Here is a 72,089-nt window from a genome sequence, read left to right as displayed (position 1 = left end):
ATCAAACTCGCTATTTTCCCTTTTTATTATACTAAAAGCATATTTTTAAAGTTATTACCAATTATTCTCTCTCCCTCTCTAGGGTTTTCTCTACCTCTCTCCCACTAGGGTTTCTCTATCGCAACTTCGCCGGTCGACCTGCAGCGAGAACACTGTGTTCTGTTTACCAACGACTAGCATGGCGATGTGAGGGTGTATGGTCTAACTGAACGTTGGGGTGACATGGTGCTTGAAGATGAAGAGGGAGGGGTGGAGGCCAATGTATCGCACCAGCCTCCGGCAGGAATGAGTACACCGACATACTTCATTGTGGGACGTTTTTTGACGCAGAAGCTGATCATGGTTGAATATATTCGTCAGGTAATGGCTTCAGCATGGTAGCCTGTATTTGGGATGCGTGTGGCGGAGTTACATAATAGGTTGTTTCTATTTGCTTTCTATCATGAAACTGATATGGTGCGAGTATTGGAGAAACGTCCGTAATCCTTTGAGAACCATATATTGGTATGTAGGCGTGTATCTGATAGCTACTTTCCGGGGGAGGTCAAACTTGATACTGTTGATATGTGGATACAGGTCTATGATCTGCCTATGGGTTATACATCCAATGTAATTCTGGAGCAGGTTAGGAATTTTGTAGGAACCTTTATCTAGTGTGATGCTCGACAGGTGGGTGGCCCATGGAAGACATTCTACCGGGTGCGAGTTTCGGTACCATTCAAGCCAAACTCCAAGAAAAACCAAGAAGGCTTATCATTAATCAAGCAAGGCAAAGACAAAGTTGGCTTATAACCAACCACCCGGTGAAGGTGACGAGGTTGCTAATTGGAAACCGGACCCGACCTACTGAGCAAAAAGAACATGCGAGAGTCTTGACTCATCTATAAACTCGTACCTAAGGATCAATAAAACTATACGATGGGCCACCCTATGTATTCAAGTCCCTTCTATTGTGCACACGGACATGGGGCTTGTCGGGACTTGAATCTGTGCATTCTTGGGATTTTCCCCGAAGGAATTCACTCTTTCTAGTCGCCTTCCCGCGGGTCCCCAACGGGACCTTGACGGGTCCCCAACAGGAGCTTGGCAGGCGGACGACCGCCCACCTCGCGCCCACTGGTACAATGTGCTGATTTCTTAACTCCTCACTTTATTGATTCATGGCGCACTTGTGTGCCTCGATTGATGAACGCGAGTCTTGGGTAAAGAACCATGGGTCGCCCAAACATGGTGTCATCGGTAAAAGACCTTGACACGCAAGACACCATCGGAAAAGCACAACCAATCGCATTACACGTGGGGTTGAAGTTGGACTCTACGATGCAACCGACTAGGGATGATTGGCAAAAAGGATTGTGCAAACCAAGGAGGCGAGTTGGGAACTCGTGCTAAGGACTCACAAAGACCTTAAAAGTCAAAATGCTAAGAATGGACCGGGACTCCTTCAAACCATGGATATCGTTCAAGCAAATCAGAGGACTCCTTACAAGTTATATGGAATCAAGAACTACGTAGTCCGTGGTGCTAGGCAAAAAGTAAAAAGCATATTTGTGCTAAGATCTCAAGGGTCATTAAGGACCCACAAGGAAATGAGATGACTCGTAAAGTCACCAAGTCATTCCACAACGAGGTTAGGTAACCAACTGCGCTTCAAAAGGAAAAGAGCATGCAAGGACACCCTCACCATCAAAAGTAACACAAAAAGGCACAACTAGTCGAACCTCGGGGAAGACATGAAGTCTTACTAAGAATTTCATTCAATAAAGAGGAGATGAAATTCAATAAGAAGAGAAAATCAACCCAAAGTTTACCGACTCCCAAGAAACTTTGGGAAGAATTTGGGAAGTGTGCCCTAAGAGATTAGCTTGGTTGACCAAACTTGGTCAAGACCTTGGACGCATTAAAGAAGTAAGTGTTAAATCATCACGGGAGATTCCCTCAAGATAGGGGAGAAGGATGAAACCTTATCCTGGGAAGCAAGGTCTAACAAGGATCTTAAAGTCAAACAAGTGCCAACACCAAGGAAGAAGGATCATCAGTTCGTCAATACGTCGTGATCAAAGCATCAAACCAGAATAGTCACTTGAAGTTCGAGAACCCTTAAACCATCCTAGCCGAATTCCCTTCCCTCCCTCGGAAAATCGGCCCCCTCCTTATTTCAAAACCCTTTCTACCCTTCAACCACACTCTTGATCCCCTATTTTTACGATTCCATACAAGGTGGTAACCTCGCACCCTAAGTTGCAACCTTGAAAACTTTGATCCTAATTCCTAAATTCACTTTGTCCTCAGGTTTGAAACCCACTCTCTTAGCCCTTTAAACCTAATCGTTCCCAAAAAAAAAAAAAAAAAAAAAAAAAAAAAAAAACCAGCACACATAAACATACAACTATACAGTTTCCCCATAGAATGCTTTCGCTATAGGACCACCGTACTACTTTGGACTCGTTACCCCCGCAATGATTTCCAAGCTTCGGGGACGAAGCTTCTCGTAAGGGGGGGAGAGTGTAACACCCCGTGTTACGGCCTTCAATCCCGGATTAATTATTTAATTAATCCCGTTAATAATAATTAAATATGATTTAATTCGGTTAGGTTTCCTTTAATTAATTAATAAGGTTCATGGTCCACCATGAACCGTGGACCCTTGCCTAAATTAGAGTCCTAAGCCTATTAGGAATAAAGAAAGTAAACCCTTTACTATTCACACTCTAATTAGGAATCCTAGACCTAGTTACCTATTAGGAATAAAGGAAGTAGGCCTTTTACTATTCAGACTACGATTAGGATTCCCTTTAATTAATTAATATGGTCCACTATGGACTATGAACCCTTATCCCTAAAATAAGCCCTTAGTCCTATAAGGAATAGAATTAGTAAACTCATACCATTCAGACCCTAATTATGAGTCTTAAATATACAAATAGGGATATAGGAGGCACCTAGATCTTTCACCACCATAATCTCTCACCACACAAGAAATTCCAAGAATCCCCTTAGGAGAAATCAAGAAAGAAGAAGGCTTAAAGAAAGACCATTCATAGCCAAGGAATTAATTAAGGCTAAGAGGTAACCCATGTCTCAACAAAACCTATTTTCATAGCTATGATTCCCCTCTTAGGATTTCCCCATATTATTGTGTATTGATGAATTGTGATATTGCTGTTGGTGGGATGATTCCATGGGTGATCTTGATGATGAGAGGTTCTTGATAATTATGGTGTTCTTGATGATTATATGTCGTTCTTGAGTATTATATGATATTCTTGATATTTATATGATATTCCTACCGAATCTTGATTTTTGGAAGATGAATTGTGTTCTTGATTGATTTAAAAATAATTAGAACCCTAGGTTATATCGTGGAATTTGTATGGTATTATTCTTGGTATATTGGGTGGGAATTCGCATGATTGGGTGTTGATTATGTTTAGGAAAGCATGATAGGTTATGTGTCATATGTTTCTCGATCTTTGACCCGTTAATTGTCTACGTGTGTTATCAATTGCGTTTGAAAGTGTCTAAGCATGGTTTCGGGATCCACAAACGTTCCCGGGGCGTTTTTGCTAAAAAAGAGTCAGTGGGGGTAGGGGACCCGCCACCTACCCGCGGCCTTCTTGGGCAACGCCGGTAGCGGGCAGCCGGCGGGCGGGCAGCTGCCCGCCGGGCACCCGCTGCCCGGATTAGCTACCGCCGGCGGGTGATCCCTCGCCCACCGGCTACCCGCTGATTTGGACCCCACTTTGGGATTTTGGCTTCCCTGTTTGATGTTCCCCCGACCCCGTGGTGTCCCAACGGACTCCGTCTATCGTGCCTATGTCTAGTTGGATATTTCGGGTACCATTCGTAGGTTGTATGAGTCTTATATATTGCATGCTAGTTGAATTGGTATCCCGTTGTTCTAGGTGAAAGAAGTATGAACCCCTTAGGATTATTCTTTGTATGTGAAGGATCACGCATAGGTTTTGTTATACGTTTTCTCCCCCTTCCCAATGTGTTAATGTGGGTTGCATGTGCTTGCTATGTGTTATGTGTGCATGATACCCCAATTCGGTTGCGATCGAATTGGTTATTCCTGAGCTGCGGTTCAGAAGCTGGCTGCGGTCAGATTTACACTCCCGGGCTGCGGTCCACCGTTTGGTTGCGATCAAATGTTTCTACATGAGCTGCGGTTCATATTTCCTGGCTGCGGTCAGATGACATACTCTTGGGCTGCGGTCTACTGTTTGGTTGCGATCAAACTATGATGAGCTGCGGTTCATCGGTCGGTTGCGATCGACCCCTCCGTGTTGCGATACGGGGCAGGGTGCTGCGGGGCCGTGTCAGAGCTATATGCGCTGACCCTCATGTATGGGCATGCGATTGGTCCTGTGGCGCCAACAAAGTGTGCTATGTGATGAGATACGGATGAGTTATTGTTATGAGTGTCTTGGGGATGTGACTATGGGATTTATACTGGGAATCGTATATGTTGGGTTATGATTATTAATTATGCTTATCTTTACCTGTCTTGCCTGTTTGTGACTATATATGTTTGGTATAACTGTTGTCTGTGCTTAGCTCTATCTGTTGAGTTTATCCCTGTTTTAAAAGCTAGAGTTCGTAGGACATATCTTCATGTTCGAAATGGTTTTGGTATATCTATATGTATTGTATTTCAACGCGTTGGAGTGGGTTACCAGCATCTCTCGCTGAACAGATATATTTGGCTTTCAGGCACAGACGAGTAGATCACTGGAGCACGCTAGAAGCTTGGGGCGTAGCTTAGATAGTTTTCCCTTTCGGCCTGCATGCCATGATTTAGTATTGATACTGATTGAGGTTTTAGAATTTAGCCTATGCACCCGAGTTCTCTAGCTCGGGTGTGGCGTAGCACCCCGTACTCTTTGTATCGTATTTTGGGATTTAATGAGATTCTATCTTTATTATATAAGTTTTAAAAGTCTTGAAAATCCGGGGTGTTACAGACTTAGCCTACCCTACGGGATGATCCTAAGCTGGATCATGGAGAAGAAGGGTGTAGATCTAAGCCACACCGAGGTTAAGACCGCAAACGGCATGGTCTTTAACGCCCAAAACCTCCGCCGCAACGACATCTACTACACCGAAGGGGGACATTACCTCACCCTCGAAGAAATTTGCCAAAAACCCGAGGAGGAACGAAGAGAATTGGTCGACCAATTAGACATCTCCAACAAGAAGCTCAAACGGGCAATTCAAGATTGTGGAATCCTGGAGGGAAATGAGGACCAGGAGGAGGATGATGAGCCTGACCCATCGTTGCACCTACGATCAAGAGGGAACCCAAGGGAGCAAAACGAAGGCTCGATCAATGAACGCATACTCTCACAACTCAACCGACAAAACCAAATCATGGAGGAAGGGTTCTCATCCTTGATCCGTACGACGCGCGCACTAGATCAGAGGGTGGCAGCGATCGAGGCCACCTTGGGCACTCGCGGGGCGTCCAGCTCAGAAGCAGGAGACCAAGGTAGACCCAAAACTTTCCTATCACGACACCACCAAAAGTCCAGCCTACCCCAGCTAAGGCAAAACGTGGGGCCACATTCCTAACCGGGAGGCCAAGATGTGGGATGCCTAGGGGTGAAAGAATGGATTAACACACCGGGCTTCGGGGACGAAACCCCTTGTAAGGGGGGGGGGGGGAGGAGAGTGTAACACCCCGTGTTACGATCCCTAAAACCAATTAATCATTTATCCAATTACCCAAAAGAAAGAATTAAATCACAATAATTAATTAGGAGAGGCACACCATAGTCCATGGGCCCTTATCCCTAAACCCAATCCTTAGTCCTAAAAGGAATAGAGTTAGCAAACCGATAGTAATTAGGCCCTAAGTAAGACTCTTAGATATATAAATAGGGAATATATGGAGGCACCTAGAACTCCCACCACACCAAGAATTCCAAGAATTCCCCTAGGAGAAATCAAGAAAGAAGAAAGCTTAAAGAAAAACCCTTCATAGCCAAGGAATCAATTAAGGCTAAGAGGTAACCCATGTCTCAACAAAACCTATTTTCATAGCTATGATTCCCCCTTAGGATTTCCCGTATTATTGTGTGTTGATGATTCGTTATATTGATAATTGGTGTTATGATTCCATTGATGTTCTTGATGATCTTGACGATGATAGGTTCTTGATAATTATGGGGTTCTTGATGAGTATGTGGCGTTCTTGATGATTATATGATGTTCTTGATAATTGTAGGATGTTCTTGATATTCTCATCGAATCTTGATATTAAAAGATGAATTGTGTTCTTGTTGATTTAAAAAGGGATTAGAACCATAGGTTGTACCGTGAAACTCGTGTGGTATTATCCTTGGTGTATTGGGCGGGAATTCACATGTTTGGGTGTTAATTATGTTTAGGAAAGCATGATAGGATATGTGTCGCATGTTTCTTGATTATGATCCGTTAATTGTCTTCGTATTATTGTCAATTGCGTTCGAAAGTGTCTAAGCATGGTTTCGGGTTCCACTAAGGTTCCCGGGGCGTTTTTGGTGAGAAAGAGTCAGTGGGGGGTAGGTGGGGGGGTAGGGGACCCGCCACCTACCCGCGACCAAGATGGGCAGTCCCGGCAGCGGGCAGCCGGCGGGCGGCAGCTGCCAGCCGGGCACCCGCTGCCCGGAACAGTAACGCCGGCGGGTGAACCCTCACCCACCGGCTACCCGCTGGAAAATATCCCAATCCGGGATTTTGGCTTCCCCGTTTGATGTTCCCCCGTCCCCCGTGGTGTCCTAACGGACCCCTCCCATCGTGCCTATGTCTAGTTTGATGTTCGGATACCATTCGTAGGTTGAAAGAGTCTTGTATATTGCATGCTAGTTGAATTGGTATCCCGTTGGCCTAGGTGTAAGAAGTATGAACCCCTCAGGACTATTCTTAGTTGTGGATGACCACGCATAGATTTCGTTATACAATTTCTCCCCCTTCCAAGTGTGCTAATGTGGGCTGCTTGTACTTGCTATGTGTTATGTGTGCATGTTACCCCAATTTGGTTGCGATCAAATTGGTTATACGGGCAGTTGAATGGGTTGAGAACCATCCTAACTGTTAACCAGGCCGGTTGTGAACGGTCAGATATATAAATATTATATAGGGCTGCGGTCCACCGTTTGGTTGTGATCAAACGTTTCTACATGGGCTGCGGTTCATATTTCCTGGCTGCGGTCAAATGACATACTCTTGGGCTGCGGTTCACTATTTGGTTGCGATCAAACTATGATGAGTTGCGGTTCATCGGTCGGTTGCGATCGACCCCTCCGTATTGTGAGACGGGTGATAGGCATATTTTACACTCATATTTTAGGTACATCTTTATAATAATTTTGCATTAATTATTTACTATTATATATTAATTATTTCATTTTAGAATTTAATATATAATATATAATATATATATATATATATATATTTTTTTTTTTGTTTTTTTTGTTTTTTTTGTTTTTTTTGTTTTTTCTTTTTTTTTTTTTAAAAAAAAAAACTTTATTAATAAAATGGCCGAAGCCAATACAAAGAGGGCTTAGGCCCCACATGGCCTAACCCTAAAACTAAACTAAGAAATGTAAAGTAGAATAAAACAAGATTACATAAAGAGGCCCCCGGGGCTCTAGTATGCATGCCCCAAGTCCTATGCTAGCTATCACTAACTAAACGTAGGCAGGAATATGATTAAACAAATAAATAGACTGAGAAACTGCTCCAAATACGCGCAGCCCAGCTGCCTCACAGCCTATCATGTAGTACCAAAGCTCAAATAGCGAGGATAGATGCCTCACGTGTGACAAGCATGGCCCCTCCCAGCCAGTTGCACTACAGCGACTACACACCATAATGCCGCCTAGCCGGGCTGCACCACAATTGTAACACCTCCCGGAGCGCCATTGGCTGCCCTGTAGAACCAGACATGCCATACAACAGATAGTACCAATAGCACGCTGGTCTAAGTCAAGATATACAACTAACAATGGCACGCAGGCCTAAGTCAAGATACAAAGCTTAGTGGCACGCAGGCCTAAGACAAAGGTACAAGGTAGATCCCAGGCCAAAATCGATCAACGCAGCGCAAGGCAGCCAATAGCAGAACCCCCGATCAGCACCAGCACGAACCAGAACCAACCCTAACGGGATTAGCTACTATGGGCCAGCAGCAAGCCTGGACTACCGCCAACGGATTTGAAAAACACCTACCCGGCCACCGTTCAGCCCGGGCTACGATGCAATTTTTACCGCTTGCATCGGCGTTGAGACCTGGTCTTTCCCAAAGATGCCTGCAAAGGCGAAACCAAAACAGCCCAGGACCAGTTCATGCCTCCGAGGCCAAAGAAACAGCACCTGCAAAAATAGAAACAAGATAGAACAACCAAGCATCCTGTTCCCATGACCCAACTTAATTCTACCTCGGGTGAGTGTTTAAGGTTATAACAGGCTGACGCGAACAAAAATAAACCATAGCCCGTCCCCCCCGGAGTCCAGAAGGAACTCAGCTACTATTGGCCAGCAGCAAGCCTGACCAGGTCAACGGATTTGAAAATCCTGCCCGGCACACCGTTCAGCCCGGACAAGGGTGCCCTGTTGTACCGCCAGCACCTTACGTTGAGACTCAGCGCTGCAAGCAGGGCCTCACGGCCTCCCAAGAACCTCAAACACTCACTATTTTGAGCTCCCATCCACTCTTTCTTTTCCTTTCCAACTCTCATTTTCTTTCCCTCCAATTGTTTTACACTCCAATTCTTTTCACTCTATTTCTTTTCAATCGTTTCTCATTTTCTCAAATCCATTTTCTTTTTTCTTTTCATTTTCTTTTCCTTTTCATTTTTCCATCTCTCTTTCTCTCCTTTTTTTTTTTTTTTTACTTATTTTCCCTTCTTTCTTTTTCTTCTTTCTCTTTTTTCTGTTTTTCCTTCTTTCCATATTTCCATCTGAACGAGCAAAAGTACGAGTACAATCAGGGGGGATCATCAATATCAAAAAACACATAGGGCACATCATCATGTATCAGCAAGGCACGGACCCTACGTGGCAGATCATTGAGGCTCCGAAAGATGGCCTCCCCCGGCCTATCCATCGCCCAGTCAGCTAGTGCCTATGCAGGCATATTGGCCCTAGACGGGCACACAGCAGCAGTAACCACTCCACAGGAACACAAGAAACGGAGTCTGGTCACCACATCATCTAGAAGCCACGGCGGACGAGCAGAGATGTCAACGTAGCTGGCCAACTCCGCCCAAGTGGACTCTATATCAATCAAAGTAGTTCCCCCGGCCAGGCACCATTCTAGGCAAGAGAAAAGGACCCGGAACATGCCCCGGGCGTGCTCCCCGTGGCCAGACCACGCAACCCCGTAACAAAAGCCACCCTCCTGGTTGCGCACCACTGCCGCAGCCCCCTCAGCCGCCGAAGAGCGAGAAAGATTGATCTTTAACGCCCCGGCAACCGGGGGAGACCACCTGACCATCCTAATAACACGCCTCGGCACATGTGCCTCCAAGTATGCCATAATAGTCCTCCAGTTAGAGGGCAGGATATGCTGCATGGGCCAACGCCTAAACAGACATTCCGCCACCCCCTTTGCCACCCCATGCATCACCCGTGCAACGCTGGGTGTGTCTCGGCCGTACATGCACCCATTACGGTGCTTCCACAGCTCCCACAACACCAGATACGGCAACCTGCTAACAACAAAAGACAAAAGAGGGTTACGCGCCCCGCCCGACCCCATCCTGCAATCAAAGTCCTAAGACTCCGGTGTCGCAAGTAGAGGCCGAGGGACGCCAAAACATATTTCCAAACAGCTCTTGCTGTTTCCCCAGAATAAAAGATGTGATCAATAGACTCGGGGACCGGGGCTGGACAACACCGACACCTCGAGACGATCGCATGACCGAAACGGGCCAAAATGTCATCCGTGGGAAGCCGCCCTCGGAACACCCTCCAAGCCAGGAAGGACACCTTAAAAGGAAGGTGCTTGCGCCAACACTTAGCTAAGAGCGGGTCCGGTGCAGTGGGCAAAGCAGGCCTAAGAAAGGCCTTAGCAGAGGAATAAGAAAACATACCGTCGGACGCCACGGTCCAGAATGGGATATCACGCGGGCCCTGCCCCAAGCGGGACAGGTCCGCCCTAATCCCTGCATATGCCAAGTCATCGTGGTCTGTCAAATCAAGCTCGCCATCCCGCACATAGTCTTAACTCCCTGGAGTAGGAAACCCCCCGGTGTGGATAAAGCCTGCCAAGTGGGCCCAGCCCCGACCAGTTGTCCCACCAGAGATTAACCCGGCCTTGGAACAACCGCCAAGTGAGAACCCCCTCAACCTCATCACGCACCGCCAGCATCCTCTTCCAGGTGTGCGAATCTCTATTCTGAACCAACTTAGCAACCGGGTGAACCCGACTGCAGTATTTCGCCCTCATAAAGTCCGACCATAAAGTATGATCTGTCCGGAAATTCCACCACAATTTAGCACTGGCCGCCCTCACCATCAAGTCCAAATCCAAGAACCCCACCCCCCCTTCCTTCTTAGGACGAGAGAGGGTTTTCCACGAACTCCAATGGTAGCGGGCGCCCCCTGACTGTTTCCAGAAAAAACTCGCATAACATCTCTCCAAATCCCGTATGACCTGCTTAGGCGGTGCGCAGGCCGAAAATAAGTGCAACGGCATGGCCTGCAAGACTGAAGAGATCAAGATTGCCTTCCCGCCCTTCGAGAGCAGCCGGCGCTGCCAACTCAAGCATCTAGCCTTAACTTTATCAATCACCGGGGCAAAATAGATACACTTTTTACGGCCTATATACACCGGGCAACCCAAATACGTAAAAGGAAACTGTTTATGCCCACAACCCGTTGCCCGACAAATCTGCTCAATCTCGTGGGCCGGAGTACGAGGGTGCATGTAAAACGCACTCTTCTGAAAGCTCACCAGCTGTCCCGAGATCTCCTCGTACCCCTTTAACGCCCCAATTACGACCTCAATAGCTCCCAACCTGGCCGTACTAAAAATAATAACATCGTCCGCGTAGGCCAGGTGGTGAATATGTGGCGTCCATGGCGGCTGCGTAAACCGGGGCACCGTAGTGCCATCATAGACCCGCGCAATGTACACCGACAAGACCTCAGCTGCAATGACAAACAGAGTCGGGGACAGCGGGTCCCCTTGCCTGAGACCTCGCGTAGACGTGAAGAAGCCCTCTTTGACTCCATTCACAATCACTGAATACCACACATTAGACACGGCCCGGAACACCATATCTATCCAGACCTCACTGAAACCCAGGCGGCGCATCACCGAAGTCAGGAAAAACCATGATACCCGGTCATAAGCCTTAGCCATGTCTAGCTTAAGGACTATATCCCGATTCTGCCAGCTCAACCCGTGGCACATCTTAGACGCTAGAAGCACGTTATCTGTAATGGACCGACCTGTCACAAACCCACTCTGCTGCGGTGACAACACCCGGGGCAAGACTGTAGCCATCCGAACTACCATGAGCTTCGTAATAAGCTTGCTACTGAAATTGCAGAGGCTGATGGGCCTGTAGTCCGCGAAAGTCTCTGGGCTCGGCTTCTTCGGCAACAGGACGATGGATGTGTGCGTGATAGCCCTGGTGAATTCCCGCCCTGCAAAGTAACTCCGAACCATACTGACAACATCCTCCTGAATAATATCCCAGCAAGCCTTATAAAAGGCCCCCGAGAAACCATCCGGCCCTGCCGCACTCGTAGAGTTCATCTGCATTACAACCGCCTTCACCTCCTCCACCTCAGGCACAGCTGTTAAAACCTCATTATCCTCCTCTATAATCAACCGTGGCACACAGTCCAGCCTAGTCAAATCAAAACCCCCAATCTCCGCGGTGAACATATGCTCAAAGAAAGAGACCGCCTGATTCGCAATCCCTTGCCTATCCTCTAGCCACACACCGTCACCACCCTTCACTCTGTGTATATATAGCTTACGCCTGCGTTCCTTAACCACTGAGTGAAAGAACCGGGAGTTTCTATCCCCATCCTGAACCTCGGTGATACGCGCCTTTTGCTTCCAAAAATCCTCCTCAATAGCAACCTGTTTCTGTAACAAAGCAACACCCTTTTTATATTCAATTAAAACATTCTCATCATATGGGTGTTGCTGTAAGGTAGCCTCTAGGGTCTGAACACTATCCTCATACTCCCGGAGCTTCACAAAGATATCCCCAAATACAGTCTTGCTCCACGTGCCCAGAACTTTCCCCAACCTGTTCAGCTTGGTGGCTACTACAAACATAGGGGCCCCCTCTACCGGGGCCTGCCAGCTATCTCGCACCACCCTCAGAAAATCCTCGTGCTTAATCCACACGTTCAGGAAAACAAAGTGCTTCGGGATTACCTGCATACTTATCAACTCAAAAGATATTAGAAGTGGACTGTGGTCAGACGTGGACTTTGACAAATGCCGTACGGATGACGTAAAAACCGACTCCCACACCGAGGTGTAGAGGAGCTGATCCAATCGCATCCATATCGCCGCCTCTTTACGGCGGCCATTCCACCAGGTGAAACAGGAGCCGTAATAGGCCGCATCAATCAAGTCACACGCGCTGACACACTCATGAAAATCAGTAGTCTTCCGGTGTGAATACGGAAGCCCACCTTTTTTCTCGTCCACACTTAACAAAGAGTTAAAATCCCCAGCAACCGCCCAAGGCACACCCCCGGGAATCATAGAAAAAACAGCTTTCAGCTCAGCCCACAAAGGGTCCCGGAGGCGTACCGTGGTCTTGGCATAAACAAAAGAGAGCCAGAGAGGCGTGAGAACCGTAGAGTGCACACAAGATATCGTAACGCACTGTTCAGTCTGACTCTCAAATGTTACTGCCAAGTCATTTTTCCAAAAAAGCCAAATTTTATTATTACAAGAGGCAAACACATTGTCAAATTGAAAACGAATTCTAAAAAACTCAAGCCAATCAGACGAGTTGAAAGGCTCGAGCAGACACAGAACAAAAGGAGAATGCATTCTTAACAAGACACGGATCCTGCGTGCCGAACCCCGGGAGGACACCCCCCTCACATTCCAAACGAGTATCTTCATATAGACCGAACATCCGACTCCGAGTGAGAGGGGTCCCCCCCTTTTCTGGTATGACTAAGCCGATGTCCTACCAGGCCTACACCATCAAGCACCCGATCCTCAGAGTCTGACCCCGACTCCGGGGCCCACTCCTCATGACCAGGCACCGGCACGTCAGAATCTGACCACGCCCTTTCCCTCTCCCTTCTCGGCCCCCAGGTAGCCTTAGGAGAATGAGAGATAAGAGTGAAAGAGAAAGATACCTGATGCGGGTTCTGCAGATCAGCCCGCCCTCCCGAAGGACTAAAACAGTCAGTAACCTCCGGGATAGTGGACAACTGGCCAGGCGACTGGCCATTCCCTACCCCGGGCGCTGTCGTACCTTCAGCCGGGGTAGATGGCAACTCTGAGACTAAGTCCTCATCCTGGAGCACAGCAAACCCATTACTAACCGGCACCGGGGTGGCCCGGCTAGGTGAAAGTGCCCGCCATACCTTATTACCTGTACCAACACCCGGCCCCTGGCTAACCATCGAGGCCTTACCTTTTACTTGCTTTTCTTTGTTACTTTGTTTTTCCCTCTGACTAGCCGTCATGTCCCGATGATCCAACACAATAGCTGATCCCCGGTCCTGGCCGACCCCCCCAGTAGGGAGCGGGCCAGCATCAGCCACTGATGTCGGCACATGTGCTGCCGAGGTGCGTGGAGCGCTTGCCCCACCACCAGGGACACGGCAATTGTTGGCCAAATGGCCTTGTTTCCTGCAGTTCAAGCAATACGGGGGGATACGCTCATACTCTATCGCCTGCCAAAACCCCAGGGCCTCCCGATCCGGGCGCGCAGTCCCTAATCGGATGAACATCTTGCGGCACCGGGGTTTCAGCAAGTCAATCTCAACCTTCACCCTAGCGACACTAGGGCGGGTGAACTTAGCCGTAGGCGTATCCACCTGTAGAAATCTTCCAATAGGTTTGACAATCTGTTTGAGACAAGGCTCCGAGAAACAGTTGGCCTTAAGGTTGGGCAATAACACCCAAACCGGGGCCAACGACGTCTCGAACCTCGTGTCAAAGTCCATTGTCCACCTAAAGAGCCTCATCGGGCACTTCCCGTCAAAGAGAATCTGACCCTTGACTAACGTGTTAATGCAATCTTCCGGGTTGGAAAATGCAAGAGACACGTGTCGCGGGTCCACTAAGCCAACACTCACAGTTCCTTTCAACTTCAAGCGTTTGGCAAAGTGTTCTCTTATAACGGAAAGTACGGGCCTGCCATAAGAGAACTTTCCAATAAGTAGGGTTTCCCCTATTTTGTTCATCTGTTGCACCTCTGTATCCTCAAAGGTAATGCAGGTCTCCCCCTCATAAGTTTCAACCAATTTATCCAGGATATTAAGTCCCGAGGCATGGCCCGCATTAACCCCTTGAGCTGGCAGGCCCGTGGAAGCAAAAAGACTAGCAAAGGAAGGAAACATACCTGAGCTCCCGGCCAAAGCCGAGCTACCTACCTGGGCCGTATTATCCAAGCTTGGTGCCCCCTTTGGGGCTGCATTATGAGCATGTAGCGTAGCAAGGCGTGCCCATGTGTTAGGCACGCTAGAACCCGAGGCATGCTCACCCTCCCCACTGGTGACATGTCTCGGATTTGGGGTGTTATTAGGGGCATTGACAAGCTTGTCCCTAATAACATCCGTCAGTGGGCTATGCATGTCGGATGTGGGCATAGTAGTTTGTGTAGCATCCAAACCACCCACACCAAAACAATCCCCCACGAGGCTAGATGCCGACAACGTGCTCCCAAATTGGCCAAACGTAATTGAAGTGTTACCTCCAACCCTTTGGCTATTAGTGATCACGTTGCCCACATTAGTGTTTTTATTAGTGTTCGAAACTTGCCCCATCCCATTCATCCCCTTACTGCCCAAAACCGTAGCTATAGGCATAAAGGGAGTGGTGGACGAAGCAATTCCCGAGCTAGGCAAGATTGGAGAAGAGAGAAAAGGAAGTGTAGCTACTAACACCTCGTCATTAAAAAGTGTATCTTGCCCTCTAAGTGTGGTAGTTGTATTCGAAAAATCATCACCATGGGACCTATGACCAGCAGAGTCACTAGGGACTAGCCGATTAGGATCACACCCATGAGCCCTATGACCAACTTGTCCAAAAAGGAGTTGCCGATTAGGGTGTCTACTAGATGCATCTTGTCCATCTACCACACTTAGTTTTAGACCACAAGAAAGAGGTAAGAGAGGCATACCTGTAGCCGTATGTGCAACCTCCGGCATTGAGGCCCTTCGATCACCTTTGCTTGCCCCATGGAGCTGCCCACCCTCTCAGCTTGGCATGCTGTCATGGGCTCCCGGCAACGCATGAACAACCGTACTATAAACCAAAGCCGAGGCCTCATCACGAGGGGTCATTACTTGGCTTGAAGGAAAACTGCCTAGTGCCGGCATATCACCAAGAGGCTCTAGCCAATTGGGTGAGTTTTTAGCCCCCCCATCTCCAGAAACCCAAGGCAACACATCAAAACCCGGCAGCCCCCCCAAGCCTTTAGTGAATTCCTGCCTATTAACAACCAAACCCGCCTCATCATCTAGCAAGAATGGACAATTCCATCCAAAGATCAAGCAAAGCTTATGAGCTAGGCACTTGGGGTTCCCCCCTTTAAAATTATCATTAGAGCAAAGGGGGAGGCTCAAAGCATTACCATTTGAGGCTGCCGTGACCTCACAAGCAAAGCCAACCTTCATGGCATCACTTTGAGTGTCCATAGATGGGGACTTGCACACAACTGGCTCCACACCACCCATACTGCCATGCCCACGCGAAGATGGTGTGGCAGTGGCAGCCTGGGTAGCGTTTCCCAAACTAGCAAAACTCACACCATGTGTTCCCTCCCGAATTGGCTTGCCAGGCACACAAAGTCCACAGACATCACTGCCAACACCATGGGGAACACGGGAGAGGGCAATACGCGTCCTATGACCAGCTTCATCCGTGTGATTAGGCCGATTAGGAGTCTCATCAATGCCCCTATGACCAGCTTGCTCGCCATGAGCACGCCAATTAGGGGCCATTGATGAGGATTGCCCATCCCCAGATTCTAACTTAGCAAGAGGAGCAGAAACCTTACCTGTGAAATGCGAAGGCTCAACACGTTGCATCCGGCTTTGGCTTCCACCGTAAGGCTCACGAGAGCGCAACTTCCCACCACCTTGCGCGGCGGAGCGCCACTTACCTGAACCACCATGTCCCCAATTGCGGCCTGCCATGGGTCCACCATAAGGCGTGGACCTCACCTCAGCCGCAACCTTCGAGCCACCACTCGCGGTGGCGCGATTCTTCCTCCGCTTAGACTTCTTGAATCGAACAGCCCTGGTTTGTGATCGGAGGTGTAGACCACCAGACTTCGACCAACCATTCTCCTCCTCGAACTCCAAACCAGCCTGCACGAGAGCCCAGAGATCGTCCGGCGCGATCATCTTCTTCGCCTTTTCAATATTGCCATCGACCGAGGCAAGCACAAGTGCCGCCTTAGTCCAATCTCCCTTCACCTTCCCCAGCTTGAGCTCTGCAGAGGAGCCCACCACCATGGGTGCCTTGCCCTTCTCCGAATTGCGCAAAGGCAGTCCCACTGCCGGCGGCGGACCTACGGCATTAGCGGCAGTGGTTGATTTACGGCCAAATGTGCGAACCTCCGAGGTCCGCCCTTCACACTACTTGTCTCTCCCCTCTGTTGAGATCACCACCCCACCGGAGCGGTGGCCAGCAGTGGTCGCCACATTCGCGCAATCGCGCTGTTCTCCGCCAGCGGCATCCCGCGAATCGCCACGATTCTCCTTCGAACCACCAGTCTGATTACGAGGGCTCTGCACGACTCCATCCGTTCTCACCCCCATGGAACTGACATGCGTCGCCGTGACCGGCATACTGGCCGGAGATGACGCGCAAGAAGTCGGAGGACCACCACTCGCCGTAGACGCTTCAACTGGCCAGACCGCCTTCTGTGAGAGGCGATCAATGTCCGACGGCCTCCCCAAGCCTCCGAGATGGTCAGCATGGCCTATTGCGGCCGGGATAATCGCCGGGGCCGGCAAGGCCAAAGTCGAAGGACCAACGATCGCCGGCGATTCTATCGCTCGCCGATCACCAAACTGAAGAGGTCGAACAACCTCCTGGGATTCCAGGCCACCTCCGACACCACCGGAGCCACCGGAGCCCCCTTGAGCGGGAGCTATGGCTTGAGACGATGCCGTAGACTCCCTGGCCGAAACCCTAGCTGCCTCGCGATCGGGATCATCGCCCTTCGCGCTTGGTCGCCGATTTTGATCGCGAGTGGTGCGAATTGATGCTGGGGCTTTGACGAACGCAATGGATGGCCTTGGGAGAGGGTCGCCGGCCTTTAGAGCATGAACCGCCGCCGGAGAGAGTACGTACCCATCGCGACGCAACGTGGCCGCGAGCGTCCGCATCCCTCTGACCGCCTCCTCGACGGAATCCGGCCATCTCCCCTGCATGGCCTTGTCCGTCTTGGAGAGACGAAGCTTTCTACCGAATCAGAATGGCCGGCCGATGACCACCGGAGCCGGAATGCCGGCCGGGAGACTTGCGCGGAGTAAATCGCTTTTTTCTCTCAAAATCGCCAGAGCACTTTTTTCAGTTTTCTTTCCTTAATGCATGATTCAATGTCAATTACAATATATAATATATAGAATATATATTACGTACTATCTAAAATATATATATATATATATATATATATATATATATATATATATATATATATATTTATTTATTTATTTATTTATTATGTACTAGTTTACAGTTTATACATATATATGCGTTATATATATTTTTTAGTATTTATATATTTATTATTTTAGTATTAGTTTATTCCACTCCCTGATTTCTTAGCATGCAACAAAATATTGAACCTTATATTTTATTTGCTTGTACATGGCGTGTGGCAAATAGAATTCTATTTTGAGAATACTATAAATAGAATAAGCTTTCTATTGTAAAATGTTCATTCTTCCCCTCTCGAATATTCTTTAAGGTTGTTATCAATGCCCATTCGCGGCTAATTTCTTGTTTGGTTTAGTGAATTGAAGCCCCGGAGTTCATTACGCTGTAAGGTTATTTATTTATTTTTATTATATATTTTTTTTATGCATTTGAGTATTAAATATTCTTCTAAGTTATTTGAAATAATTGTGTCATTTAATTGCTAGGGAGGCCTACTAGTTATTTATTTGATATAATTATTTGCTATATTAGATAATGTTGTGCTACAAATTACTCTAATATTCAGTAGCAACTGGGTTAATTATTGACGGCTTAGTGATAATTGGACTCGGGTAGAATATTTTCCTAAATTAAATGCAACCGCTTGTGCTTGTGTTATTTAGTTTGTCGGTTTTCCTAGTTCCTATTGCTGCTATTAAATTAAATCTATAGCGCTTGTCTTAGGTTATTTAGTAGTTAGGGGTAATTAAACCGCGTGTGCTTTAGTTACCTACAACTAAGGGAAAACGGAAATGAAATAATTTCACGACAAATATTCAATTGCATATTAATTACTTTATTAATCAATGATCAGTGTTAAATTCCGGTGGTGGATCTTTACTAACCAAGGTTTTCTACTATAAGTGTTTCAATATATTACTTTCATTGCTTTATTCGTTCAGTTAAATTGCTTGTTTATTTAAGTTCTCTTTTAGTTTATCTTTATTCTCGATATATTCCAAACCCCCCTTCCTTTAATTTGAACACATACATTAAACTAGTTGCTCCTCGTGGGATCGATCCTTACTCCCGCTACTACGTTTGTAAGGTTTTAATTTGGGACCCTACGACAGCTCACCAAATTTTGGCGCCGTTGTCGGGGAGATTTTCTAGCTTATTTTGTGTTTGTTCATTTATTTAATTATTTATTTTGTTATTTGTTTATTTGTTTTTCGATTTGTCCCAAACGAAAATAAAAATAATAATTTTCTTTTCTTTCATTACTTTACATAATTGCTGCAATATATTTTCTTTTTGTTTATGCCTATAACTCGATCTTCTAACAAAGAAATATTGCCGTACTATCCGGAAATTGAAAGAACTGTACGCAGGTGGAAGAAACAAGCTTTGAGCAAATTGGAGTTTAGTGATCTGGCTACCGATTCTATCAATTCTAATTTAGAAGAGGAACCCATGGCTCAAAATCGGACCTTAAAAGAGCTTGGAGCTCCAAATTTAGATCAACAACCATTATGCATCACTTTCCCTGCTCTGGATGCTAATGTACAATTCGAACTGAAATCTGGATTAATTCATCTTTTGCCTTCTTTTCATGGACTTGCAGGTGAAGACCCTCACAAGCACTTGAAGGAATTCCATGTGGTGTGTTCAAGTATGAAACCCACAGGGGTTACTGAAGAACAAATCAAGTTGAGAGCCTTCCCATTTTCTTTGAAAGATTCAGCGAAGGATTGGCTATATTATTTACCTTCCGGAAGCATCACCACATGGAATAACTTAAAGACACTATTCCTTGAAAAATATTTCCCAGCTTCAAGGGCGGCCAACATTAGAAAGGAAATTTGTGGTATAATGCAAAACAATGGAGAGTCATTGTATGAATATTGGGAGCGTTTCAAGAAACTATGTGCAAGCTGCCCACACCATCAAATTAGTGATCAATTACTCATTCAATACTTTTATGAAGGACTTTTAACAATGGATAGAAGCATGATTGATGCCGCAAGCAGTGATGCTTTAGTTGACAAGACACCGGACGCTGCGAGAACTCTAATTGCAAACATGGCTGCAAATTCTCAACAGTTTGGCAATAGACTTGTCCAACCGTCTAAGCAAGTGAATGAGGTAAATATTTCTGCTCTTGAACAACAAATTACTGGTTTAACTACTCTTGTTCGTCAATTAGCAGTAGGCAATATGCAAACTGTAAAAGCATGTGGAATTTGCTCGGTAGTTGGGCACCAAACTGATGCCTGCCCAACTCTTCAAGAAGTTGAACAAGTCAACATGGCTGGAGGTTTTCCTGGACAACCTCAAGGTAAGTATGATCCATTTTCTAATAAATATAATCCTGGATGGAGGGATCACCCGAACCTTAGCTATGGGAACTCACAAGGGAACCAGTTTGTTCAGAATCGTTCCAATTTTCAACAGTATAGGCAACAATTTCCTTCCAGCCAACAACCAGTCCAAAGCTCTAGCTCAGGTATGAATCTAGAAGATATTGTTAAATCTCTTGCTACTAACACTTTGCAGTTTCAACAATAAACACAACTATTCCAACAAGAGACAAGAGCTAGTATTCAAGAAACAAAGGCTAGTATTCAAAACTTGGAAAGACAAATGGGCCAACTAGCAACTACGGTTAGTCGGTTGGAAGCACAGAGTTCTGGCAAACTACCCTCTCAAACAGTTGTTAATCCTAAAGAGAATGTAAGTGCAATTAATGTTGAAAGTATGTCGCTGAAAAAGAATGTTGATTTGAATAAGGAAATAAGTGCAGGAATCATTGCCAACAATAAAGAGAAGTCCCAAGGTAAGCTTTCTTCTTTTTCTGATTATGCACCAGTACCCCCATTTCCTCAAGCTCTTTTAGAACCAATAAGAGGAAACTCAAATAATGATCTGTATGAGACCTTTCGTGAATGTGATGCTAATAAACCACTTTTAGATTCTATGAAAAAAGTACCTCGCTATGCCAATTTTCTAAAAGAAGTACGCACTTTGAAAAATAAACGAAATAACGGAGTTGAGGAAATGAAAGTGCATGAGAATGTCCCTATGGCTAGTCAAGGCAATCTTCCTGAAAAGTGTAAAGATCCAGGTATGTTTACGATTCCGTGCATGATAAGTGGTGTGAAACTTGAAAATGCTATGTTAGATTTAGGAGCTTCTATTAATGTGATGCCATATTCTGTTTATAATTCGTTAAATCTTGGACCCCTGAGTAAATCTAGTATAGTAATTTAATTGGCTGATGGATCTACTACATTTCCTAGGGGTATGATTGAGGATTTGATTGTTGATGTTAACAACTTGGTTTTTCCAGCTGATTTTTATGTGCTTGATATGGAAAATAATAATCATATTTTGTTAGGAAGACCATTTTTAAAAACTGCAAAAACAAAAATTGATATTCATAGTGGTATGCTTACTATGGAGTCTAATGGTAAACTTGTGACTTTTAGTATATATGATACCATGAAATCTCCTAGTGATGATAATTTTGCAATTTTTGTTGATTCTTTGAAGTTTGTTACATTTGATGAAATTGCTTCTAATGAAAATAAAGAAGAAAAAAATAATAAATCATCTTTGAGTCCTAATCTGCATGAAGGGGCTATTTTTTTTGAATAATCATAATCATCGAAGGTACTCAAAAAGGCGATGGAAATTTAAAGAAATATCATAAGTCGAGCCAACGACGATAAACAAAGGCGCTGCTTGGGAGGCAACCTAAGGTGTGTTTGTTCCATTTTTATTTTATTTTATTTTATTTTATTCCCTATTCTCATTCAATAACCCTTTTTCTGCATGTTTTTATTCAACATTGGGGACAATGTTGATAATAAGTGTGGGGGAGGAGATTTAGTTTTATTATTTGTTTAGTTAATTTAGTTTTATTGTTTGTTTGCTTATGGCAAACAAATTTTTATTATTATTTGTTTTCTTATTTCATAATTTTCAAAAAATATTTTATTAATATTTTATGCAAAATAAGTATTATTTTGAAAAATAATATTTTTTTCTTTCTTGGAATGCATAACATGATTGAATAAATAGTTTGGCAAGTTGTGATTAGTTTGTTAGCATCTCTTGTTTGATATGTAGTGGCTATATTAAGTAAGCAATAAACCTGTGAGTGTTTTGAGCCACTGACTGACACTTCGGTCTTATTTTCTTTCTTTTGTGTGATTTCTTCCATAATTTTGTTTCTCTAGAACTTGCCTTGATTCTCTTTTAAAGCTAATTAGACCATGCATGATTCAAATGTGATTAAGGCCATTATTTGACTTTGAGCCTCACTAGCCAAATAACCGGTTTGTCCTATGATTTATTTCCCTTTGTTAACCACTTTGAGCTTTATGGCCATTCCTTTCTTTATTTTGGACAACATTACAAGCCTTTTATATCTAAAATAATGCCTTCACCCAGCTGAATAACTAGTGGAGCAAATTTTGGATTATTTTTATAATCTACGTGAGGTTGGGAAGGATAAGTGTGGGGAGATCACTTACTCTTATTAATATGATTGAGAGTGAGGTGAGTTGTATCTTCGTTGCCAATATGTCGTTGGTCTTCTATGAAAAAAAAAAAAAAAAAAGAAAAGAGGAAGCAGTTCACGATTAAAAAAAAAAAAAAAAAAAAGCATGAAAAATTGAAAAAAATGAAATGGAAAAATGAAGAATATACGTTTGAAAAAGAAGAATATTGCTGAAAATTTATGAGAAAATGAAAAAGAATCAGCAATTGATTTTGAGTTGAAGTTACTTCTAAATAAATGAAGTAAGGGGAAATTCTGGTAATACTGAGGAAGCATTCTGTACCTCAATGGGATGTGTTTTTTGATTGGAAATTGAGGGTATTGGATTACTTGTATTTATTTGTTCCTCTAGTTTGAAGCTTTTGTTTAAGCTAATTTCCTAAAAATTCCCTACCTTAACCCTAGCCCCATTACAACCTGTGAAAAGTCCTTATGATTTGTGTCATGCATGACTCTTGTAGTGGTGATTGAGAAGATATGCAAGCCTATGGTAGAGCAATTTTATAGGAATGAACTTGAGTGAAATTTATACCCATCAAACACTTGAGTGATGAGTGACATTCCTGTGAGGGCTTACTTATTTAGTTTTCTCCATTTTCAAACAGGGTGCTAACTTATTAATTGCAGGGTGCTTCAGATTGTTGTTCATGATATGTTATGAGTTTTGGGAATTTCATTTATATTTACTTCGCAAATAATATTTTGCTTGGGGACAAGCAAACGTTTTAGTGTGGGGGAATTTGATAGGCATATTTTACACTCATATTTTAGGTACATCTTTATAATAATTTTGCATTAATTATTTACTATTATATATTAATTATTTCATTTTAGAATTTAATATATAATATATAATATATAGAATATATATTACGTACTATCTAAAATATATATATATATTTATTTATTTATTTATGAGTTAATACCCAAAATTGTCCTCGACTATAGTGGTTTTTCTCAATTTCGTCCTAAACGACTTTGGTGACCTAATATCGTCCCAGACTTTTGTGTTTCGCTCAATTTAGTCCCAGACTTTTGTGTTTTTGCTCAATTTAGTCCCTCATTTGTTATTCTGTCTATTTGGTGTTAAATAAATAGACAATTCAGTAATTTTAATATTGGCATCTCTTTACTCATAGTCATGTGAACTGCGAAATCCCTTTTTTTTTACGAATTACTCCCAGAATTACTCCTAAAACTACGAATATAAAATTTGATTTGCAGGTCCGGGAGTAATTCTGGGTGTAATTCGTACAAGAAAGAGGAATTTCGCACTTCACAAGTTGAAAGTAAAGAGAGATCAATATTGACATTACTGAATTGTCCCTTTATTTAACACCAATTTGACGGAATAATAAATGGAGGACTAAATTGAGCGAAACACAAAAGTCTGGGACGATATTAGGTCACCAAAGTCGTTTAGGACGAAATTGAGAAAAACCACTATAGTCGAGGACGATTTTGGGTATTAACTCATTTATTTATTATGTACTAGTTTACAGTTTATACATATATATGCGTTATATATATTTTTTAGTATTTATATATTTATTATTTTTGTATTAGTTTATTCCACTCCCTAATTTCTTAGCATGCAACAAAATATTGAACCTTATATTTTATTTGCTTGTACATGGCGTGTGGCAAAGAGGAGTCGTCAACATTGTGCGAAGATTGCGGCAAGACTGAGCAAGATCCATTCGTACGGCGCAAAAATAGGAATGAATTGAATGGTAGAATTCTATTTTGAGAATACTATAAATAGAATAAGCATTCTATTGTAAAATGTTCATTCTTCCCCTCTCGAATATTCTTTAAGGTTGTTATCAATGCCCATTCGCGGCTAATTTCTTGTTTGGTTTAGTGAATTGAAGCCCCGGAGTTCATTACGCTGTAAGGTTATTTATTTATTTTTATTATATATTTTTTTATGCATTTGAGTATTAAATATTCTTCTAAGTTATTTGAAATAATTGTGTCATTTAATTGCTAGGGAGGCCTACTAGTTATTTATTTGATATAATTATTTGCTATATTAGATAATGTTGTGCTACAAATTACTCTAATATTCAGTAGCAACTGGGTTAATTATTGACGGCTTAGTGATAATTGGACTCGGGTAGAATATTTTCCTAAATTAAATGCAACCGCTTGTGCTTGTGTTATTTAGTTTGTCGGTTTTCCTAGTTCCTATTGCTACTATTAAATTAAATCTTTAGCGCTTGTCTTAGGTTATTTAGTAGTTAGGGGTAATTAAACCGCGTGTGCTTTAGTTACCTACAACTAAGGGAAAACGGAAATGAAATAATTTCACGACAAATATTCAATTGCATATTAATTTCTTTATTAATCAATGATCAGTGTTAAATTCCGGTGGTGGATCTTTACTTACCAAGGTTTTCTACTATAAGTGTTTCAATATATTACTTTCATTGCTTTATTCGTTCAGTTAAATTGCTTGTTTATTTAAGTTCTCTTTTATTTTATCTTTATTCTCGATATATTCCAAACCCCCCTTCCTTTAATTTAAACACATACATTAAACTAGTTGCTCCTCGTGGGATCGATCCTTACTCCCGCTACTACGTTTGTAAGATTTTAATTTGGGAGCCTACGACAGCTCACCAACGGGGCAGGGTGCTGCGGGGCCGTGTCAGAGCTATATGCGCTGACCCTCATGTATGGGCATGCGATTGGTCCTGTGGCGCCAACATAGTGTGCTATGTGTTGAGATGAGAAGGATTGATGTTATGACTGTTATGGAAACGTGACCATAGGACTCTTGCTAGTAAACTATACATGCTTAGTCGTGATTGTTGGTTGTGCTCATCTATAACTGTGCCCTATGTTGAGAACTGTATATGCTTGATTATGACCGTTGATTGTGTGTACCCCTATTTGTCGAGTCGGTTCCCTGATTTGAAAGCTAGAGTCTCTTAGGATATATCTTCATGTTTCAAAATGACATTTCGTATATTTGTGTATATATCTATATGTATTGTATTTCAACGCGTTGGAGTGGGTTACCAGCATCTCTTGCTGAACATATATATTTGGCTTTCAGGCACAGAAGAGTAAGCATGGGAGCGCGCTAGAACCTCGGAGCATAGAAGTAGATAGTTTCCTTTTGGCCTGCGTGCCATGTTATGCATTCTCTTTATTAAGGATATTAACTAGTTAGCCTGTGCACCTGAGTTCTCCAAGCTCAGGTGTGGCATAGCACCCCGTACTCTTTGTATTGTGTTTTGGGATTTAATGAGATTCTACCTTTATTACATAAGCTTCAAAATTTTTAAAATTTCGGGGTGTTACAGTTGGTATCAGAGCCTAAGTTTGACCCTAGGATAAGACTCTTAAGACCGGACTTTAGGAGATTAGGCTGGAACTCTAGGTATTTAGGAACATAGGAACCAGGAATCTTAAGATGCGTGGTGAGATTGTGAAACCTACACATAACCCCCTCACTTTATTTCCTCCCTTATCTGAAGAAAACTTCCTCCGCTTATCACGTCAAGAAAAGGGCACCAAGCCCCAATTTAATGTTCTCATAAACATTGACCTAGGAAGATGACAGCATGACACCCAACCAAAGACAATCAAGGACTCCAGAACCCGCCGCACACGACCCCCTAACCCATACACTACAATTTTGGATGGATGCTTGGCTTTACCCAAAGCCCCTGTATGAGAAGCTGCGAGGAACTTTTGGGCTTCCAGAACTCTACACAAATGTGGATGAATACTGGGATCCAGTCAGAGGGTGGAAATGGGAGAAACTGCGGCAATCTCTTCCTAATGAAGGCTTGGAACGCCTCGCCGGGTTTTGCCTAGCAGAGCCCAACGCCGAGGACGACTGGGGCTGGGGTCCAGACATACGGGGACGTTTTACGGTGAGATGAGCGTATAGCTTGGTGATTCCACCCGCAGACAGGGAGGTAGACAAAGGCTGGGGACTCATTTGGGCGCTAAAAGTGCCGGCTAAAATTTCGATGTTCCTATCGCTTGTCAAACACAAGAAAATTATGACTAATTATGAGCGCACTAAGAGACACCTTACTTCTAATGAATTCTAGTAATGGTATTTGGCTCAAAGGTTTTTTATACAAAATTGGAAGATGTCCGATAGATGTAGCGGAAGCCTGGGGCGTTTTGCAGGGTTTGCGGATGGCGAAAGACTATGGTGCCAGGCGCATTGTTCTGGAATGCGACTCGAAATCTTTGGTAGAGGCCTTACGACAGGGTGATGGCGGTAGCCACCATATAAACAACATTGTGAGGTTTTGCATTAGGGAAGCAGAGGTTTTCACAGACTTGCGATTTGTTCATATTTACAGAGAGAAAAATCGCCTGGCGGATAAACTGGCGGCCATGGCTTTTTTTTACAGCAGGGGGTTCTTAATTTTCTTGAAGCTCCGCCGCGGGAGCTTGAGGATATTCTTGCCCTTGATAGGATAGGATCCTCATCGACCAGACGGGTCTGTCGACAATGAGTTGCTGTTGTTCTTTAGATGTGTTGGGTTTCCCCCTCCTCTCTGATTCAAAAAAATAAAAATAAAACTGTCACTGCGTTATTTAGGTGTCTACTTTTGTCACAATGGACGCAATATTGTTCAATTCTTATAGTCATATTTGATATAGTGAGCATTTATCCCCACTAAATAAACAAAGAAATCAATCATAGTGATAATTTGCTTTTTCACAAAATTTCTATTTCATTTCTCTTCAAATATTTTATGTGAACCAAATGTACCGCAACAGTTGAAGAATTGAGCAATGATGAACATATAGTTTTGTGACTAAAACTATTCCAACGACTATCAAAATGATATCACTCCTAATTTTGCTCACCTAACAATTAAAATACTTGGTGAGCTTCCATTTTATACTCCTAATTTTTACTTTCACAAATTTTTGATATAGACACTTTTCTATGGACTGACGTGATAAAAATAACCAATTCTTATTTATCACATCAAGAAGTAGAAGTAAAAGAAGTAAAATTTAAAAATATTTATAGTAGAACTCACTCAGATCAATAATTTCGCCTGTAATAAGTTGTCTTTTAAGATATCATTCCTGATTCCGCTCACTTAATAATTTGGCCAGTAAGTTGACTCTTAATTTAGTATAGGCACCCAAGTTGCTTAACAGTTTTATTGAGTTGTGTGATTGCATTTAAAAAAAAAAATGTAAAATTCGAGCATATGTGGGCATGTGGCGATGAGATGCCTTCTAGCTCTATACTAATGGCCCTTCAATCATACAACCTTAATTACTCAGAAACATACAGAGAGGGTGAGGGAAAAACATACAAATATAAGAGAAATGGTAAATAGTTAATTCATGACATGCAAAAAATATTTTTCTTAAAATTGATCTGCATTCTTTTGGAATTGCTACAAAGGTTAAAGCGTTGGTTTATATTAAAAAAATAAAATAAAAAATCAAACACCTTATGCTTAGATGACACCTCTGTGGATCCTCTTGAGGCATAAGGGTAGGCTGCAATAGATAGAGAAAGTATAGTTGTGGGATCTTAACTCTTTGGACTGCAATAGATAGAGAAAGTATAGAATATATACTATCTTGTAATATAGTCAATGGTATTAAAAAAATTTTAAAAATGTAATAAAATATCAAAGAAAATAAATAAATAATATATTAATTAATTACTTAATTAGTCTCCTCTATATATTATTAAAATAATTGATGGAATAATGCATAAGCATATGTAAGAGTGAGATAATTTTAGAAAATCCTGAATAAATTTATAATTTAGTAGTTTTATAAATCGGAACCAACCTGATGGAGACGCGTGCTAGGCTGCTAGCTCCATGTGGGAATTCATCGAATTCAACCTTTGACTGCTCCATCTTAACGCCCTTCAATCATATTTTAATCTAGTTTGACTCCTCTTCTACCAAATAATATTGTACTCCGTCTGAAGCAAATAAAGAGAGAGAGAGAGATATGGCTTGTGTTCCTCTAACTTCTCTGATGAATACAATCCAGTTTGAGTTCTTACAACCCTGCAGAGCACCTGTGATTCTTGATGAAGATACAGCACATATGGTTAGTTCTCTCCACCATAATCTCGGTTTCTTGCTCACCTTTCTCAACGACTTAGTGAAGAAACCAGGGATAGATGAAGCTGTAATCAAAGATTTGGAAGCCAAAATCAGAGAATTGGCCTTTTTAGCAGAAGGTGAAGTTGAATCAAATCTGGCAAAGATATATATGGAGGCGGCAGATAAAAAGATGACACTCTTTCAGAACCTACAACAAGTACTAGGTGAAGATTCAGAGATGATACTCTTTCAGAACCTACGACAAGTATCTGAAAAAACTCAAAACTTCGTCAACGGAATTAACAGAGAAAACAATGATTCTGCCCTCAAAAATTTGCCAAAGGTATCACGACAGTCTTTTCTTACCGTATTATATTACATTTCATAATTTACAACTCTTCTTCAATGGGTACATGCCCTTCCGTTAGATATTGAACTGGTTCAGACCACAAGAGCGGATCTTCACAGCGGTTCTCAAAGATTGAGGACAGAATGGTTGGGCATACAAGTGAATTAAATACAATAATTAATCAGCTCATTGGTCGCCCATGGAAAGTCATTTCCATTCTCGGGATGGGCGGGATTGGTAAAACTACTTTAACCAAAAGAGTTTACGAAGATCCACAAGTCATATCCCACTTTGACCTTCGTGCATGGGCTACTGTCTCTCAAGAAGTTAACCTGAGACAAATTCTCTGCAACCTTCTTTGGTCCATTGAGAGAGGAACGAATACTGACGGAAGCACAGATGATCTAGCACACAAACTACGACAGCGTTTGATGGGTCGTCAAAGGTATCTGATTGTGGTGGATGACGTATGGGAAACCGGTGTTTGGGATCATCTCACAAGATGTTTTCCTAAAAGTCAGGGAAGTGCAGTATTGGTGACCTCTCGGCTAAAAGAGATTGCAGACTACACTAAATCAGGTGCCAGCAATCTTATTCACAACTTGCATTATCTTGATTCTAAAGAAAGTTGGGATCTATTTTGCAGTCACATTATCTTGAAACAGCCCTTGCACTCTAAGTTCAACACAATTGGAAGGAATATTGTTGGCAAGTGTGGGGGGCTTCCCCTGGCAATTGTTGTAGCTGCTGGACTTGTATCCCAAATCAGCAAAGTTGAAGAATTGGAAAATATTGTGGAAGAAATGAGCTATCGTTTTAGTACAGATATTGGTGAACAATGTTCAAGAATTCTTATTGTAAGTTACAATCATTTACCTCAGCATTTGAAAGCTTGCTTTTTATATTTAGGAGTTTTCTCAGCAGGTAGTGAAATTCCTGTTAAAAAGCTTGTTAGGTTATGGATTGCCGAGGGGTTTGTGAAGAAGTCAGTGAGGGATAAGGAATTGGAAGAAGTGGGTGTTGGATATTTACATGATCTTATAAGTAGAAGTCTAGTCCGAATTGATAAGCTTAAATGTGATGGCCAAATCAAGACATGTAGGATGCATGATCTCTTGCGTGGACTTTGTGTACGACAAGCCACAAATGAAAAACTTTTGTATGTTAAAGACAATAATAGTCTTGGTATGTGCACCGACAGTAGTCGTCGTTTCAAAAAACCCCATGGTGCTTCTTGTTGGCTATGTTTTAGACCTGAGCCTTTTGATATGTGCAGCAGTTCCAAAAAAAACTGTGATACTTGTCGTTGGCTAAGTTTTAGATCATCAAATTTAAAGTCTGATGAGCATTTTGATTGTTGCAACAGTAAAGCCCGCTCCATTTTGTGTTTGCAAAAAGATGAAATAATGCCAATGGTCATAATGCCAATGGTTAATGATCCAAAGCCTCTAAACTTCAGCTTGTTAATAGTTCTAGATTTGACTTCTCCTTTGTACAATAAGGCAGTCAATCTGTCCGACCTAGATCATCTATCCGCTATAGTTCTTCTAAGATACCTAGCTTTTGAGATGGATAGGTCTCTTGGCTCCGAGGGTCTCAAGAATATACTGCCTAAAAATAAAAAATTGCAAACACTTATGGTTTCACATAGTGCCCCTCATCACTGGCAAGTGCATTTTTCTCATTTGCCATCCACAATTTGGGGATCACCACAATTAAGGCATCTTGAGTTTAGAAGAAACATCTTTAAATTGGAGCCTCCAGGCACAGTGAAAGAGGACTTGCAAGTTTGGTATTGGTTGAGCATATTTAATTGCACTGGAGAAGTTATTTCTAGAATTCCCAACGTAAAAACGTTAGGGATTTTTTGTGAAGATAGAGTGATTCCTGATGATGGTGTGTCTTTCTATGGTGCTATCAGCTTGAAAAATCTATGTTATTTGAATGATCTTGAGGTTTTAACTATTGAAGCTGAGTTTCCCATTCCTAAGCGCATGTCCCTTCCAAGTATAGATGCACTTCCCGATAACCTTAGGAAGTTGAATCTACGCAAGACTTATCTGCCATGGAAGGATAATATAGCAACAATTGCCTTGTTGCCTAGACTAGAGGTTCTCAAACTAAAAATGGATGCTTTCTATGGGCCGGAGTGGGAACCAACTGAAGGGGGATTTCGTCGATTAAAGTTTTTACAACTTGAAAACGCACAACTCGAGATTTGGACTGCCTTTGATGATGAGTTCCCTATGCTTGAGCGCCTAGTCCTCAAGTACTGTGACAGATTGAAACAGATCCCAAGTTCTTTCTCAACCATTAGTTCTCTCCAATCAATTGACTTTGAAAGGTGTAAGCCTGCGCTTTTGACGTGTGCCAAAAATATCCAAGAAGAACGGCTCACTTATGGATATGATAGTTTTGCTATTGTTGACCGCACTCCTCAGTTCCATCTCTTTTTGCACTTTTCTCAACTCTAATCATTTCCTCATTTTTTTTATTGATTTTGTATTATGTGTGTTGATGAATGCAGTACACTTTTGAGCAAAGTATGAGCAATAATTATTACGCACCAGTGGTTGAAGCCCAGAAGCCACCGGCATGCTGTATCTGTTGATTGAATGCAGTAAGTACACTCATGAGCAACTTAAATATGTTATTGGTATGCACGTTGAGAGGTTACTCAATAAGCAGCAGCTTTTTGTTTCTTTGTTCCCAATATATACTATTTCAATTGAGAGAAGACCAAGCATTTTCCTTTATTCACAATTCATGGAACTGTTTTCATATTTATTATACTTTGAATATTCCAACTTTTATCATATTATTATGTGTCTGTTATTAGGACTAGTATTAGGATTCTTGTATTTGAGTCATAGTATGACTTCCTATTCTAGTCTCCATGTGATTCCTCTTGTATATATATTCCCCTTACATGTTCATTGTAATTATGGTTCATAATATACAGTTTCATACAGTTCTCATCTGGTATTAGTTAAACTAGGGTTTTTTCCTTTATTCCAATGGCTGACGGGTCTGTTAATTCCTCTGAACGGACCGTTTCCGATGTCGCTATCACATCTTCCGCTAGCCATACGGTTTCTTCGCTTCTACTGCGCATCGCTTTGTCAGTATTATCCTTACTCCCAAAAATTATCTGTTTCGGAGAACTCAAGTCGTCCCATTTCTGGACGGACACGGTCTTATGTCGTATGTTGATGGTTCGTACTTGAGGCCGGCACCATTTCTTTCTGTCGTTGATGGCGCCCCGCCGACTCCCAATCCCGAACATGCCACGTGGTTTCGGCATGATCGGCCTCTTATGTCGATGTTGATTTCATCTCTCAGTGAAGAAGTCTTGCACCTCACCGTTGGACGTCGTACGTCACGGGAAGTTTGGGAGTGCATTGAAAAGTCTTTGGCCTATGTGTCTCGCGCCCGCTCTCTAAATCTCCTTAGTCAACTCCAGTCTCTAGGCCAGGGAGATTCCACGGTTGCTGATTATATTGCTCGTGCCCGTGTTATTTTGGAAGATCTTGCTTTTGAAGGTAGGCCGGTTGGGTTAGACGAGATGAATCTGTATGTGTTTCGGGGTTTACGGCCGGAATTTCAAAACCTCACCGCATCTCTCTCGGTTCGTGGTACCATAACCCTAGGTGAGTTGGCCGATTTTCTTGGCACCTACGAGTTTATTCACGGTGGCACTCCTGGTAGACCACCGTAATGTAAAAATTTGTGAAGATGAGTGCACAAAAAAAGAGGAGGAATGTTTGAGTGAAAAAGAAGAAAAGAATAAAAAAATAGTGAAAATGAGAATGAAGAATTGTGTTTTGATCTTCGTGAAAAAAAAAAAAGAAAGATGGAGAGGACATTGAGAACACAATAACCTTTGTTTTAAGTTCTTTGCAGGATCATGAACGTTGTTCAAGATTTGAGAATAGGTTGGAAAGGTTGACAAATGGAGATCCAAAGCGTGCATTTGTGGAGATGTTGTGCTAGTTAAAGAAAGTTCGGGATCACTCATTTTCCTTGATGAAGCTACACAATTCATGCGGTGGGAAATTTACACATTTCCATTTGACCGAGGAAAGTTTTGATTCGAGGACGAATCATCTCAAAGAGTGAGGGAATGTTAGGAACTAAGGCATGTGCTTGATAAATTACTTACAATTGCATTTGGAGGCCTTAAACAATGCCAATAAAACACCAACAACAAATAAATGCCAAAACAATTTACCATGCTGAATTGGAATAACACGTTGGCCTAAAAAAACAAATGGAAAACCCCTTTGAAGTGGTCAAAATTCATGGCTGCCAAGAGGGGAAGATACAACATGTTGATTCCATGTCATGGAGACAAAATAGAGCACATTTTTTTTTTTTTTTTTGTGGCTGAAAATTCAAGATTTGTTTGGTATTTGTTTATAGCCTAATAGTTAGTAATCCCCTTTTTAGGCTAAATATAAGGAAGTGGGGTGACCATGTCCTCCACACCTCTTTCCTTTCATGTATTTTCTGATTTATAGCTAGCTTATAAATAGCATATTGTAGGAACTTGTAGGGAGATAGATTATGAAGTTAAATGAATTAAAGAAATGTTAAGGCATTCTTTATTGTCTCTCATGTGATTTGAGAGGTGTTCTTTTAGGCTCATCAAGATAATACCAATCTTGTGGTGTCATTCATTCCTTATCACCTAAGACCAAGATGTGATGGAAATATCCTTATTAAAAACACCAAAAATGATCCCTTAACCAGCCCTACATCAGCCAAATATCATCTCCTGCACCCCAAACCTTAGTTCTTGTTGCTACTATTTTTGTGAGGAAAAGATCGGACCAACTTTGGATTCATTAGAGTATTGATTCTCGAATTCATCCCCGGGGGATCCGCATCATCAGCCCACTCATTCATTGGGCTAACCCCTCAACGTTGGACATTGGGCAGTCTGCCCATCAACTTTCGAGGCCGACACCAAGAGTCTAACCGAGGAGGTCAGTCCACTCATTCGTTGGTCTGACCACTCAGCGTTGGGCATTGGGCAGTTGGCCCACCTAGCATTGAGGCTGACACCGAGAGTCTACGCAAATTATGCTGTGCAACCGAATGCACCTTGCAAGGTGCATACGGTTGCAAAACGGTGCCGTTTTGGTTAAAAAAACGCGCGTTCTACTTAAAGAAGAAATCAGGTTCGATTCCCGGCAATAGCATTTTTATATATCCAGAAATTCATAACTATATATCCAGAAATTCATAACTATATATCCACAGTGAATGAATGAAGTAAAAATCCAAAATGAATGAATGAATGAAGTAAAAATCCATAATGAATGAATGAATGAAGTAAAAATCCACAATGAATGAACTAAATATCCACAATGATTGAACTAAATATCCACAATGAATGAAATAAATATCCATAAATTCATAACTATATATCCATAAATTCATAACTATATATCCACAGTGAATGAATGAAGTAAATATCTACAATGAATGAACTAAATATCCACAATGAATGAACTAAATATCCATAAATTCATAACTATATATCCACAAATTTATAACTATATATCCAGAAATTCATAACTATATATCCACAATAATGCTATTGCCGAGAATCGAACTTGATTTTTTTTTTTTTTTAAGTGGGACGCGCGTTTTTAGTCAAAACGACGTCGTTTTGCATCGTATGCACCATGCGTATGGTACATTCGGTTGCACAACATAACTGTTGGAGAGTCTAACCGAGGAGGTCGGCCCACTCACTCGCTGGGCCCCCCACTCAGCGTTGGAGATCGAGCGGTCGGGCCATCTGCGGATGAATTGAAGTCATTATAATAATGCAAGACATCAAGAGTTATAAAGTTCATTTATTAAAGGAGAACGACGGGCGTACAGAGAAGCAAGTAAAATAAAATGAATAATAATTAATTCGGGTTTGAAAGCCGTAACACGCGGTGCAACAGGTTGCTTGTAGACCTGGAGAAAGATTGAGATCAACAGGTGGCCCCTGTTGGGTGTGATGCTCAGAAGATCTAATCTCGTCCTCTTATTGATTATACATGAATGGATACATGTACGGAGACGGAACTGCGTCGATCGTGACTTGTAGTGTCGGCCCCCACAGACGATGCCAAAATGATAGTACTAATACACATGATCAATAAGACGACCTAACTCTAAGTCCGACAGGATAGCAGTCGGGAAGCTCTCAGTGGTCTTCTTTCTTTCTGCCCAAAAGTCCCCCATGCTACTGTGACTACCTCTATTTATAGGCACGAAGGAGGGACAAAATCCAGGTTGTCGGCATGATGACCACGTTGCACATACGTGTCTTTAGTTAAGAACGGTTCTTCTGGCATCCGCTGTTTTCAACACGTGGATTGGCATAAAACGAATATGCACAGGCGAACAAGAGAACTCAGTCAGACACAAGCGGTCGGTCGGTCGGTCAAACAAAGCCGATCGGGAGAAGGCCAACGGTTCGGGATAGGACGGACTAGTGATAAGCTACGCGGAATATCGGTCGGTAGTTGGAAAACCATGCGGCGGTCGGGCATATATCCTATCAATCCCCTTACAAGCCATTAAATAGGTTTAAAATCTGAAATTTCATTTAAGTGTCTCATCCACGTACTTTGAAACGCACGTTGCGAGCTGCGTCGAACTTTCTAGAATTTTTGCCTAAAATGAAAGTTGTAGCCCTTGAAAAGCTCGAACCATATCCACTTGAATCACCTCATTTGGGCACTCCTAGCTCAAGATATGATCATTTTACCGAACTGTCGCCGGAATGCCCTGAAAATGACAATGTTTTGCTATTTTTCTCCAAATGCAATAGAATTAGTCCTTAATCCTAATTTCTATCAAATTAAGCTAATTAAACATGAATTAGACATAAAAAGGGCTCTAATTAAAGCACAATTAGCATCTAAATTACCCTATAAAACATAGCATCTTTGTCAGATATATATATATATATGTAGAGTTGCGTTCATGTGTTAATACCGCGCCCAGGAGCGAAATGCGAATAGCTCAGCACGTGCCACGTATTCAGATCTAAGTGCACTTATAGTTATAACTTGGTTCACCTAGGTGAAAGTAAGTGCACCCGACCAATTAATGTTAACAAGGCAAAATTACATGCACTTTAAGTGAAAATAGGTGCACTTGTAGGCGAAAGAAGGTGCACTACCCGATCAATGAATTGTTAACAAGACAAAATTATATGCAAGTAAAATGTATTACAAATGCATGTAAAATGAATTATATGTGCAAGTAAAATTTACACTGAGCATGAATACAAAGTGCACCTGATGTTATAACTTGGTGCATCTATAGTTATAAGTAGTTGCACCTAGGTGCACGAATGTTAACATGGCAAAATTACATGCACTTATAGGTGAAAGTATGTGCACTTGTAAGTGAATTTACCTGCACTTTTTACTCGCAAATGTGCACCAACTACTTGCACTTATAATACATTTACTTGCACCAAAGTTTGAGTTATTTATAAAAATGTCACTTGCAATTTTCCATTTCAAGTAAGGATAAGAGCAAATTGCTCAAATGTGTTATAATAGCACATGAGCAACATAGTAACACTATACCATTTGTTCAGACAAAGGTGGAAGCATAATCATAGCCAGCCAAATAAAAAATAAATAATAATGCATTAAAATTGAACAGAGATCAATTTAGTGGAATACCAGAAATCCAGAATGGAATAAATGGGACATCAGTACTCAGTAGTGCTCAACTCAAGTACTCAACTCATCTAAGTGCCGCAACATTTCCATAATAGAATTATAGAAAGTTGTCAAGCCTCTTAGACAGTTAGACTCTTAGAGTTTCATCTTGTGAAGACCAACAACAAACAACAGCACTAAACCATAACAGATAAAGAAAAGTAATTAGTTAAACAAATAATAAATATTAAATACATTACCGGAATGGATGGCAGCATTGATGGTAGAGTAGATGTAGCTCCAGTGGGCAACTCTGCAAAACAGATAAGGATAAGTAGTTAGTTACAAGTTACAAAAGTAAAAAACAAATGGGAACGATAAATGTATACAAATATTCTTACCTTTCTCCAATCTGTCAACCTCATCTAAATTCTCCTCAAGTGTGATTGTTTGATTATGTAACCTCAACCAATCTTGTGTACAAAGAAGGGCTTCCACAGTTTTAGGAGTCAAGGAACTCCTAAATCCATCAAGCACCCTTCCACTTGTACTAAATACACTCTCAGATGCAACTGTGGAAATAGGAACTACAAGCACATCTCTAGCCATTTTTGAGATAATAGGAAATCTCTCACTATGACTCTTCCACCACTTTAAAATATCAAAACTCGCAGATTCATCATCCTCCACCAGATTTTCACTCAAGTAAATTTGTAGCTCTGTCTGCTTACTGCTTCCACCACTACTCTCCAATATCCTTTTTCAATTTCACTCTTCATCCTTGACACAGGCCTACCAACTGTAAAACTAGTAGCCTAAGGCTGGACAGGTTGATTAGAGGATGAACTGTCAGAGTATGTAGCTGCATAGTCATTATACAATCCAACCATTGCAGATTGAACCTTGGAAAAACAAGCTTTGCCTTTGACATCTCCATACAACTGGACAAACTGGTGAGGCATGTACTCCTCCTTATCTCTGGGGTCCAGAATATTGGCAAAGAAAATGAGATGGTTCATTTTTTCTCGATCTCCCAAGTATTTATTAAACTTGTTTTTCATTTGTGTCCTAAATATATAAATGCAGAAAGCATAAAAATTGTTACAAGTTAAATAAATAAACACAAAGGGTTATATAAGGTTTTATCTTTTCAGTATTCTTAGCTTTAATCATATCTTCCAGCATGCAACTGAGATCAGAGATCTCAGAGAAAATGTGTTAGAAGTGACATATAGAGAACCAGATATTCTCACTGTCATTTAATAAAAAGTTTTCAAAAGCTTCATTAAGCTTTCAACAGTCTGCCAATCCATGAAAGAATGAGCAGAACCCAAGTCAGCAGAAAAAGATGGAATATTTTGATGATATGCATCAAAGACCCTTTGATATTGAATTGCAGTATTGAGCATAATGTAGGTGCTGTTCCACCTTGTAGGGACATCAAGCTGCAAAGCTACTTTGGATTCCACCCCAATGAGTTCTACAAGCTCTCTGAACTTATTCAACCTAGCAGGTGAGTTCCTAACCCATCTCACTGCATCCCTCAGCCTTTTTACTGACATTTGCAAACCTCAAGCCATCTTGAACCACTAAGTTAGGATATGGGCTATACACCTCATGTGCATATAATGCACCCTAACAGAAGAAGAACCCCAAGACAACAGCTTGCTTTTAAAAAATTCGAAAGCTGTATCATTAAAAGAAGCATTGTCCACTGTCATAGTGAACACATTTTTAATCCCCCACTCTAACAGATAACTCTCTAAGGCTTTGGCAGTGTACTCCCCCCTATGAGAAGAAACAGAGACAAAGGAAATTATTTTTTTTTCTGAAGCTTCCACTAGTCATCAATAAAATGTGTAGTAATGCACATATAATTAATCCTCTAGATAGTAGTCCATGTATCAGTGGTTAAACTGATCCTTTGGGTGCGCACCCTAAACAACTTCTTAAGACTCAACCTCTCATCTAGGAAAATTTGGTAGATATCCCTAGAAATAGTCCACCTAGAAGGAATCTGAAACCTAGGACAAGCTACAAGAATAAACTTCTTGAACCCCTGACCCTCAACAAACCTAAAAGGAAGTTTATCTATGATGATCATCTCACACAATGCCCTCATAATGGCCTCTTGATTAAAGACCCATGTCCCCAAAACCCCCACAGGAGCCTCTGTTCCAGAAGTTGAAACGGTATTGAATGTGAGAAGGGACTGCCTTGAATCCTTTGAATGAGGATTTTTAAGGTAGGCCACCGTATGATTTCTCAAAGATGATGTGCTATGTTTCTTAGACTCACAGACAAACACTTTTTGGCAGTAAATGCACTTTTCTTTAATCACTATATTCTCAAAGTCATAGATCTTTTCAAAGTGATCCCAAACTTTTGATCTAGACTCAACCTCCTTCCCCCGTTTTTGAAGGAACAACAGGAGTCACCTGAGGCTGCTGAGCAGATTTCTCAGTGCCTTGGGCTTGTCCTCCATGTCCCTCTTAAGTTGAGGGTTGATGTCCAGAATGAAGAACATTGATGCTCTCTATCTAAAATGATGGGTATCAGTTAAAGGTCCAACAAATCCAAGTTCTAAAGTACTCAACAAAGACAACAATCACATAAACATACAAAGAAATCAAGATTCAGGCACTTTTTTGTGTCATCATTTATCAAGATTTCACAATTACATATTTACATATTTACATTCAGTTAAGGGTCATACATCCATAAACATAGTCAAAGAAATCCAGATTCAGGAATTGTATCCAGTTCATCATTTTCTGGATTTCAGTTAATGGCTTCCACCAATAAATGGAAATTTCATGTTTGAAACTTGATAATTTCACATTCAAGCCTATACATTTTAAAGGGACATCACAATAGATCGCATAATATCACAAAACCACACTGCTTCAAACATTATATTAGAAATCTGAATATCAGAAACACAAAATATATTAGAAATCAGAAGTTCAGAACATATATATCACAATAATGCAATATTAGCAGGTTGGATCGGATTTGCACACAACCCTACAGAATATATCACAATACAGTGAATAAATCACAACTACAAAACTAGGGTTCGAGATTACAACAGCTTCCACCATAATCGATCACAAATTCACATCATAGATCACAACATATTCATAATATAACAGACTATCGTCTAATGGTGAAGAAGAGACAACAAACTAACATAGAGACTAGAGAGTAGAGAAAACTCAGAGTCTCATACTCTCAGAGAGTAGAGAGAAGTTAGAGGATGAGAGGAGTAGAGAGAACTCAGAGAAGAGAACTAGAGAAGTCTTAGAGAGAGAGAGTAGCGACTGCACAAATGGAACTCATCAGCATTCAAAATACATATATACTAACCTTAAACGACGTCGTGTAGTATATAGGAACACCCTAACCCTAATAAACTTAGGATAATCGGATGGATCGGATACAAAAAACCAAACCCTATCCGATTTGGCTAATCTGACGTCGTTTGGCCTGCGGATCGGATCTGGAGATTCGAATGTGGAGCGGGTCAGATGGCTTGGTCTCGGATTTCGGATCAAGCGGGTTTTGCGGGTTGGGTCGGGTTTGCATAGCCCTAATAATTTGGGCAGTAAGTTGACTTTTAATGAATTCAGTATGGACTTTCATGTGCTTAGCACTTTTACTGACTTGTATGATTGCATTAAAAATGTAAAAATTCAAGTATGTACATGCACGATGAGATTCCTACTAGCTCCATATTAATAGCCGTTCAAACATATATAAATTCTCATCAATTACTCAGAAACAGATCAGACAGAGAGAGTGTGAGAGAAAAACATAGAAAGAGAGATGACTTGTGTTGCATTGGCTTCTCTAATTGCAACAATGGACCTTGATTTCTGAAAACGAATGTAACACCCCAGATTTTCAGGATATTTAAAACTTAAAAAATAAAGGTGAAATCTCATAGAATCCCAAAACATAGTACAAGAGTATGGGGTGCTATGCCACGCCGAAGCTAGAGAACTCAGGTGCACAGGCTAACTGACTAATATCCTCAATTAGTATCAGTACTAAATCATGGCACGCAGGTCGAAAGGGAAAAACTATCTAAGCTACGTCCAAGCTTCTAGCGCGCTCCAGTGAACTACTCGTCTGTGCCTGAAAGCCAAATATATCTGTTCAGCGAGAGATGCTGGTAACCCACTCCAACGCGTTGAAATACAATACATATAGAGATATATATAGATATACGAAAACCATTTTAAAGCATGAAGATATATCCTATGAGACTCTAGCTTTTATAACCTGGAATGACTCGACAGATAAGGCTAGACACAAGCAACAGTTATAACAGGCGTATACAATCCTCCACCGGCAAGACAGATAGAGTTGAGCACAATTAATAATCATAACCTAATGTAAACAACCCCCAGCATAGATCCCAAAGTCATATCCCCCAATATACTCATAAACACACTCGTCCATATCTCATCACATAGCACACTTTGTTGGCGCCACAGGACCAATCGCATGCCCATACATGAGGGACAGCGCATATAGCTCTGACACGGCCCCGCAGCACCCTGCCCCGTCTCACCTTACGGAGGAGCCGATCGCAACCGACTAATGAACCGCAGTTCTATATAATATTTATATACCTGACCGGTCTCTACCAGCCTGGTTAACAGTTGGGATGGTTCTCAACCCATTCAACTGCCCGTATAGTGGAACTTAGTCCTATATAATGTTTATATACCTGACTGGTCTCTACCAGCCTGGTTAACAGCCGGTATGGTTCTCAGCCCACCCGACTGCCCGTATAAACCGATTGATCTCAACCAAGTCGGGGTAGCATGCACACATAACACATAGCAAGCACATGCAACCCACATTAACACCCTGGGAAGGGGGAGAAAACGTATAACAAAACCTATGCGTGATCCTTCACATACTAAGAATAGTCCTGAGGGGTTCATACTTCTTTAACCTAGGTCAATGGGATACCAATTCAACTAGCATGCAATATATAAGACTCATACGACCTACGAACGGTACCCGAAAATCAAACTAGACATAGGCACGATAGACGGAGTCCGTTGGGACACCACGGGAGTCGGGGGAACATCAAACGGGGAAGCCAAAGTCCCAAATTGGGGTCCAAACCAGCGGGTAGCCGGTGGGTGAGGGATCACCCGCAGGCTGCTCGCCGGCGGTAGCAAAACCGGGCAGCGGGTGCCCGGCGGGCAGCTGCCCGCCCGCCGGCTGCCCACTGCCGGCGTTGCCCAAGAAGGCCGCGGGTAGGTGGCGGGTCCCTTACCCCCACCAACCCCCCACTGACTCTTTCATCACAAAAACGCCTCGGGAACCTTTGAGGAACCCGAAACCATGCTTAGACACTTTCAAACGCAATTGATAACACATGTAGACAATTAACGGATCAAAATCAAGAAACAAACGGCACATAACCTATCATGCTCTTCTAGACATAATAAACACCCAATCATGCGAAATCCCACCCGATATACCAAGAATAAATCCATACGATACAACCTAGGGTTCTAATTATTTTTAATCCAACAAGAATACGATTCGTCTTCTAATTACAAGATTCGGTAAGAATATTACATAAGCATCAAGAACGCCAACAAGAACATCAACCTAGGGTTCTAATTACTTTTATATCAACAAGAATACGGTTCGCCTTCTAATTACAAGATTCGGTACAAATAACACATAAGCATCAAGAACGCCATACAATTATCAATAACACCATATAATCATTAAGAACTCCACATAATCGTTAAGAACACCATGGTTATCAAGAATCTCCCGATGTCAAGATCACCCATGGAATTATCCCATCAATCATCAATAATAACATCACAAATCATCAATACACTATAATATGGGGAAAACCTACGGGGGAAATCATAACTATGAAAATAGGTTTTGTTGAGACATGGGTTACCTCTTAGCCTTAATTAATTCCTTGGCTATGAAGGGTCTTTCTTTAAGCTTTCTTGCTTTCTTGATTTCTTCTAGGGGGATTCTTGGAGCTCTTTGGGGTGGTGGGCGTTATTCTTGTGGTGGGGGGTTTCTAGGTGCCCCTTAAGTCCCCTATTTATATATTTAGGTGTCCTAGTTAGGAACTAATATTATGGGCTTGCTAGTTCTATTTCTTTTGGAACTAAGGATTGGGTTTAGGGATAAGGGCCCGTGGACTATGGTGGGCCTTCCTAATTAATTATTGTGATTTAATTCTTTCTTTTGGGTAATTGATTAAATGATTTAATTGATCTTAGGGGTCGTAACACGGGGTGTTACACTCTCCCCCCCTTATCGGGAAGCTTCGTCCCGAAGCTTGGTCCTTGCCGAGTGACTTTCTCTTAGTTACCTGGTGTGAAAAGTTCGGGGTAGCGTTCCCTCATTGTGTCTTTGAGCTCCCACGTTGCTTCCTCGGTTCCATGGTTGGTCCAGAGGACTTTCACCATTTCTATGGCTCGGCGACGGGTGTTTCTTGCTATGGTGTCCAGGATCCTCACGGGTCTTTCTTCGTATACTAGTGACTCATCGAGGTTCACGACCTCGGGTTGAAGCACGTGGTTCGGGTCGTGTACGTATTTCTTTAGCTGGGATATGTGGAATACGTTGTGTACTCGTTCTAGTTCGACGGGTAGGGCGAGGCGATAGGCTAGGTTCCCAACTTTTTCTATGATTTCATAGGGGCCGATAAATCGAGGGATGAGCTTTCCTTTCCTTCCGAATCTCATCACCCCTCGTGTGGGCGAGATTCTCAACCAGACCTTGTCCCCGGTGTTGAACTCGGCCTGTTTCCTCTTTAGGTCGGCATAGGACTTTTGGCGGTCCTGGGCAGCCTTCATCCTCTCCCGGATGTGTTTGACTTTGGTGATTGTATCCTGTAGGTGTTGGGGCCCTAGTGTTATTGGGTCGACCATGTCTTCCCAACATAAGGGGGTTCTGCACTTTTGTCCGTATAGAGCTTCGTAGGGTGCCATACGAATGCTCGCGTGGTAGCTGTTGTTGTATGAGAATTCAATAAGGTCTAGGTGTTCCTCCCATGTCCCTTGAAAGTCCAACACGCAGGCTCTTAGCATGTCTTCGAGAGTCTGAATGGTCCTCTCGGTTTGGCCGTCCGTGGTGGGGTGGAAAACAGTGCTTAGTTTTAGTTGTGTCCCCAAGGCTAATTGCAGTGATTTCCAGAATTGTGAGAGGAACCTGGATTCTCTATCGGATACGATGTTTCGGGGGACTCCGTGATACTTCACTACTCGGCTCAAGTAGGCTTGGGCCAGTTGTGTCATTGTCCACGTTTCCTTCATGGCGATGAATCGCGCTGTTTTGGTTAGTCGGTCCACTATGACCCAAATCTTATCCTTGCCGGTCTTCGTTGGGGGTAGTCCTCCGACGAAATCCATGGATATGGAATCCCACTTTCCTTGTGGTATCTCAAGGGGTTGTACGAGTCCCTTGGGCTTGCATCGTTCGGCCTTTACCCTTTGGCAATTCAGACACCTGGCCACGAAATCCGCGATTTCCTTTTTAATGTTGGGCCACCAAAACGACCTTTTTACATCTTGGTATAGTTTGTCACCCCCTGGGTGAACCGAGTATGGGGAGTTGTGTCCTTCCTCCAAGATTTGTTGCTTCAAGTGGGGGTGCGTTGAGGACACGCACCACCTACCTTGGTAACGGAGACTGCCGTCTTCGTGTATTTTGAAGGGTCCTTCCTTCCCCTGGGTTAGGTCGAGGCGGATTTTATCTAGTTCCGGATCCTGCTGTTGCCCTATTTTGATTTCCTCGAAGAGCGTAGGCACGGCTCGTGTGTTGAATAAGTGGGTGTCGGGGTGGTTTTGACCTTGTTTTATTATTTCCAAATTCAGTCTTTGGAAGTCCTTGTACAGTTGGTCCGGTAGGATCCAAGTGGTGTTGAGGGAGTGGTTAGTCTTCCTGCTTAGTGCATCCGCCACCACGTTAGCTTTTCCCTCATGGTATTGGATGTCCAGGTCGTAATCCTTTATGAGTTCTAACCACCTCCGTTGTCTCATGTTTAGGTCTTTTTGGGTGAAGATGTACTTTAGGCTCTATTGGTCCGTGTAAATCTTGCATTGCACCCCGTTGATGCGTAGTATATTTGCAAACAAATAATTCCCGGAGTATTCAGGTAGTCGAACCACAGGGAGATGGGGTACTAATCACTAATTACTCGCTTACTCATAAGAGCTAGTCTGATCGAAACTTGATGGTTGATTGGTTGCATAAAATAACGAGCAAGAAATAAAACAAATATTAAGGTTTCGTAAACAATAGAGCAAAATGGGATTCTTGGGATCACAATGTTTAATCACCTAGTGCCAATTAACGTTTGTAATATTTGGTTTGGAATTAAGATCTGTGTGGGAATGCAAAGTGGAATCGAATTACTCCCGTAATCTCTATTCCTAGTGAATTTCCACTCCCGTGGCTTAAACACCCGATAAGATCGAAGATCAGCATTCAATTATTCCTAATTACTACCATCTCCCGATGAGCAACAATCTAGAATAAACTTCCCCTAATAAATTCCCCTTTCCCAAGGTCTAACCATTAGGTGCAATCGTGTGTGCCCTAATTTATGCCCCAATTCCCATTGGTGACACAAATATGACTATGAAGCTAGTAATTTAGGCCTTTAATTACCAACAACAATAGGTTAAAACAAGATTGCAACACAAATCATAAAACCAAACATAAATATATTAAGAAATTAACGAACAAGGCACATAGGTTCATACACAAATTCACCCAAAAATCCCTAAGGAATTTAGCCGCTCATGGCCATAATAACAGTAAATTCAATGCTTAAAGATAAACAAATAACAACGAGAATAAGAGTAAGAGTGAAAGAGTTCTCTCGAATCTTTCTAGCTAGTTCTCTATTCCAAAGCTAGTTGTAAATCTTCAAATTGGTCCTCTTTGTGCTTTGCTCTTGATTGCCTTCAAAACACCGAAATCGCAGAAGAAAAAGAGGCCCTAGGGTTGATAGAAGATGATCTTTTTATAGTAGAAACCCGATGGCATCAATTTAGGAGTCTTCCAAATTAACGTCTCTCCGCGATCCCGACGCGTCGAGATCATGCTCGATGCGTCGAGCCTCCAAAATGTGCGATGTTTGAAGCTACTGGAATTTTTCGACGCGTCGAGGCATGGGCTCGACGCGTCGAATTGCTGATGCTTCGACTTCTTCCTCTTTTGATCATTTCGTGCTTGAAATTCTTCCCTTGCTCTCATGCTCACCCTGTAATGGTGAAGAAAAACACTACCGAACACCGTAAGGCATTCAAAACAAGTGTAAAAACATAATCTAACGAGAAAGCAAGGAAAACAAGTAATAAATGGACATGATTCAATAACTTTGTTTCTAAAATGAATCAGAAAAGCTATAAAAACATGCACAGATGTGATAACATCACCCGTATAAGTAATGCCTCCAAATTTTTAGTGCGAACACGATGGCGGCTAGCTCGAGGTCGTGGGTGGGGTAGTTTTCCTCGTGGGTTTTGAGTTGCCTGGATGCGTAGGCTATTACTCGGCCTTTTTGCATTAGCACGCACCCCAACCCCTTCTTGGATGCGTCACTGAAGACCTCGAATCCTTCCTCCCCGGAGGGGATGGCGAGTACGGGTGCCGTGGTTAACTTATCCTTCAATTCTTGAAAGGCCGAGACGCAGTCGTTGTCCCATTGGAAGGGGGTTTCCTTTTTCATGAGTTTGTTGAGGGGTTGGGCTATCCTGGTGAAGTCGGGTACAAATCTCCTGTAGTAGCCCGCCAAGCCTAGGAAGCTTCGGACTTCGGTGAGTGAGCTTGGTGTGGTCCATTCTTTAACGGCACAGATCTTGGCGGGGTCCACCTTAATCCCTTCCTTGGTTATCACGTGACGCAGGAAGGCCACGCTGTCTTTCCAAAATTCGCATTTAGAGAACTTGGCGTATAGTTGGTGCTCCCTTAGAGTTTGCAGGGTTATGCGGAGGTGTCTTTCATGTTCTTCCTTGTTTCGGGAGTAGACTGGGATGTCATCAATGAATACAATGACGAAGTCATCCAAATGGGGTCGGAATACTCGGTTCATGAGGTCCATGAATATGGCAGGCGCGTTGGTGAGTCCGAAGGGCATTACGGTGAATTCATAGTGACCGTAACGTGTCCGGAAGGCTATTTTCTGAATGTCCGGTTTGGCCACCTGTATTTGGTGATACCCGGATCTTAGATCAATCTTTGAGAATACCCCTGCCACTTTAAGTTGGTCGAACAAGTCGTCGATTCGGGGAAGGGGGTACTTATTCTTTATCGTGACTTGGTTAAGTTCCCTGTAGTCGATGCATAGGCGCATGCTCCCATCCTTCTTTTTAACAAACAACACTGGCGCTCCCCATGGGGAGGTGCTAGGACGGATGTAGTCCTTGTTTAGAAATTCTTGCAGTTGCATCTTTAGTTCCTTCATTTCTTTTGGTGCTAATCGGTATGGAGGTTTAGAAATTGGGGCAGCGCCGGGTACGAGATCTATGGTGAACTCGACTTCTCTGACTGGGGGTGCCCCGGGGATTTCGTCCGGGAAGACGTCGGTGAATTCGTTTACCACTGGGATGGTGTGTGGTTCGGGGGTTTTGGTGCTGAGGTCCTCGACCGAACATAGGAAGACCTCGCTTCCCTTGTTTAGGTATTTCTTCATTTTCATCATGTTCACCACTTTGATCCCGGCTTCCTGGTGGGTTCCATGGTAAGATACCCTCTTATCGTTTGGTCCCCGTAGGACCACTTTTTGTTCTCCGCATAGGATTTGTGCTTGGTATTTCCCTAGCCAATCCATGCCTAAAATCACTTGTACCCCATCCAGTTTGAATCGGATTAAGTTGTTGGGAAATTCCACCCCTTGTATGGTGATCATTATATTCTCGTACATGCAGTCGCATTCTAGGATTTCGCCGGAGGCCACTTTTACCTGGAGTCGGACCTTGGTGCTGGTGTTGAGGCCGAGCCGAGTGGCAAACTCGGTTGCTATAAACGAGTTGGTAGCCCCCGAGTCAAATAACACTGTGGCGGGGGTGGCGTGTACTAGGAAGGTTCCGGAGACTATGTTGCTATCCCCAATTTTGGCTTTGCTTAGAGTAAGGATTCTTCCTTGAGCGGTTGGCGCTGTGACTTGGCGGGGTGAGGCGGCCCTGGGGCTTTTAAGGCCGCGGGTGGGGTTCATGTGATTTCCTTCTGATTTCCTTTTGTTTCCCAGGTGTGTTTCCCGGGGTTGGTTTGGCACTTGTTGTAGTTGGGATGCCTTGGCATAGGCTTCCCTGAGGGTTCCTGGCTCTTGTGTGGCAAGGGTTCTTTGATATTCGGGGTCAAGGCCTGTTATGAACCTTTCGATCCTGATCCTTTCGGTGGGTACTAGCTCGGGGATGAGGCGAGCCAGTCGGCGGAATTGTTGGTAGTATTCCGTGATCGAGGTTGCACCTTGTCTTAGGTGGAGGAATTCTTCGTATATGGTGGCTCTTAGGTGGTTGGGATAGAATTGTTCTCGTAGCCGCGCTTTTAGGGTTTCCCAGTTGAATCCGGGGTCTTGTTCGCAGGTGGGTCCTTCATGAGCCCACCAGGTGTCGGCCTCGTGTCTGAAGTAGAAGGAGGCCATTCTTACTTGGTGGTCCTCGGGGCATTTAGTTGCCCTGAATATCTTGTCGAAAGCCCCGATCCACTCCTCGAGGGTCGTGGGATCTTCGTTTCCTGAGAGGGTGGGTGGTTGGTGCGTCGAGATTTGTTGGTGGATCTCCAAGTTCTCGTTTGGTAAAGGCTGGGGAGCGGTAGTACTTAGTGCCTGGCAATATGGGCCAGGCGTTGCAGATTCTGAGTCAGGAATTCCACGGTGGGGAGTTTCGGTGTTCCTACCTGTCTTCTTCTCGGTGCCATCCTGGAGTTCATAGGTCGATGTTATTTTGCGTCCTTACCTTGATGCAATAAGCGAAGGGGGAGTTTCTTTAAGTTTGACAAGGATAAAGTGAGGAGAGGTTATGTGTAGGTTTCACAATCTCACCGCGCGTCCTAAGATTCCTAAATCCTATGTTCCAAAGTACCTAGTGTTTAAGCTTAATGTCCTAAGGTCTGATCTTAAGAGTCTTATCCTAGGGTCAACTTTAGGCTCTGATACCAACTGTAACACCCCAGATTTTCAGGATATTTAAAACTTATAAAATAAAGGTGAAATCTCGTTGAATCCCAAAACATAGTACAAGAGTATGGGGTGCTATGCCACACCTAAGCTAGAGAACTCAGGTGCACAGGCTAACTGACTAATATCCTCAATTAGTATCAGTACTAAATCATGGCACGCAGGCCGAAAGGGAAAAACTATCTAAGCTACGTCCAAGCTTCTAGCGCGCTCCAGTGAACTACTCGTCTGTGCCTGAAAGCCAAATATATCTGTTCAGCGAGAGATGCTGGTAACCCACTCAACCGTGTTAAAATACAATACATATAGAGATATATATAGATATACGAAAACCATTTTAAAGCATGAAGATATATCCTATGAGACTCTAGCTTTTAGAACCGGGAATGACTCGACAGATAAGGCTAGACACAAGCAACAGTTATAACAGGCGTATACAATCCTCCACCGGCAAGACAGATAGAGCTGAGCACAATTAATAATCATAACCCAATGTAAACAACCCCCAGCATAGATCCCAAAGTCATATCCCCCAATATACTCATAAACACACTCGTCCATATCTCATCACATAGCACACTTTGTTGACGCCACAAGACCAATCGCATGCCCATACATGAGGGTTAGCGCATATAGCTCTGACACGACCCCGCAGCACCCTGCCCCGTCTCACCTTACGGAGGAACCGATCGCAACCGACTAATGAACCGCAGTTCGATATAATATTTATATACCTGACCGGTCTCTACCAGCCTTGTTAACAGTTGGGATGGTTCTCAACCCATTCAACTGCCCGTATAGTGGACCTTTGTCCTATATAATATTTATATACCTGACCGGTCTTTACCAGCCTGGTTAACAGCCGGTATGGTTCTCAGCCCATCCGACTGCCCGTATAGTGGAACTTAGTCCTATATAATATTTATATACCTGATCGGTCTCTACCAGCCTGGTTAACAGCCGGTATGGTTCTCAGCCCACCCGACTGCCCGTATAGCCCGATTGATCTCAACCAAGTCAGGGTAGCATGCACACATAACACATAGCAAGCACATGCAGCCCACATTAACACATTGGGAAGGGGGAGAAAACGTATAACAAAACCTATGCGTGATCCTTCACATACTAAGAATAGTCCTGAGGGGTTCATACTTCTTTAACCTAGGTCAATGGGATACCAATTCAACTAGCATGCAATATATAAGACTCATACGACCTACGAACGGTATTCGAAAATCAAACTAGACATAGGCACGATAGACGGAGTCCGTTGGGACACCACGGGGGTCGGGGGAACATCAAACGGGGAAGCCAAAGTCCCAAATTGGGGTCCAAACCAGCGGGTAGCCGGTGGGTGAGGGATCACCCGCAGGCTGCCCGCCGGCGGTAGCAAAACCGGGCAGCGGGTGCCCGGCGGGGAGCTGCCCGCCCGCCGGCTGCCCGCTGCCGGCGTTGCCCAAGAAGGCCGCGGGTAGGTGGCGGGTCCCCTACCCCCACCTACCCCCCACTGACTCTTTCATCACAAAAATGCCTCGGGAACCTTTGTGGAACCCGAAACCATGCTTAGACACTTTCAAACGCAATTGATAACACACGTAGACAATTAACGGATCAAAATCAAGAAACAAACGGCACATAACCTATCATGCTCTTCTAGACATAATAAACACCCAATCATGCGAAATCCCACCCGATATACCAAGAATAAATCCATACGATAAAGCCTAGGGTTCTAATTATTTTTAATCCAGCAAGAATACGATTCGTCTTCTAATTACAAGATTCGGTAAGAATATTACATAAGCATCAAGAACGCCAACAAGAACATCAACCTAGGGTTCTAATTACTTTTATATCAACAAGAATACGGTTCGCCTTCTAATTACAAGATTCGGTACAAATAACACATAAGCATCAAGAACGCCTTACAATTATCAATAACACCATATAATCATTAAGAACTCCACATAATCGTTAAGAACACCATGGTTATCACGAATATCCCGATGTCAAGATCACCCATGGAATTATCCCATCAATCATCAATAATAACATCACAAATCATCAATACACTATAATATGGGGAAAACCTACGGGGGAAATCATAACTATGAAAATAGGTTTTGTTGAGACATGGGTTACCTCTTAGCCTTAATTAATTCCTTGGCTATGAAGGGTCTTTCTTTAAGCTTTCTTGCTTTCTTGATTTCTTCTAGGGGGGTTCTTGGAGCTCTTTGGGGTGGTGGGCGTTATTCTTGTGGTGGGGGGTTTCTAGGTGCCCCTTAAGTCCCCTATTTATATATTTAGGTGTCCTAGTTAGGAACTAATATTATGGGCTTGCTAGTTCTATTTCTTTTGGGACTAAGGATTAGGTTTAGGGATAAGGGCCCGTGGACTATGGTGGGCCTTCCTAATTAATTATTGTGATTTAATTCTTTCTTTTGGGTAATTGATTAAATGATTTAATTGATCTTAGGGGTCGTAACACGGGGTGTTACAACGAAACCACAGGGTGTCTCTTCATGATGAAAAGCTATTGAATTCTCTTGTAACACCCCAGATTTTCAAGACTTTTAAAAGTTATATAATAAAGGTAAATTCTTATTAAATCCCAAGGAGAGCAGTACTAAACATAAGAATACGGGGTGTTATGCCACATCTGAGCTGGAGAACTCAGATGCACAGGCTAAACTATCTAATTATCCTTAAACAACATCATTACATCAATATGGCACGCAGGCCGAATAAGAAACTATCTATCTAAGCCTTGGATCCTCTAGCGCGCTCCGGAGCTAATCATCTGTGCCTGAAAGCCAAATATATCTGTTCAGCGAATAATGTTGGTAACCTACTCTAACGTGTTGAAATACCGTATAAGTATATATATATATATATATATATATATATATATATATATATATATATATATATATATAGATATAAAAAAAGTCATTTTGAAGCAGGAAGGTATATCCTAGGAAACTCTAGTTTCAAAACCGGAATAGACTCGACAAATAGGGATAAACACATTCAACAGTTATAACCAAGCATGTAAAGATACTAGCATATATCCTATGGTCACAGATTCACTTCATCACATTTATATCATCATTCATCTCACCACACAAGCACACTTTGATGGCGCCACAGGACCAATCGCATGCCCATACATGAGGGTCAGCATATATAGCTCTGACACGGCCCCGCAGCACCCTGCCTCGTATCGCAACACGAAGGGATCGATCGCAACCTACCGATGAACCGCAGCTCATCATAATGTTTGATCGCAACCAAACAGTGGACCACAACCCAAGAGTGATCATCTGACCGCAGCCAGGAATATGAACCGCAGCTCATGTAAAACATTTGATCGCAACCAAACGGTGGACCGCAGCCCGTGAGTGTAATTCTGACCGCAGCCAGCTTCTGAACCGCAGCTCAGGAATAACCAATTTGATCGCAACCAAATTGGGTATCATGCACACATAACACATAGCAAGCACATGCAACCCACATTAACACATTGGGATAGGGAGAAAACGTATAACGAAACCTATGCGTGGTCATCCACATACTAGGAATAATCCTAAGGGGTTCATACTGCTTTCACCTAGGCCAACAGGATACCAATTCAACTAGCATGCGATATAAAAGACTCATTTATCTTACGAACAGTTCCCGAAACATTAAACTAGACTTAGGCACGATAAACAGAGTCCGTTGGGACACCACGAGGGCCGGGGAAACATCAAACGGGGAAGCCGAAGTCCCAAGTTGGGCAATTTCCAGCGGGTAGCCGGTGGGTGGGGGACCACCCGCCGGCTGCCCGCCGGGGACAACCTCCCGGCAGCGGGTGCCCGGCGGGCAGTCGTCTGCCCGCTGTCGGCGGCGTTACTTTCTGGCAGCGGGTAGGTGGCGGGTTCCCCTACCCCCACCTACCCCCCACTGACTCTTTATCAAAATACCCGTCCCGGGATCCTTTGTGAAACCCGAAACCATGCTTAGACACTTTTAAACGCAATTTGATGACACCACGTAGATAATTAACGGATCAAAAGCAAGAATCATATAGCACATATCCTATCATGAATCCTAAGCATAATTAACACCCGTGCATGCGAATTCCCACCCAAATAAATCAAGAATACCACAATATGAATTTCACGATTCATCCTAGGGCTCTAATCATATTTAAATCATCAAAATCATAGTTCATCTTTTAACATCAAGAAACATCAAGATTTATCAAGAACATCACATAATCATCAAGAACTTCTTATCATCATCAAGATCGTCAAGATCACGCATAAATTCATCTCATCAATCATCAAGATCATATCATCAATATCACAAATTATTTATCAAGACACGAGTATAGAGAAGAAGCCAAAGAAGGAGATTATAGCAAGGAAAATAGGTTTTGTTAAGACATGGGTTACCTCTTAGCCTTAATTAATCATTCCATGGCTATTAAGGTTCTTCCCTATGATTTCCATCCGTTTTGATCTCCCTAGGCTTGGTGGTGGGGAGTCCCTTGGGAATTCTTGTGTGGTGATATCTATTGTGGTGTGACTTCTAGGTGCTTCCTATGTCCTTATATATATATATTTAGGAGTCCTAATTAGGGTCTGAATGGTATGGGTTTACTAATTCTATTCCTTATAGGACCAAGCACTTGTTTTAGGGATAAGGGTCCATGGTCCATGGTGGACCATATTAATTAATTAAAGAGAATCCTAACCATAATCTGAATAGTAAAGGTATACTTTCTTTATTCCTAATTGATGTGTAGGCCTAGGATTCCTAATTAGGATCTGATTAGTAAAATGTTGACTTTCTTTATTTCTAATAGGCTTATGACTCTAGTTTAGGCAAGGGTCCACAATCCGTGGTGGGCCACATTAATTAATTAAAGGGATTTCTAATCAAATTAAATTCTTTTTAATTATTATTAATGAAATTAATTAAATAATTAATTCGGGATTAAAGGCCGTAACGCGGGATGTTATATCTCTGCTTAAGAAGCTTTCTTCTTTGCAAGCCTTTCTGCAGAAGGAATACAACAATGGTGGCGCTCTAGTGTGTCATCATCTGGAAATCAAAATCAGAGACTTTGCGCTCAAAGCTGAAGGTGACATTGACATAAAACTAAAAACCTTTCTTCTAGCCCAAGACGGAGAGTATCAAGACAAAGCCCGTGGGGAACTCAATCAAAGCTTGCGAAAAGCTGCAGAAGATGCAGAATTGCTGTCCAAGATTATCAACAACAATAGAAGCAATGAACCCGAAGCGGCCATGGGCACTGAAACTCATCCATCCATTCATTGGTTGAAACCTGAGAATGTTGTGTTGGGTGGACCATCCTCTCCATGCTCTCCAAATCTTGAGGATCAATTTAACGATGATGCCTTCAATGCGGTACAAAAGATTTTAATCCATACCTTTAAGCCAACAAACATAGTTTCAATTTTAGGATTGCCAGGCGTTAGCAAGCCTAATTTGGCTAAAAGAGTCTATGGCTCAGATATGCCAGAAGCTTATGTTCGAGCTTGGGTTACTATGCCTCAAGAGTGCAAGGGAAACACAGACACTCTTTCTCAACAAAAGGAGAAATTACACGAGCACATGGGAGGTGGCCATCAGAAGATGTATTTTCTTGTTTTGGATAATATACGAAACACCCGAGCTTTGGGTGATATCCTAAAATGTCTTCCTAATGATTCACTCCAAATCCGTATATTGCTGACCACTCAATTCAATACTGTTCGTTGAGATGCTGTCACATTTGGTAATGTGCATAAAATGTGCATATTAGATCCAAACAGAAGTTGGGATCTATTTTGCAAGAAACTCTCTCCCAAAGAACTTAGAGAACCAAAATTTGTAGAAATCGCCAAACATGTTGTGAAGGAATGCTAAGGGTTGCCACGGTCAATTGTTGCAGTTGCAGAGCGTTTGTCTAAATGCGGTTACATTTTAAAGGAATGGAAGAAGATTGAAAAAGAAGTCGAGATATTGGGACCTCTATACAATGATGCCGAGCACTTAAGTATGCTTACTCTATCTTACAATCAATTGCCACATCATTTGAAAGTTTGTTTTTTACATTTTCCAATCTATCCAAAAGGCTTTAAAATCAATGTGAAAATGTTATTAGGATATGGATTGCAAATGGAGTGTAAGGGATTTGGGTGGCAATTGGTGAAGGATTTAGAAGAGGAAGGTTCATAGTGGTCTAGTCTCTATCAGCAAATGGAAACATAAGATGACTAATGTTTGCTGGATACAAAGCTCCTTATGGCACTTCTGTACAAGATAAACTAAAAAAGAGGGCCTCCTATATGCGGTGTATACACGAAAAGATTTAGGATTGCCATTAGACATGTTTGTAATTTCATGTCATTAGTTAGGTTTATTCTCGCATAAGTTGGATTATTACACACTCTTTACTACAAATAACCCTCTCTCTCTTTTTTTCTTTCATGGAGACTATGTAAAGTCAGTATCTTTCAAGCTATTAAGAATTGTGGATTTGAGTGCACTTCAAATCTTCAAAATAGTGCCATTGCACTTAAGGGATTTAGTTTTTCTGAGATACCTATCTGTACTGCCGTGGTTTGATGGTTTAGATGATGTAGTGTCAAACAATCAGAATTTGCAAACAATTATTGTTTCTAGTATTGAACCACAACTACATAGAACTGGGCATTTGTCATTCAGAATTTGGGAGTTACCACATTTAAGGCATCTTGAACTTGGAAATTACTATGAGGTGGATCCTCCAAACATGAAGATAGAGCAATTGCAAACATTATCGTGGGTTAGTCCAACTCATTTCACAGAAGAGGTGTATAGGAAGTTCCCAAACTTAAAATATCTGAAGGTTTTCTATAAATATGCCTTTGAGTCAAGTAGCAGCCCTGGATCTTACAAAAATCCCACCGTCAATTTGGATTATATTAGGTGTTTCTCGAAGCTCGAGACACTTACGGTTATAGTCCCAGCAAACAGTATGACCCATCTAGAGCGGCCAATGTTTTCTATAGGGCTGAAGAAGTTGGGGTTGAGCGGGACTAATCTCCCAAGAATGAAACTTCCATGGGTATTGAGAGGTTTAAAGGTGCTCAAACTAGAAAACGCTTTATCTAGCCAAGTATGCGGATTATTTGAACAATTTTCTAACTTAGAAGTGTTGCTCATTAACGCTACAAATCTCCATAAATGGGAGGTCAGGTGTAGTGCCGATTTCCCAAAACTAAAGTGTCTAATCTTAAGACATTGTTATTGTTTGGAAGAGATCCCATTTGATGTTAGTTTTATTGGCACACTAGAGATAATTAAGGTGGAGCAGTGTTCCCCTTGTGTTGTCACTTCTGCCATTAAGATTCTGGAGTAGCGAAAGTGGCTTCGAAAAGAGGCAAACTGTAAGTGTACAAAGTTGGTACACATTAAAACCTTTATTGGCTAATTTATTTTGTTCTACTTTAATTTGATTTAAGTTAGACTAAAGCTCTTTGGACCATTTCCTATCTAATAGTATTTATTTGAGTGGCACACAATTTATATGAAGAGGAAGTCAGCGAAATACTGTGGTTCAAGCTAAGTATATGGGAGTTCTTTACTATGTGTGGCAGTAGATGTTTTGCTCAAGTGGTATGGCTACTCATGTGGATCAATCTGTTGAAAGGATTATTACTATAAAAAGAAAGCTTCTCATTTTTGAAACTTCCCGTTCTTTTTACACTTGCTATATTGAGAGAGCCGAATTCACATTGCTATATTAACATTCAGATTATCTTATTTATTATATGAGGGATTTCATATAAATTGTTTCGTCTGTACCTGGGTCATCAGAAGCTTCTCCGAAAGATCTTCACGGCATGCACGCACAGTCCTGAGTAGATGTTAGAATGGTGTTGTCGTAATAACAGCTGGTAGCCTTGTGTACGTACCTTTTGTAAACACTCCTTGGTGAACATGTATAGTGGATTGAGCAGACATGGGTTTCCCCGCAGACATAGGAGAAGCACTCCGAACTGCGTAACAATCATTGTGCACTTGATTTATTTTTCTGCACTTACTTTTCGTTATTTATTATTGATAAATGACTAAATTAATGGATAAGATTATAACTTAATATAAAATCAAGTGGAACATTAGTATCGTCTTGCGTTGAAGATTCACGGCACAATTTCAATTGGTATCTGAGCCAGGAGACTTAATTTATTAGCTTGTCGATATGGCTATTCTGTGCTTTTTATCCTGTTCATTTGTTCAATCTCATAGGTTGTTGAGTGTTTCAGAATGGATCGTGTTAAGGTTCTTCCCCAGTTAATAGGAGACAACTATGCTTATTTGAAAGCACGCACACGAACGCATCTAAAAGCTCAACGAGACGTTGTGTGGCGTTCTGTTGAGACGGGTTGGACTCATCCGATTGAAGCTAATACTAGTGCTGACGGGATGCAAGTGGCTAAACCTTAAACTGAATGGACCCAAAATGAAATAACTAATGCCAGAAACAACGATGAAGCACTAGATAGATACTATTTACTCCCTTATGCATGAAAGTCAATTTTCTATAGTTGCAGGGTACGATTCAGCTAAAGGTGCGTGGGAGGCTCTTGAGTCAACCTACAAATGCATGAACTTTCATACTCGTGTGCAAGAACTGGCGAATCGTTCCTGGTCCTTGGTGAACATTTTCCTCAAGCAAAACTTGTTAAAAAAATTCTGAGGTCTCTACCACCAAGTTTCAGGATGAAAGTCACAGCCATTCACGAACATGACAGCTGGGAAAACAAGAGTGTTACTCAGTTAATGGGAAACCTTCGAACCTATGAAATGGAAATTCAAAATGATCATGCAAAAACACAAAAAACCGTACCTTTTTCCGCTAAAGAAAATAATGTTGTGCCTGATTCAGACGAACCAGTTGGTGATTCAGTTGTTTTTTTCTTTTACTAAACAATTTTCTAAAATTTTGAAACAGGTATAAAAAAATTCATGCAACAAAAATCCATAAATAGGATCAACGTCATCCAAAGCTGGTCCTTTGACGGGCTCGTTGAATTTGAAGCCGTCTGTTTCACGTCCAGGGCAGTCCAAAGGAAAATCTAACAATAAAGGAATTAAATACTATGAGTGTGAAGGTTTTGGTCATGTACAAGCGGAGTGTCCCCCCTATCTTAGGCGAAAAAAATCTATGTCAGCCATTACCTGGAGTGACGATGAACCTGAAGCTGACGCAGCTGGATCTGACGTATAAGAAATTTCCGGTAACTTTGTTGCATTCACTGCACGTATTGCAGCGTGTTCAGAACTTGGAGACGTAGATGATTCGGAGGGAGGCGAATATGTCTCCGCGGAAGATTTAGATTTACATGTTTTATCTTATGAAGTTGAGTTTAATAAATTGTATCCCAAATGGGAAGCCCTACGAAAAGCTAATAGCAAATTGACTAGCGAGATAGGAATCAGAGAAAATGCTAGTAAAGTGTACCAAAATCAAGTAGCTAATAGGGATTTACTTCTTAAAAAGGCATCTGATCGAGAAGAGAGACTGAAACATGAGGTACAGACCTGGAAGCAGGAGGTAAGCACCTTCAAAAGGAAAATCCAAATGATGGACACAACTTCAACAATTGACCAAATCCTTGATTTGGGAAGATAATCTTCTACAAAATTTGGTCTGGGTTTCACCAGGGGTACTTCAAAAGGTAAAACGGTATTCGTCAAAACATCGGGACCCAATCTAGTTGACATTCCTGAATCCAGCTCAGCGAGACAAAAACAATGGTATAGTGCGGTCAAACAAGCAATTTTATAAACTCTATAACCCCGTATGTCATTATTGTAGGTTGCGTGGTCATACCAGGCCCAAATGTTACTACTTCTACAATGATCAAAGAACTGAGAAGTTCAGGCACAAGAACATCTGGCCTTTTACAAAACAAATTTGGGTTAAGAAAACTGACTATAATTCTTTTGTCTCGTTCCACTCTAAAAGTGCAGGAAGAAAAGATAAGTGGTATTTTGACAGCGGGTGTTCCCGTCACATGACAAGAAATGCCAAATTTCTAAGTAACGTGAATACCAGCAAAGGTGAAGTCACCTTTTGTGACGGTATCAAAGGTTAAGTCACTGGAGTAGGCACTCTAAATGTGGTTGGCTTACCTAAGCTAGAAAAAGTATTGCTAGTAGGTCTTCACGCAAATCTCATAAGTATAAGCCAACTCTGCGACCAAAACTGGAACGTATGCTTCACCAAAAATAACTGCATTGTGCTGGATAAAGCTGTGAATAGGTTTTAGAATAAAATACCTTGGAGCAGCTCTCTCTGTCTCACACTCCTTAGGGAGATTTCAGCTCTCTATATATGTAGGGGCAAGATGGTAACTAATATGGAATTTTCCATACACCTCAAACCCTAATCTCTAGGTTTCCTAATATATAGGATTCTCAATATTAAACATTCTATAACACTCCCCCTCAAGTTGGAGCATAGATATTGATCATGCCCAACTTGTTACACAAATAAATAACTCGGGGTCCAGTGATGGCCTTTGTGAATAGATCCCCAAGTTGTTCTCCAGTCTTCACAAATCCATTGGAAATTAGCCCTTGTATATTCTCACGAACAAAATGACAGCCAATATCTATATGCTTGGTTCGTTCATGAAACATCGAGTTTGATGCAACATGAAGAGTAGCTTGGTTATCACACCATAACTTTGCAAGAATCGGAGCTTTGAAACCAGACTCATTCAGAAGATTATTCATCCACATCACTTCACATGATGATTGTGCCATAGCTCTATATTCAGACTCTGCACTCAAATGAGAAACCACGTTTTGCTTCTTACTCTTCCACGAAACCAGATTCCCTCCAAAGAAAACACAATACCCGGTCGTTGATCTACGATCCTCTTTGGAACCTGCCGAGTCAGCATCACTAAAACAATCAATCCTAGTCTGACCATGATTCTTATACAAGATTCCATGTCCTGGGGCTCCCTTTAAGTAACTCAGAATGTGCTCTACAGCTGCCCTATGATCAATAGTTGGGGATGCCATGTACTGGTTCAAAACACTAACTGGGTATGCAATATCTGGACGAGTTACTGTCAAGTAGTTTAGCTTCCCAACTAATCTCCTATACCTCTTAGAATCTTCAAACAACTCCCCCTCATTTGAAAGTTGCAAGTTCGGTGTCATGGGAGTATTGCATGGTTTAGTACCTAATTTTCCTGTTTCAGAGAGTAAGTCAAGTACATATTTCCGTTGACATAGTAATATACCTGTTTTATTTCTCATAACTTCAATACCCAGGAAGTACTTCAGTGGTCCCAAATCTTTAGATTGAAATTAACTATGAAGAAATGATTTGAGAGATGAAATCCCTTCGGTGTCACTCCCTGTAATGACAATGTAACAACGTAGACCACTAACTAGATGATACCTGTTTTGGACCACCTGTAAAACGTGGAGTGATCCGATTTCCCTTTCACCATCCCAAAGCTCTCAACAGCTTGACTAGATTTTCCAAACCATGCACGTGGGCTTTGTTTCAACCCATACAAATATCGCAGAAGTCGGCATACCTTTCCAAACTCCCCCTGAGCAACAAACCCGGTGTAACACCCCCGATTTTAAACAACTTTTAAAACCAATTAAAGCTTAGAAAAGAGATGAAGTCTACTCAATAAGATTAAACAAGGCGGAAGCTAACTAAACAAAACCGGAAGGTGCTATGCCACACCTATATCAAACATAGGTGCACATGCAGATACTACAACTACAGCAATCTAACAATTCAACTACTTAGGCTCACAGGCCTCAACAACTATTATAGGAAGAGATTTAATCTATCTACAGGCCACTAGCGCGCTCTCTAAAGCTACCCAACATGTCAAGCAACAATAAGAAATGGGACGACGCCCGGTTAGCGAATAATGCTGGTAACCCATCAATACGCGTTAAGTATCATACATAGATAGATAATATATACAAAATCATTTTCGAAACGAAATACTGTATATATATAAGTTCAAAGTCAAAGATAGAAGTCAACCACAGGACTCTATATCACTCACAACAAGAATAAAGGAACACATCCCAAGACACGTCAAGATGAAACAACGACAACACAAGTAAGGCTCAAGGTGTATTTTACCATCACTTAGTAGAATATCACCCGACATGCATAACACAAGAGAATAAGAGACACACAATGGCAACACATGCCTTCGCGACAGCACTCGTCACGAATATAGAATTACACAACGGAAACACATGCCTTCGTGACATCACCCATCACGAATTAATATACCTTATACCATAGAGTCAGCACCACAACTCGATTCATAGTGGATCAGTGTGGAGGGCTCCAAATCTCAACAATCATGCTTCACGTGGTCATCGGAATGACCTGGATCACATGCAAGTGTCATCGTAATGATAAGGACCGCAGCCCAATGGAAACAGAGCTAGTAACTTTAAGTGTATACACCCTCTATTGAGATTCCAAGCTCAACGGGTTAGTTACCATATCTGGCAACGGCGATAAGTTTCCCATGTTACCCACAAGTAAAGTATCCAAATGGCCATCCGGAGCTACACTACCGGTCCGTTCACACATAGGTCCCCACACTGTTCACTTTACCAGCTCAAACATCTCATCACATCAATCCATGGCCACCACGAGGACCACGTCTGTACCTTGGTGATTAATGTCCCATACCATTAACCATGCAATCAAGGTACAGCCAGTATACACACGATCATCATAGGAATCAATCAATGGATCACAACAAAGATGTGAAACCATACTCAACAAGGAAAGGATCACAATCCGACACTAACAATGATCAACACAAGTTTCCATCCACAATAGGAAAGAACAAACCACACACGCTAGCATTTAAACACCGAACTAGCATGCTTATCAAACGGGTAAACTAAACATAGTTCCGAAGAACACACAAGACTCATCATGGTTCAACGAATCACAATGTTGAACACTTAGCACGATTCAAGACACCAAAAAACTACATGGAATCCTACCATATAGTTCTGGACATACGAAACATCAAGAAGACACTCAAAAGCCCAACAAAAGAACATCGGGAAGTCAAAACATCAATTACCGAGTCAAAAGAATCACGGGGAACAAATCCCCGCCCAAGATAACATTGTACCCCGCGGGTGGGGCCACGGCTGGACCCCCACCCGTGGTTCTGCCCGCGGGAACCAAGTTCCACGAGCCATGTATCCCGCGGGTGGGGAGGCGGGTGGAGCTCTATCCGCCGTTCCGCCCGCGGGTACAATACCCTGTACCAAAACATCCCTTCGGGGATTTTCAACACCAAGCTCAAACTCAAGTCCAAAACATCCAAAATCTCACCAAATACAACGAAATGACTTGAATCAAAGGAATAGCCAAGCAATGGCATACATGAACCCAAATAACATGCTCTAGATATGCATTTTCACAAGACAATGCATCAACACTCACATTTCATCGCAAAATCACATGTAGAATCCAATAAATCATCGTATAGGTAATGAAAATAGATTTTGTAAAGCATGGGTTACCTCATCCGCTTAACCATCCAAAAACAGCGCCAACATAGGCTCAACTCGTAAAACCAAGCTACCGGGAACCTGTGAATCAAACCGGATCTCAACTATTAACAAAAGTACTAATTAAAACTAATAAGCTCATAAGGAGATTTAAACCCTAGTTCCACTCTAAATTACCCACAAGCTCAACCATCTAAGATAAACATCCTATTAATAACTTAATCTCAACATTAAAACACTAGAAGATATGCTCATAACCAAGAGTTAAGGGATAAAGCTAACAATTAAAACAAACATGTATGAGAATTGAACCCTAACCTCTCTCAATACCTATCACCCTTTTTGCCACTAGACTAACAACACACCTAATAACTCTACTAAACAACAAACTAATTAAGCTAATTTAAACAACAAAAACCAAAGCCAAAGCTCACCACGCTTCTTCTTCGCCTTCTTCAAGCAACTGAGCCGCGGGTGGTGCAGCGTGTACACCACCACCCTATCCTCTGCCCGCGGGTACCACCTGAGCAACCACGTCGCCGGAGAAGGACCACAACCACCACACGGAGCTCCTTTGAACCCGCTGAGAAGGAAAACACCACGCCGCTGCTGGAAAAGTTTCGCAGGAGAGCTTGCTTCTGATGAAGAAAAGATGCTACGTGCCACCGTTCTCCTTTGCCTGAAACAGGGAGCGAAGGGAGAGAGACATTGCCTTAGACCACCGTCCGTCAAAACTCCGGCGGAAGAGGACCAAGCTAAAGGAGTTGTTCTCCATTTCCGCTGCTACCGTCGACGAGATAGGACCACCAGGCATTGATCTACCCAGCTCTGCTTGAGGGAGGAGATTGCCGAGGCTGCTACTCCATTGCCGTGTCAGACACCACCGGAAGTCCAAGCAGCTCACCTGCTTTTCACGCGATGTCACCGGAGCTGGAGCTTGAACTCTTCGGCCAGGCAGGAGAAGAGGGAAACGACGAAAGAGGGGGGGGGGGTGTTTGGCTGCTGAGGGTAGATGTTCTAAGATGAGATGATACAATACAAACATACACACTATAGTAGGGTTAACTTTCTAGGTTGGGCTTGGGTTTAGATAGGTTAGGGCTTGATAGAAAATACACATTATTTTGGGCTCTCAAAATAATAATAACATATATATTATACAAACATGTGGGTTTGACTAGTTTGGGTTCAAAACTTACAATAAATAATTATATTTTGGGCTTAAGACATTTGGGTATAAAAATACTGGTTAACCAAACTACATAGACCCGAGCCCAATTTAAAATAAATAACTATATAAATAGTTTTATTAAAATATTTAATATCGGGCTATAGTTTATTTTAGGAAAATACGGGGTGTCACATCCTCACCCCCTTAAAAGAAACTTTGTCCCCGAAGCTAGAAAAATCATTTTGGGGACAAGAGTGTCAGAAAAATACGATAATATATAGAGAAAATATTTTTCGGGCAAATATATATATACTAAGTTTTGGACAGATTCGGTTCGAAATGTTATGAAGGATGAAAGGTTTAGATATTAAACTCAAGGAAACGATGGTTAGAAAGGAAAAGAGGATGAGAGTTTTGGTTCCAAACTTGAGGACGACATTAATTAGGATTAGGATCAAAGTCATCAAAGTTGCAACTTAGGAAATAAGGTTGCCACCTTGCACATAATCGTTTGAAGTGAGGGATCAAGAACGAGGTTTGAAAGAATTGAAAGGATTTCCTAACGAAAAGCACCAGATTTAGGCTCAAAGATAGCGTAGATTAGAAAGGAGATCAAGATTTTCAAGGTTCAACTTAGGAAAACGAGGTTGTCACCTTGTACAGAATCAAATTAAGAAGGAAACAAGAATGAGGTTCGAAGAGATAGGAAGGATTTCTCGGAAAGAGAAATTTGGCTTGACAAGGGAAGGAGAGGAAGACGGCTTAAAGAGGGTTAAGGATTCTCGACTACAGGCGACTTCTTCGACTTAACACTTCAATCACTGTACTTTTGATGAACTGAAGGTTCCTGACCTTGGTTCTGACGCGTTCTAACGCTACGATCTATATCGGATCCTCTTCATAAGCTGAGATCACAAACATCTTCACCACAAACTCTTCTTCAAACACTGGTTTCTTCTTCAACTTTGTTACAGTCGAGCGAGACTCACACGGACTAGGCGACTATGAGTTGGCTTACTCCCCTTATCGGTCTTCATCATTGTGTCGGTAACGAAGCTCTTAGCAAACTAAATATTCTTAGGGATTCGACTTGTTGTCTGTCCTTGCTAAACCATTAATGGTTAGAACACTGACCAATTCTTTCCTCTTTCTTTAAGCGCACCCGGTTGTCTACTCTTGTCATCCCAAGACTTCGGTGATTTACAAACCCAACTTCCTTTCCTGTTGAACCTGAAGACTATCGAGGTCCAAGCACCCACGTATCCGTTGCACCTTCCTTAACATCGTGAACTTTGGCACTCTAAATCTCACACAATCTTGCAAGGAGTTCTTTGAATGCTTGATAACAACCACAGCTGATAAGGAAACTTGATCCATTATTAGAGCACAATCCACGGCCTTCGTAATTCCGTAGCGCAAGTTCCCAACTTGCCTTTTTATCTGTATGATTCTTTCCCCTTAACCATCTAAAACTGGTTGGATTGTATAGCTCAACTGTAACCTTAAGCCAAACGCAAATGGTAGAATTTTTCGTGATCTGACGTCTTTACCAAAGTCAACATCGGGAGGCCTTGCATGGTTCCTTGCCCAAAGATTTGCTCCTGTCCTTACTAAAAGCTCAATAGGTTGAGTCTTGTTCATAGTTGATAACTTTGCAATCTTCATAAGGTAGTCGGTTACAACCTTGGTCTTTTCTTATCTTGATTAATGGTAGATCTTCCCTGAAAACATTGTTGCCGCACGAGCATATCCTACTTATGAAGGTTCAACGATAGAATCGGTCTTTAGGTTGATCTCTGACTATCCTTCCTTTTACTATTCAAACTTCCCATACAAGATTAGCTACTTCTCGTTCCTTCCTGGTTTTAGGTAGATTTCTTACCAAGAATCATCGGCATAGTGTCTCACTTGCAACTTAGGGACACTTGGTGATCAAATCCGTCTTTGCTTCGCTCTTGTCGGTTTGAGACTTTTGACGACCCCAACGATTGATCGCAACTCGATTACGTCTTCTTTTCTTCTTGTTGCCAAACCTTCTTACCAAAAGTCTTCATGTTAACCACAACTTTCCAGGTGTGCCGACTAGGACAAACGCTACCCTCATTTACCAACTGCTACACAACCTCTTCACGTTTCACAGGGTCAGGCGACTTGTCAACAACGATGTTCTTCCATTCCATGTATCTTAGAGGTCTAAGCTTTTCCGGTATGGCCATCTTGATCTTTATTACTTCCAAGCTGAACGCCTCGAACTTGCCCAATTTTGTTTTTTCAAGGGTAGGTAGAACTACTTCTAGGTTGAATACTTCGATCTTACACTACAACTCCTCGTGCTTTAGGAAGATCCAAGGTTGACTCGTAGCCCTTTAGCTCTGGGAGGCTTCTACCACGTTGACATACGAATGACCCCTTGGCGTGAATTGCCATCTTCTTAGAGCGTCTGGGACTGCTCTTGACTCCCCCTCGCGAGTGAGGGTCTTCAAGTCTTGATCTTCAAACTCCAATTGTAACGCCCCGTGTTACGACCTCCAAACCTAGAATTAATTATATAATTAATTCCACCGAGAACAGTTAATAGGGAATTAATTTCCATTAATTGATTAATATGGCCCACAGAGGACCATGTACCCTTGCCTATAATAAAGACCCTAAAGTCTAAATATATTACTAGGGATAATTAGTATATAAACTATAATATTAAATACCCAAATCCTGACCCCAAATATATACATAGGATATATACTTATGTCATATATGCCTATTAAGTATTAAGTAGCCCAAGCCCAAACATATTTAATCATGACCCACCTAACCCAAGACCTTTTAGGAAACCTAATCATTATAATAATAATAATAGTAATAATAATAATAATAATAATAATAATAATAATAATAGTATTACTATTATTATTATTATACATAGATGGGTTATGATACGTACATATGCCTGCGTATATATATATATATATATATATATATATATAGTACATACGTACGTCCGAAGAAGAATGAACCAAAACACCCCCTCTTCTCCCCTATTTCCAAGACGATACCACACAAACATACGAATACGTGCATACATACGTAGACAACAAATCGGACACCATGAACCAAGAACCCCCTCGCCGGTTCTCCGCCCCTTGCTCCCTCTCGTTCTCCAGTTCGACGACAAGCAGGACAGAAGTAGCAACACGGCAGACATCTGGACTCTACCCGACAAGAACGGCGGGACAACGGCGGGGAAGGTTCGACGGCGGTGACGGAGACGACGGAACTACGCGATGAAGGTCGTCCATTCCGACGACCGCTGTATGTAACAGCGTTTTCCCCCACCCTCTAGTGACGTGTTGGCTTCATGACAGCGGGCGGCCAACGGGAGATGGAGTCCCCATGGAGATCCCTGCGACGGCAGCGGAGATTCATGGTTTGATGGAGAAGAAGATGACAAGGTAAGTCGTCGAACATGGGCGTTAAGTAGATTCTCCCTCATCTTGGGTAACAATTGTGAGCATAGTCTAATTGTAAGAGGGTGTGTGAACTTTGGTAAGGGTTAGGGTTCGAATCTCATGTTAGGTACGATTATATTATGAATTGATTATCTTTTGGGGTTATGGGTAGTTGATTAAAATGGATTATTATAAATTATTAAGTGCGAATAATTACCAAAGGGAGGATTAGCTTAATTAGGTAGGACACAATTGGTGTTGGGAGAAAAATTAGGGTTCGAATCCTTTAGGGTGTATTATTCTATTAGCTCGATTACTTAGTGAAAGTTTGATTTAATTCACAGGTTCCATCGATGATATTTGGGATTGATAAGCGGATAAGGTAACCCATGTCTCAACAAAATCAATTTTCTTCGCTATAATCTCCTCCCTTGGCCTACTTCTATATGCTTGTGACTTGATTAATTCCTACACTATTTGGGATATATTCTTGATGATTGATATAATCTCCTCCCTTGGCCTACTTCTATATGCTTGTGACTTGATTAATTCCTCTACACTATTTGTGATATATTCTTGATGATTGATAAGATGAGTTATGTGTATTCTTGGAAATCTTGATGATCTTGATGATGAAAAGAAGTTCTTGATATTGATACGATGATTCTTGACAAATCTTGATATTTCATGATATTAAAGATAAAATATGATGATGATGATTTGGGTGGGATTAGAGCCCTAGGTTGGATTGGGAATTTGTGTTATAATGTTCTTGATATATATTTGGGTGGGAATTCGCATGTTCTGGTGTTGTTTATGTTTAGAAGTCGTGATAGGATGAGTTATACGTGATTCTTGCTTTTGATCCATTAATTGACTCCGTGGTGTCGTTAATTGCATTTAAAAGTGTCTAAGCATGGTTTCGGGTTCCACAAAGGTTCCTGGGACGAATATATGAGAAAAGAGTCAGTGGGGGGTAGGTGGGGGTAGGGGAACCCGCCACCTACCCACTGCCCAAAGGACACCGCCCGGCAGCGGGCAGCCACCTGCCCGCCAGCAACCCGCTGCCCGGAACAGTGCCCTCCGGCGGGTGACCCCCACCGATCGGCTACCCGCTGGACCATACCCCACCCCAGGGCTTCGGCTTCCGCGTTTGATGTTCCCCGCTACCCCATGGTGTCCCAACGGACCCCGTTTGTCATGCTTGAGTCTAGTTTTATATTTCGGGTATCATTCGTACGTTAAATGAGTCTTAGGAATTGCATGCTAGTAGAATTGGTAACCCGTTGACCTAGGTGGAAGTTGTATGAACCCTTAGGACTATTCTTAGTATGTGAATGATCACACGTAAGTTTATTTATATGTCTTTCCACTCCCAATATGCTATTACGAGCTCCTGTGTGTTATGTGTTGCATGATCCCCCATTTTGGTTACAGACCAATTGGGTGATTCCCGGACTAAGGTTCGGAAGTCGGCTGAAGGCCGAATGGATTGTTCCCGGACTAAAGGTTCGGATGTGGCTGAAGGCCAAATGGATTATTCCTAAGCTAAGGCTCAAAAGTTGGCTAAAGGCCGAATTGATTCACTTCTTGGGCTGCGGTCCACATGGGCCTCGGTGCTATGACCCACCGACCTGGACGCGCCAGGCGGTGTGTAGGGCCAATAAGCCAAGGAAGGCTGTAGTCCACCGACCTTAGTAATCAGGCGGTGTGTAGGGCTATGGCTGGCTGCGATCCACCGAGTGATGGGACAGCGGTGTGCAGGGCCGTAGTCTCCGAGGATCTTCGCCCACCGAGTGAGTCTAGCTCAGCGGTGTGTCGGGCTTGATCCTCTACGGTCCTCCGACTGTACGCATCAACGGTTTGTAGGGTCGTAAATCCCCCCTTGTAAAGGGGATCGCGGTCCACCGACTGTGTGCGTCAGCGGTGTGTCGGATCGTGGTCCAACGTTGAGTTCGTCAGCGGTTCTCAATGGGTTGGTTGCGATCAACTCCCTTCATGCCGCGGTATGAGGTAGGGTGATGCGGGGCCGTGTTAATGCTATACGCATTAACCCTCATATTCGGGGCATGCGATTGGTCCCGTGGCGCCAGTGCAGTGTGATTGAGTGTCACAAATGATGATTAAATGATAATTGAGTGATGATTGAATGATAATATGATTGATGTGGATATAAATTGTGACCTTAGGTGCATATTCCTTATGATGATCCTCCTTAGCTATTATTATTGATTGTGTCCCTACCCTATTTGCTGAGTCCATTCCTGGTTTTAAAACTAGTGTCTCTTAAGTATATATCTTCCTGCTTCAAAATGATTTTCGTATATCTATATATATCTATATATAATGTATTTCAACGCGTTGGAGTGGGTTACCGGCATCATTCACTGAACATATATATTTGGCTTTCAGGCACAGTTGATTAGCTCCCAGAGTGCGCTAGAAGAGCTTGGAGTAGATAGATAGTTTTCCTTTTTGGGCCTGGGTGCCACAATGATGTATTGAGGATAATTAGTTAGTTTAGCCTGTGCATCTGAGTTCTCCAGCTCAGATGTGGCATAACACCCCTCACCCTTATGTTTAGCAATACTCTGTGTTTGGGATTTAATGAGAATTTACCTTTATTATATAAGTTTTAAAAGTTTCAAAATCTCGGGGCGTTACAGTTGGTATCAGAGCCTAAGTTCGACCCTAAGACAATGCCTGTAGGATAAGACTTTAAGACATTAGGCTTGAATTCTAAGTACTAGAGATCTTTAAGAATGGACTTTAGGACCTTAGGCTTGAACTCTGGGTGTTTAAGGTTCTTAGGGTATAGGAGCCTTAGGACACGTAGTGGGACTGTGAGCTTACCGCTTCCATTTAAGTTCCCATACTTGTTCTTTACCTAGCTTCAATTCTTTTAGTTAAAGCACCAGGTAAGGGTGCGAGTGGACAAGTTTACTTCCATAACTGGGTAACATACACATGCCCGGTAAGACTCCTCGCTCTAGTTCCCACAAAGGATTTGACGCAGACCGTGACCAAGAGAAGGAAGGCTTGGATGACTACTAAGACAAAGCAGTTAAGATGTGGCGGGTGCGACTACCATACTCACACACCTGGGGTTAAATACCGTGACCCACGATTCAAGCAAATGGCATGCACCCTCCAAGATGCATTGTCTTGGTTAGTACAGATTACAGCTACAACAAACAGGAAAGAGAACTAGGACACTAATTAATACAAGAAAGTGAAGTAGCGGATGGACGACACTACTAAGTTAAGTTCTTGATGCAAGGTAAGTATATCACAATGTCGTGTGACCCCTTTACCTCGGTTTAAATTATCGTCCGCCCCGGAACCTCATCGTCTCGATATCCCTATTTGTTGAAAACTCCCACCCCAAATCCTTAATTATTCTTGAAAGCAGTTCACAATCGTTATGCCTTTGCTCACCCTTGCTGCGCCTAACTTGACCCCGCGAAAACCCTAAGTTGTTATGAGCATTGGAATCATCGCCATTGCTCTAAGTTTATATTCCCCTCCTTTGGAAACCCTGTTAAGACCCTTAGAGCAGTATAAAACCCTTACTCTGCCCAGAGACGTGAGAGCTGGTGTTCGTTGATTCGATATTAAAATAAGTTGTTAGATGGGAATCGGCGGATTGGGGGGAAGTTACGAATGCGTGGAAGGTACCGAGCAATGAAGATCTCATCCTTGCATGAAAGCCGTGATGGCTTTACAAGAGACCATATCAGGCACATGCGTCACCAAAGAACGCCATGCGATGACAAGGACATGCGAACAAATGCGTCCCAAAGCGAAAAGTGTGTCAAGTGCCTTCACTACAGAAAACATCACGAAAGAGGTACAACAAGCCGAACTTCAAAGAGGACATAAAGTCTTGTTAAGAATTTCATCCGCCAAGGAAGGGATGAAACTCAATAAAACAAGGAAGTTAACCCGAAACCCTGTGACTCTTAGGAGCCCGCGGCAGGAATTAAGAGTCAAGACCTGGGGATCAACCATGCCAACCGACTAGGTCCAGACTCTTGAGCATTCTAGGGATTATGCACAAAATTCGTCATGAGAATTCCTTCAAAAGCAATGAAGATGGAAGAGACTTCAACGGGGGAAGAAAAGATCAACGAGAATCTCAGAGTCAAACGAAGCCAAAACTAAAGAAAAAGGATTATCAGTTCATCTTATTGTCACAATCAAGCTTCAAACAGGAATAATCGCTCGGAGCCGAGAATCCTTAAGCCCTATTCTGGCCGAATTCCTCCCCTTTCCTTGTCTATCGAATATCGTTTTGTTGAAAAACACATCCTACCCGTTCGAAACTCATTTTTGACACCTTAGCGCAAATGATTCCTTACAAGGTGGCAACCCTATTTCCTAAGTTGCAACTTTGAAAATCTTGATCTCATTCCTAACTAACCCTGCCCTCGATTTTGAAACCTAGAGCCTTCACTCTCTTTATCCTCTTAAACCACACCACTCCCAGGACCTAGGGTACGTAGGTAGAGGTTTACGTATACTTCCCCTCAGAATATGTTCCCTCAGGATCACCATACCAGTTTTGACCCTCTATCCGAAAATATTTCTAAGCTTCGAGGACAAAGCTTCTTGTAAGGGGGTGAGAGTGCAACACCCCGTGTTACGACCTCCAAACCTGGAATTAATTATATAATTAATTCCACCGAGAACAGTTGATAGGGAATTAATTTCCATTAATTGATTAATATGGCCCACAGAGGACCATGTACCCTTGCCTATAATAAAGACCCTAAAGTCTAAATATATTACTAGGGATAATTAGTATATAAACTATGATATTAAATACCCAAATCCTAAGCCCAAATATATACATAGGATATATACATATGTCATATATGCCCAATAAGTATTAAGTAGCACAAGCCCAAACATATTTAATCTTAACCAACCTAACCCAAGTCCTTTTAGGAAACCTAATAATAATAATAATAATAATAATAATAATAATAGTATTATTATTATTATTATTATTATTATTATTATTATACATAGATGGGTTAGGATACGTATATATGCCTGCATATATATATATATATATATATATATATATATATATATATATATATATATATATATATAGTACATACGTACGTCCGAAGAAGAAGGAACCAAAACACCCCTTCTTCTCCCCTATTTCGAAGACGATACCATACAAACATACGTATACGTGCATACATACGTAGACAA

General features: G+C 42.3%; 1 protein-coding gene across 2 annotated transcripts; it reads left to right on the top strand.

Moving 5' to 3' along the window:
* The first annotated feature begins 28,877 nt into the window (after window positions 1–28,877).
* On the top strand, window positions 28,878–69,338 carry LOC109151951 (putative disease resistance protein At1g50180). Of its 2 annotated transcripts, XM_019299540.1 has the most exons (3): window positions 28,878–29,638; window positions 31,309–31,401; window positions 69,273–69,338. In XM_019299540.1, the coding sequence occupies exons 1-2, from the start codon at window positions 28,925–28,927 to the stop codon at window positions 31,390–31,392; spliced, it is 798 nt and encodes a 265-aa protein (XP_019155085.1). In that variant the 5' UTR covers window positions 28,878–28,924; the 3' UTR covers window positions 31,393–31,401; window positions 69,273–69,338. The 2 variants fall into 2 exon arrangements, with proteins under 2 accessions (XP_019155085.1, XP_019155084.1); XM_019299539.1 differs by lacking the exon at window positions 69,273–69,338 and having other exon boundaries at window positions 31,309–31,538.
* Window positions 69,339–72,089: the final 2,751 nt, after the last annotated feature.

Source organism: Ipomoea nil, unplaced genomic scaffold, assembly GCF_001879475.1.
Source record: "Ipomoea nil cultivar Tokyo-kokei standard unplaced genomic scaffold, Asagao_1.1 scaffold2338, whole genome shotgun sequence".
In the NCBI taxonomy this organism is placed as follows: domain Eukaryota; kingdom Viridiplantae; phylum Streptophyta; class Magnoliopsida; order Solanales; family Convolvulaceae; genus Ipomoea; species Ipomoea nil.
This window is presented reverse-complemented; position numbering and strand designations above follow the sequence as displayed.

What these genes read in the sequence shown, in the direction of transcription:
- LOC109151951 (XM_019299540.1), top strand. Translation starts at nt 28,925, where the DNA reads ATGGTTGGGCATACAAGTGAATTAAATACAATAATTAATCAGCTCATT. An exon ending in AATGTTCAAGAATTCTTATT is followed by an intron (nt 29,639 to 31,308) that starts GTAAGTTACAAT and finishes TGATGAATGCAG; the next exon opens with TACACTTTTGAGCAAAGTAT.